The sequence below is a fragment of the Hyla sarda genome, chromosome 6, assembly GCF_029499605.1.
Source record: "Hyla sarda isolate aHylSar1 chromosome 6, aHylSar1.hap1, whole genome shotgun sequence".
Lineage (NCBI taxonomy): Eukaryota > Metazoa > Chordata > Amphibia > Anura > Hylidae > Hyla > Hyla sarda.
The window spans coordinates 62,047,580-62,119,125 of NC_079194.1; the positions used below are offsets into that span (position 1 = coordinate 62,047,580).

The 71,546-nt window shown below is 44.8% G+C and overlaps 3 protein-coding genes across 5 annotated transcripts; 1 reads left to right on the forward strand and 2 right to left on the reverse strand.

Moving 5' to 3' along the window:
- Positions 1-14,855: 14,855 nt before the first annotated feature.
- On the reverse strand, positions 14,856-30,102 carry RPS19BP1 (ribosomal protein S19 binding protein 1). Of its 2 annotated transcripts, XR_008844868.1 has the most exons (5): positions 29,957-30,102; positions 24,209-24,361; positions 17,387-17,484; positions 15,426-15,736; positions 14,856-15,315 (listed from the first exon to the last, which is right to left on the reverse strand). XR_008844868.1 is itself a non-coding variant. In XM_056523911.1 (4 exons), exons 1-4 carry the CDS (start codon positions 30,009-30,011, stop codon positions 15,605-15,607), a joined length of 438 nt encoding a protein of 145 aa, XP_056379886.1. In that variant the 5' UTR covers positions 30,012-30,102; the 3' UTR covers positions 14,856-15,604. The 2 variants fall into 2 exon arrangements, 1 of the variants encoding a protein (XP_056379886.1); XM_056523911.1 differs by having other exon boundaries at positions 14,856-15,736.
- Positions 30,103-30,104: 2 nt separating this feature from the next.
- Positions 30,105-43,842, forward strand: THG1L (tRNA-histidine guanylyltransferase 1 like). 2 transcript variants are annotated; one of them, XM_056523909.1, is made up of 6 exons: positions 30,105-30,333; positions 33,267-33,443; positions 35,299-35,468; positions 37,656-37,744; positions 39,707-39,814; positions 43,553-43,838. In XM_056523909.1, the coding sequence occupies exons 1-6, from the start codon at positions 30,158-30,160 to the stop codon at positions 43,712-43,714; spliced, it is 882 nt and encodes a 293-aa protein (XP_056379884.1). In that variant the 5' UTR covers positions 30,105-30,157; the 3' UTR covers positions 43,715-43,838. The 2 variants fall into 2 exon arrangements, with proteins under 2 accessions (XP_056379884.1, XP_056379885.1); XM_056523910.1 differs by lacking the exon at positions 30,105-30,333 and having other exon boundaries at positions 33,311-33,443; positions 35,303-35,468; positions 43,553-43,842.
- Positions 43,843-45,918: 2,076 nt separating this feature from the next.
- Positions 45,919-53,929, reverse strand: LOC130275683 (transcription factor 7-like 1-A). Its single transcript, XM_056523917.1, has 4 exons — positions 52,655-53,929; positions 49,619-49,858; positions 48,896-49,024; positions 45,919-46,187 (listed from the first exon to the last, which is right to left on the reverse strand). Exons 1-4 carry the CDS (start codon positions 53,694-53,696, stop codon positions 46,039-46,041), a joined length of 1,560 nt encoding a protein of 519 aa, XP_056379892.1. The 5' UTR covers positions 53,697-53,929; the 3' UTR covers positions 45,919-46,038.
- Positions 53,930-71,546: the final 17,617 nt, after the last annotated feature.

Consider the following 71,546-nt stretch of genomic DNA (forward strand, 5'->3'; position numbering starts at 1 on the left):
CGAGAGAAGGGTCAGCTCTCTTATAATAGAGCTAAAGTATCAATATATCCAGACTATGCTAGGGCCACTCAATTAAAAATGGCATAAAGAGACAATTGGTTGCAGCTAAAATACAGTATTCATTAATATTTCCCGCAAAGTTATGTTTGATGTATAATGATAAAACTTATTTTTTCACAGAGGTTGGACCAGGAAGAAATAAAACAAGTAATTATGTAAAATGTAAGCAGGGGGAGGAGGGAAGAGGAGGGGGTAGCGGGCGGGCGGAGGATAGAGACCAGCTAATGTTAGTGGGTCACGAGAGGGAAGGGGGGGGGGGGGGCAAGAAATTGTCAGAAGGGGATTGGGGATGTTTTTTTTTTTGTTTTTAGATGTCTGTTGCAAGGAAGGATAAATTGAGGATATTTTTCTGGAATGTGAGAGGGATGGGGGAGAGACGGAAGAGTGTGGCCATATTTGATTGTGTACAGAATTACTTGTTTGCTTGGTGGAATCTCATGTTACCAAAGAAACGGAAGATAAGATTGCCGGGAGATGGGCTAAAATGGAGTTCCACTCCTCGGCATCTAGTTATTCAGCTAAGGTCTCCGTATACATACATAGATCCATTCCATCTAAAATTATTAGTAAGAAAATTGATGAAAGACGACTATGTCCTTCTGCATGCCAAATCCTATGATTAGGAGGGAGTGGTGGCCTTTATCTACATCCCTCCCCCATTCTCCACTCAGCCTTTATTAGATCTAATTATTTTCTAAAGGGGAAAGAACATCTTACTCTATACTTATTGGGTGATTACAATTGTGTAATGAGCCAGGTTCAGGATAGATCTTCAACTGGGGATGGAAGGGAGACAGAAACCCCCCTTCCTCCTTAAAATATGTGTAGAGATAGGTTGGAGAGACCCTCGGCGTATTATGAATTCTGAAAGGAGGGTGTTTTCTTGTTTCTCGGCCTCTTATAAAGTAGCATCGAGAATTGATTTGGCTCTATTAAGTGATATGGTGCTGCGGTTTATTGATGTAAATAAATATGAAGTGAGGACAATTTCAGATCACTCCCCAGTAGTAATGGAATTGAGAGTCGGGGATCGAGCAAGGGGGAGGGTGTGGGTCTTTAGGCTGAACTCTCATTGGCTTAATTTGATTGGAGGTAAGAAAGAAATTGTAGGGAAATATGGGAATGCTGGGTATTTAATAAGAACTCGGCTCCCTATCCGGTGGTGTGGGATACCATTAAAGCAGTGCTGCGCAGTATTCTGTATAGAGCCATACAAAATAAAAAAAAAGAGGGAACTTAAAAGGGTCGAAGGATCTTAGGGAGAAGGTCAGAGATGCAGAGGAAGGTTAGGAGAGAGTTCAGTCCTTAGAAAGTTTTAGGGAATTAGAGATGGCGCAAGAAAAAATGGGCAACATAAAATTTTTGGCAGGACAGCAAGATTTTGTAGAAGGAGCTCGCCCTGGTAAATTGCTAGCAAGTGTAGCTAGAGCTCAAAGAGAAAGAAGTGATATCTTAACATTACAGGATAGATATGAAGTAATTCAAAAAGAACAGGAGGAGATACAGGAGATAGCTTGCTCGTATTAACAGCTATATAGTACAGAGGAGCTTGCGGGGGATAGCGATATAGAGGAATATTTAATGGAGTTAGAGCTATTGGCTATAAATAGGGACCAACTAGATAGTCTTAATAAGGAGATTATGGTAGAAGAATTAGGAAAAGCTCTGGAGGGGTGTTCTGCTACATCTGCCCAAGGGTTAGATGGCCTCGCTTATTCGATCTATAAAGAATACAAAGAGGTTTTATTACCAATCTTTGTTATGGTTTTGGAGAAGGCCCGGAGGGGAGGTGCACTATCCCCCCTCCATGCTTGAACAAAAATAGTTCTAAATCTAAAAAAAGAGAAGGATAGTACAAAATTGAGTCTTATCGTCCTCTATCGTTGATAAATTCAGACACCAAGTTATTGGCAAAACTTCTGGCCAGAAGATTATCCCCCCTCCTTCCCGATATGGTGGGAATTTGTCCCGGTGGCAATCAATTCATAGTAACTTGGTTCGATCATTAGTCAATATATAGCTGGGCTCTGGCCCATTCCGCTCCACCCTGTCACTTGATGTTATGAAGGCATTTGACAGGGTGGAGTGGAGTTTTCTCTTGGCTGTCCTTAAAAAAATTGGTATGGAAGGTGAGATAGTAGAATGGATTAAATTATTATATAAGACGCCTAGGACAAGGGTAGAAGTAAATGGATCTTTGTCACCACAATTGACCATAGAAAGGGGTAAGAGACAAGGCTGCCCACTTTCTCCTATGCTATTTGTTTTATTTTTGGAGCCACTGGTGGCGAGGTCAAGGAAAGCAGGAAGCATAAGGGGATTTGTGATTAAAGGGGTGGAAGAAAAACTCCTTATGTATGCTGACGATATACTCTTGTTTTTATAAGATGAATATATGGGTCCCAGAAGCAATTAAAGTAGTGGAAGAATGTGGGAATATCTCTGGCCTTAAAATGAACTGAAGTAAATATTCTTTAATGCCACTGGTTTCAGGTAATGTAACAGGGTTAATGGGAGTGAAGGTATAGACAGAAAATGAGAGTCTGGACTATTTAGGTATTAAACTTTCAGCTTCAAAAGAGTCCTTTATCCACCTTAATCTGAAAACGTTGTTGAGTAAGCTTAGAGAAATAGTCGAACCTTGGATAAGACTACCTCTATCGATCGCTGATCGGGCTGGATTGATTAAGATGGTAGTACTCCCACAGGTTTTATACGTTATGGGAGCAGCCCCATGTTGGATCCCTTGGAAGTGGTTCCGGGGTTTAGAAGCCCTGATGGGAAGACTTCTTTGGGGGAAAGGTCAGGTACATCTGAAATACTCAAGGTGGGTACAGTTAGAAGGAGAAAGGGGAGGGGGTTTATCCGAATTTACGTTGTATTTTTTGGCAAAAAACCTTCAGAATATCAGAAAGGGGTGGAATGATGCACTTGGGGGTGAGTTATTTAAAGAATATAAGGGTAAATTTTAGAATTTCATGGAATTTGTGGAAGCGGGTCTCCCGGTGAAGGAGGACCTGGCTCATATTTCACTGATAAGGTTACTTAGGAGAATTTGGCAGGAGGTTAAAAAGAGATGTAATATAGAGGGTAGTAGAAGTGAAAGTAAAAATGGGGAGGTTAAAAAATGTGAAAATTTGCAGAGAGTACGGTTTGAGAAATGAACACAAATTTTGGTATATACAGTTGTGTAAAGTACATAGATGCACCAAAAAGGAGAAATTTAAAATAAATACACAGTGTGATAGAATTTATGAATACGGTGGGAGGTGGTGAGATTAATCAAATATATAAGATACTTCTAAAAACTGTACCTGAGACATTTCAGGAAAAGAAAAAAATGAAGAGGGAAAAAAGTTTTCGCCCAATTTTAATGGAGTCATGGGAACGAATATTAATGAATGGAAGTGTTCGATTAATAAGATATCAAATTATACACTTATGAATAATTTACCATTTATATTACTCACCATTATATTAAAAACAGATAGGACAATCTGCCTCCCTCTGACACCCTAAGTGTGGGTACATAGAAGCTGATTTGGTTAATTTACTATGGGAATGCCCTAGGGCAGTGGTTTTCAACCTTTTTGGCGACTGTACTCCCAAAGGCTGAAAGTATGTCCACGGGTACCCCCTCACGTGGAACTTGCGCGCGAGGGGTACCCGCGGACAAAAGGCGTGTTCTTAACTTTATACTAATGCATCCCCCCTCCATCTTAATCCCCTTGTGTTATTATTCCCCCTCCATCTTAATCCCCTTGTGTTATTATTCCCCCTCCATCTTAATCCCCTTGTGTTATTATTCCTCCTCCATCTTTATCCCCGTGTCATTATTCCTCCTCCATCTTAATCCCCTTGTGCCAATATTCCCCCCTCCATCTTAATCCCATTGTGCCATTATTATCCAATATGGCAAAAGGGGGAAGGGGGGAATAATAGCACAAGGGGATAAATATGGAGGGGAGAATAATAGAAGAAGGGGATTAAGATGGAGGGGGAATATTGGCACAAGGGGATTAAGATGGAGGAGGGAATAATGGGACAAGGGGATAAAGATGGAGGAGGAATAATAACACAAGGGGATAAAGATGGAGGAGGAATAAGGGGGGGGGGATAATCAACCCTCCCCCCCTCCATATTAATCCCCTTGTGCCATTATTCCTCCTCCATCTTTAACCCCTTGCGCCATTATTCCCCCCTCCTCTGATCCCCTTTTGCCATATCGGATAATAATGGCACAGGGGGATTAATATGGAGGGGGGTTGATTATCCCTCCCTCCATCCCATACATCCCCTCTCCGTGCCACACAGTTGTTTTTAACTTTTTGTTTTTATCCTTTACCTGGCGTCCTGGGGTCCCCTGTGGTCTGTCCTTAGATGCAGCTCGCCCCGTTCGGCGGGGCCGCACTGACGTGTGACGTCCTCCTGCGCTGTGCGGCATGCCGCGGCCATTCTCCGCTATGCGCTGTCAAATACTGGCCAATGCATGGCCAGTATTTCACAGCGCTTTCGCGTACCCCCTGGCGTACCCCTAGGGGTACGCGTACCCCAGGTTGAGAACCCAGGCCCTAGGGTGAAAGAATTTTGGTATAAGGTATTTCTTATGATTGAAAATAAATTAAATATTAAGAGAGATTGGTTAGGGACATAGGTAATTTTAGGTGATCTGAATAATATCAGTAAGGGTCAATGATTATTAAATCGTATCTTTATGCTGGCAAAAGTGGTGATTCTGAGAGGACTATTTGGCAAAAGTGGCCCCCCATATAGTTGTATGGGTCAGGCTGGTCCAAAAAATTCGAAAGTATGAGAAGTGGCAAGCCCCAAATACAAAAAAAGGCTTAAAGAAATATGATGCCATTTGGCTGGAGTGGAAAGAGTGACCTCATTGTCCACTGAAATATTATACTTTGACATCTTACCTTTCCCCCCCCCCCCCTTCTGACAGGGGTGGGGGGAGGGGGTTCTAAATAATAAATTGTGTTGTTGAGGTCCGTTTTGTACTTTGTTTTGACGTAAGTTTTAAAATGTTATATATATTCATATTTTGTAAAACATATTGGTGACTAATAAAAAAAATAAAAAGCCCATAGACTTCTATGGGACTCCGCATTCCCAGTCACACTTCTGAAATTCCGGAATTATATTCTTTCTGCGGATACCGGAATCAGGATTTTGGCAGCAGAAACGTGATACGAAAATTCCACTTGTGCACAGTGCAGCAGAATCCCATTTAAATCAATGTCTGTGCGAAATATTGTGGTGGAATTCCGGCATGTGAACATACCCTATAAGGGTCTATTTACATGGCAGAATTTCGGCACCAATTTCGCTTCCGCATTCATTTGGTTTCTGGCTTGTGCAGAATCCGTGGACATTCTGCCGTGTGAATAGACCCTTACACAGCAACTATTGCTTCTTAAATTTGCATGTTTTAATGTAAAAGAACATATGCTTTTTTTGGCAAGATCTTGACACACCAATGGCAACTTAGAAACCCCCATTATTTTATATGTAACATTTCGCTAGTAAGGAGTCCCAAATGTGCTGCTGCCATCTTGTGGCAGAAAACTAGAACTGCACCACAGATCAGACCAAAATGATTAAAGCTTATAGCAGGGTTTAGACTGAGAAATTTCTAAGCTAAATTATGCTCTGAAGTTTCGGGTGCAGCGGATTCCTATTGCTGTCAATGGGATTTTGCTTCACATTGTGCATTTCAGAATTTCACGGTACCTCTTAACTGAACTTCCTCCAGCGAAAGAATGACCCTGCATATTCTTTCTGCAGAATGCGGGTAGACTACACTGCCGTCTATAGGGATGACAAGTTCCATGCAGTCCTAGCACCGGTGGTGCCAGCCACTCTCAGATTCTCTGGCCGCAATGTGAATATAGCCTAAGGCACACGAAGTGGAAATGCTGCGAATTTGGTAAATGAAAGATCCACTTCATATTACAAAAGCAGCAAGGTGAATGAGAAGGTCCCACCAAACAACGTGAAAAAATATGTGCGTGAAAACTAAACACGTGGATTTTAAATCAGCAGAATATAAACTGTCTGTAAAGCGTGCCTGTCAGATCAGACAAAAAAAATAAATAATAATAATAAAAAAAAATATTCAACTGTGACTCACTATCTAATCCGGACCATGTACTGTACATCTCATTTTATGACTAGCACCTATATTTATTATTTAAAAAAATCCCTTTTTTCATTAGCTCACAGTGTTAGAAATCCTCTCAGGGGAAGGGGGTATGGGGACCCCTAGTGGTGGGATTTTTAAAATAGATCAAATGGAATTTTAAATATTAAAAAAAAAAAATGTATACAACCATATTACAAAAAGTAAAAAGAAGGTAAATTGGGGCTCAAGGTCTTGAACAAATGGCCATAGAATATAGTTTGATAAAAAACAGTTTATTATATATGTAAAAGAACTAGTGGAGATAGGTGTACCACAGGGCCCTTGTGATAACCCCACTCCAACAAGTATAACAATAAAATGGTATAGTAAATAAAAATATAAAAATGTGACCACTATAGGAAGGTATATAAATTCCTCTAAATGATGCGCTCGTTTTTTTCAATTGGCGCAATACTATAAAATAGCAACTTAATGGCTGTAACCCGTAGCAACCATATGCGAGACTGTCAGCCGGCAATAGTAATTCTTAATAAGTTCCTTCAGTCCTTAATCAACGATAGATATGAGGAAATGGATATATAAAAAAATGGATATAGAAAATGCTGGCCAGCATAAATATTTCGTTTCAACACGTACTTTAAGTTCAAGTCTCTCGCGCAGTCAATTTGTGACAAGTTGTACAGATTTAACCTGCTGCAGCAAATAAAGTCTATGATGTTTGTCAATTATGCAAGAGATACTGGCAGTTATGACAGGTAATTTTGTATCTCACCACTCCCGGGTATGTTCGGTTGCGATCACCTCTGCGATCCCTTCTAAGATGCAGTCCTCGTAGAAGGGATCGCAGAGGTGATCGCAACCGAACATACCCGGGAGTGGTGAGATACAAAATTACCTGTCATAACTGCCAGTATCTCTTGCATAATTGACAAACATCATAGACTTTATTTGCTGCAGCAGGTTAAATCTGTACAACTTGTCACAAATTGACTGCGCGAGAGACTTGAACTTAAAGTACGTGTTGAAACGAAATATTTATGCTGGCCAGCATTTTCTATATCCATTTTTTTATATATCCATTTCCTCATATCTATCGTTGATTAAGGACTGAAGGAACTTATTAAGAATTACTATTGCCGGCTGACAGTCTCGCATATGGTTGCTACGGGTTACAGCCATTAAGTTGCTATTTTATAGTATTGCGCCAATTGAAAAAAACGAGCGCATCATTTAGAGGAATTTATATACCTTCCTATAGTGGTCACATTTTTATATTTTTATTTACTATACCATTTTATTGTTATACTTGTTGGAGTGGGGTTATCACAAGGGCCCTGTGGTACACCTATCTCCACTAGTTCTTTTACATATATAATAAACTGTTTTTTATCAAACTATATTCTATGGCCATTTGTTCAAGACCTTGAGCCCCAATTTACCTTCTTTTTACATTTAACTAATTCATCACCTTGGGTATAGGTGATACAATTGGGTAGCCCAGGTCGTATGGTTATTTGATTGACAAGAGCCTCTCCAAACCCACATTGTCATATTAAAAAAAGGTCTTAAATTTTCATCAGTAACAACTAGAGATGAGCGAACTTACAGTAAATTCGATTCGTCACGAACTTCTCAGCTCGGCAGTTGATGACTTATCCTGCATAAATTAGTTCAGCTTTCAGGTGCTCCGGTGGGCTGGAAAAGGTGGATACAGTCCTAGGAAAGAGTCTCCTAGGACTGTATCCACCTTTTCCAGCCCACGGGAGCACCTGAAAGCTGAACTAATTTATGCAGGAAAAGTCATCAACTGCCGAGCCGAGAAGTTCGTGACGAATCGAATTTACTGTAAGTTCACTCATCTCTAATTGTAAGCTTTTCAATCCTAACCTCTACCTCATATTACCCTGTATACTGTGTTGGGGCACATGCATTTTATTGCGTATTCATTTGCTCAGTCACGTTTGCCCTTTGTGTTCAAGTATATATTTTTTTTGTACACCTTTTTGTGCCGCAAATTTTTTTTTGTAAGTTTGTATGTTATAGATTAGCCCATTTCAATTACTTTTATAATATACTTCTTAACCCCTTAAGGACTTCGGGTTTTTTCCACTTTTGGTTTTTTCCTCCTCACATTTTAAAAATCATAACACCTTCAGTTTTCCACCTATAGACCCATATAAGGGCTTGTTTAATGCACTACCAATTTTACCTTGTAATGACATCAGTCATTAACCCCACAAAAAATTTTTGTGGGGCAAAATTGAAAAAAAACCCAAACAACTAAAACATTTTGTAACTTTTGTGGGCTTCGATTTCTACGCAGTGCACTTTTCAGTAAAATGACACCTTATATTTATTCTGTAGGTCCATACGATTAAAATGATACCCTACTTATATAGGTTTCATTTTTTTTTTTTTTTTTTTTTTACTACTGTTAAAAAATTTGTACATTTAAAAAATGTCCTCTTCTAACCCCTATAAACTTTTTTATTTTTCTGTATACGGGGCAGTATGAGGCTAATTTTTTGTGCTGTGATCTTATGTTTTTATTGGTACCATTTTTATTTTGATGGGACTTTTTGATCTCTTTTTATAAATTTTTTTAGGGTATACAAAGTGACCAAAAAGAGGCTATTTTGGACTTTGGAATTTTTTTATGTGTACACCATTCACCGTGCAGTTTAATTAACATTACATTTTTATAGTTTGGACATTTACGCATGCGGCGATACCACATATGTTTAGGTTTATTTTTGTTTCAATTTTGCCTGTACATCCCTTAACCCCTTAAGGACCCAGCCATTTTACACCTTAGGACCCGGCCATTTTTTGAACATCTGACCACTGTCACTTTAAACATTAATAACTCTGGAATGCTTTTACTTATCAATCTGATTCCGAGATTGTTTTTTCGTGACATATTCTACTTTAACATAGTGGTAAAATTTTGTGGTAACTTGCATCCTTTCTTGGTGAAAAATCCCAAAATTTGATGAAAAATTTGAAAATTTAGCATTTTTCTAACTTTGAAGCTCTCTGCTTGTAAGGAAAATGGATATTCCAAATATTTATTTTATTTTATTCACAAATACAATATGTCTACTTTATGTTTGCATCATAAAATTGACGTGTTTTTACTTTTGGAAGACACCAGAGGGCTTCAAAGTTCAGCAGCAATTTTCCAATTTTTCACAAAATTTTCAAACTCACTATTTTTCAGGGACCAGTTCAGGTTTGAAGTGGATTTGAAGGGTCTTCATATTAGAAATACCCCACAAATGACCCCATTATAAAAACCGCACCCCCCAAAGTATTCAAAATGACATTCAGTCAGAGTTTTAACCCTTTAGGTGTTTCACAGGAATAGCAGCAAAGTGAAGGAGAAAATTCACAATCTTCATTTTTTACACTTGCATTTTCTTGTAGACCCAATTTTTGAATTTTTACAAGGGGTAAAAGGAGAAAATGTATACTTTTATTTGTAGCCCAATTTCTCTCGAGTAAGCACATACCTCATATGTCTATGTAAATTGTTCGGCGGGCGCAGTAGAGGGCTCAGAAGGGAAGGAGCGACAAGGGGATTTTGGAGAGTACGTTTTTCAGAAATGGTTTTTGGGGGGCATGTTGCATTTAGGAAGCCCCTATGGTGCCAGAACAGCAAAAAAAAACACATGCCATACCATTTTGGAAACTAGACCCCATGAGGAACGTAACAAGGAATTAAGTGAGCCTTAATACCCCACAGGTGTTTCACGACTTTTGCATATGTAAAAAAATAAAAATAAATTTTCACTAAAATGTGTGTTTCCCCCCAAATTTCACATTTTTGCAAGGGTTAATAGCAGAAAATACCCCCCAAAATTTGTAACCCCATCTCTTCTGAGTATGGAGGTACCCCATAAGTTGGCATGAAGTGCATTACGGGCGAACTACAATGCTCAGAAGAGAAGGAGTCATATTTGGCTTTTTGAGAGCAAATTTTGCTCGGGGGCATGTCGCATTTAGGAAGCCCCTATGGTGCCAGGACAGCAAAATAACCCCCACATGGCACACCATTTTGGAAACTAGACCCCTTGAGGAATGTAACAAGGGGTACAGTGAGCATTTACCCCCCACTGGTGTCTGTCAGATCTTTGGAACAGTGGGCTGTACAAAATTTTTTATTTGCACAGCCCATTGTTCCAAAGATCTGTCAGACACCAGTGGGGTGTAAATTCTCACTGCACCCCTCATTACATTCCGTGAGGGGTGTAGTTTCCGAAATGGGGTCACATGTGTTTTTTTTTTTCTTTTTTGCGTTTGTCAAAACCGCTGTAACAATCAGCCACCCCTGTGCAAATCACCTCAAATGTACATGGCGCACTCTCCCTTCTGAGCCTTGTTGTGCGCCCCCAGAGCACTTTGCGCCCACATATGGGGTATCTCCGTACTCGGGAGAAATTGCATTACAAATTTTGGGGGGCTTTTTTCCCCTTTACCTCTTGTCAAAATGAAAAGTATAGGGCAACACCAGCATGTTAGTGTAAAAAATATTTTTTTTTTACACCAACATGCTGGTGTAGACCCCAACTTCCCCTTTTCATAAGGGGTGAAAAGAGAAAAAGCCCCCAAAAATTTGTTAGGCAATTTCTCCCGAGTACGGCGATACCCCATATGTGACCCTAAACTGTTTCCTTGAAATACGACAGGGCTCCGAAGTGAGAGCGCCATGCGCATTTGAGGCCTGAATTAGGGATTTGCATAGGGGTGGACATAGGGGTATTCTACGCCAGTGATTCCCAAACAGGGTGCCTCCAGCTGTTGCAAAACTCCCAGCATGCTTGGACAGTCAACGGCTGTCCGGCAATACTGGGAGTTGTTGTTTTGCAACAGCTGGAGGCTCCATTTTGGAAACAGTGGCGTACCAGACGTTTTTCATTTTTATTGGGGAGGGGAGGGGGGCTGTGTAGGGGTATGTGTATATGTAGTGTTTTTTACTTTTTATTTTATTTTGTGTTAGTGTAGTGTAGTGTTTTTAGGAGACAGTCACGCGGGCGGGGGATTACAGCGAGTTTCCCGCTGCGAGTTTGAGCTGCCGTGCAAAATTTGCTGCATCGCAAACTTGCAGCCTGATACTCACTGTAAGCCCCTGCCCATGTGAATGTACCCTGTACATTCACAAGGGGGGGGACCTCCAGCTGTTGCAAAACTACAACTCCCAGCATGCACAGTCTATCAGTGCATGCTGGCAGTTATATTTTTGCAACAGCTGGAGGCACAAGGGTTGGGAAACACTGAGTTAGGAAACAGACAATGTTTCCCAACCAGTGTGCCTCCAGTTGTTGCAAAACCACAACTCCCAGCATGCCCAGGCAGCCGAAGGGCATATTGGGAGTAGTGGTTACGTAACAGCTGGAGGAGAACAGTTTGGGGACCACTGTGTAGTGGTGTCCAAGCTGCAGCCCTCCAGATGTTGCAAAACTACAACTCCCAGTATGCCAAAACTGTCCAGGCATGCTGGGAGTTGTAGTTCTGCAACATCTGAAGGGCCAGATGTTACAGCACTACAACTCCCAGCATGCCTGGACAGTAAGGGCATGCTGAGGATGTGTAGTTTTGCAACATCTGGAAGGGCACAGTGGTCTCCAAACTGTGGACCTCCAGATGTTGCAAAACTGCAACTCCCAGCATGCCCAGACGCCAAGGGCTGTCTGGGCATGCTGGGAGTTGTAGTTTACAGGGTCCCATTACAGCAATGCACGTCGCTTTACGGCGACGTGCATTGCTGTAAAGGGCCCGACCGCGGCTGAAGATCTACTCACCTGTCGCCGCCGCCGCCGCCTTCTTCCTCGCCGGGATCCGGGTCTTCAGGGACGAGGTAAGTACCGGGGCCGGTCCCCAGCACTCCCCCGTCCCCCGCCGCGTCCTGCGGTCTTCCTCCCGTCCTCTCCGGACTTCAAGGGGCCAGGCAGGGCGGGAGGAAGTAACCGCCCCCCCTCCTGCGATTGGTCGGTTAACTAACCGACAGATCGCAGGGTATAGGAGGAGGTGGCCGGCTTGCCACCTCGCTCCTATACTCCAGCATGGTCCTGGCTGTCTGTGACAGCCGGGATCATGCGAAATTACCGGGCGGTCAGGTCCCAGAGACCCGATCAGCCCGGTATCGCCGCAGATCGCAAGGGCGATTTCCCTTGCGATTTGCGGCGATCGCCGACATGGGGGGCCTACATGGCCCCCCTCGGCGTTTGCCCTGGATGCCTGCTGAAGGATTTCAGCAGGCATCCGCTTCCGATCTCTGCCCGGGGCGCGGCAGAGACCGGAGAAACACCAGGACGTACTAGTACGTCCTGGGTCCTTAAAGCCCAGGGTGCCAGGACGTTCTAGTACGTCCTGGGTCCTTAAGGGGTTAAAGGGGTATTCCAGGAAAATTTTTTTTATATATATATATATATATCAACTGGCTCCAGAAAGCTAAACAGATTTGTAAATTGCTTCTATTAAAAAATCTTAATCCTTTCAGTACTTATGAGCTGATGAAGTTAAGGTTGTTCTTTTCTGTCTAAGTGCTCTCTGATGACACGTGTCTCGGGAACCGCCCAGTTTAGAAGCAAATCCCCATAGCAAACCTCTTCTAAACTGGGCGGTTCCCGAGACACGTGTCATCAGAGAGCACTTAAGAACAACCTTAACTTCAGAAGCTCATAAGTACTGAAAGGATTACGATTTTTTAATAGAAGTAATTTACAAATCTGTTTAACTTTCTGGAGCCAGTTGATATATAAAAAAAAGTTTTTCCCTGGAATACCCCTTTAAAGACCGAGACTGTTTTTTTCAAATCGGGGATGTCTGACTTTATTAGAGAAGAACTCTGGTAACATTTTGCCAATCACGATAATTCTGATATATTTTTTTTTTGTCACAAGTTGTACTTCATGTACATAGTAAAAGTAGGCCGATATCATTTGTAGTTTTTTTTTTTTTACAGTACAAAAAAAATCATGACATTTTAAAGATTTTTTTTTTCTATTTTAACACTAATAGGTTGTATATAATTATACTTAGTGAGCAAAAAGTTTATGAAACTTATTATTTTAGATGTCTACTTTATTTTGAAATCATTTTTTTTTAATTAACACTTTAAATGATTTAGAAGCCTAACAATTTTACTTGAAATTTTGAAAAGCTATTGATAAACCTCCCCCATAGTCTCAATGAAAACTATTTTATTGAATGCATATAGGAATAAAGATGTAAAGAACTATAGATAGAGATACTATAGAATAAAAAAGCAAATACAAATAAGCCTAATACTGGAATATGGAAGTTACATAGTTAGTATGGTTGAAAAAAGACATACGTCCATCAAGTCCAACCAGGGAAGGGAAGGGTGTAAGGGGATAAGGGGAAGGGATGTAGTTTTATAATTCTGCATAAGCATTAATGTTATTTTGTTCCAGGAATGTATCTAACCCTGTTTTAAAGCTGTTTATTTTTCCTGCTGTGACCAGTTCCTGAGGTAGACTGTTCCATAAGTTCACAGTCCTCTCGGTAAAGAAGGCGTGTCGCCCCTTTAGACTAAACCTTTTCTTCTCCAGACGGAGGGAGTGCCCCCTCGTCCGTTGAGGGGGTTTAACCTGGAACAGTTTTTCTCCATATTTTTTGTATGGGCCATTAATATACTTATATACGTTTATCATATCCCCCCCTTAAACGTCTCTTCTCAAGACTAAACAATTGTAACTCCTCTAATCGCTCTTCATAGCTAAGATGTTCCATGCCCCATATTAGTTTAGTCGCGCGTCTCTGCACCCTTTCCAACTCCGCAGTGTCCCTTTTATGGACAGGTGACCAAAACTGAACAGCATATTCCAGGTGAGGCCGTACCAATGCTTTATAGTGGGGGAGTATTATGTCCCTGTCCCTTGAGTCCATGCCTCTTTCTAAAAGTGCAGTTCTGGAGGAAAATACTGTAAAAAGCACAACGCTGTTATAGGGCAGGACACTAAACGAATGTAACTTAACAGGTTTTCTGTGGTTTCCAGAAAGAGATTCGAATTTTGACAAAAACGCTTTCGCTACTTATTGTCACATTTTCCCTAAGATGAGAGATTTCTACAATCAAAACGTAGATTTCCACATGCCGACATTTTCCCTTCCATTGTCAGACACACATAAGACCAGCAGTAGTCCTGGACAATTGTTTTTTTTACTCTATGCATTTTTATTGTAATAAGGTGTGTAGAAATGCTGTAAATGTGAGAATCAGTGACAAAGTAAGTTTTTCTTGTACAGAACTGTTCACAAAGAGTTAAAAGGCTTATTCATGAACAGAAAAACAGAGCTGATTTCTTCCAAAAGCAGTGCCATGCCTGGTCTCAGGTTGTGTGTGGTATTACAACCTGGCTCTATATACTTCAATGAAACTGGGCCACAATACCAGTCACAACCTGAGAACAGGGGTCATGCTATTTTTGGAAGAAAACACTATTTTTTGTAATCCTGCATACCCCTTTATTAAAGGGGTACTCCGGTGGAAAACAATTTTTTTTCAAATCAACTGGTGCCAGAAAGTATTACAGATTTGTAAATTACTTCTATTAAAAAAATCTTAATCTTTCCAGGACTTATCAGCTGCTGTATGCTCCAGAGGAAGTTGTGTAGTTCTTTTCTGTCTGACCACACTGCTCTCTGCTGACACCTCTGTCCATGTCAAGAACTTCCCGAAACAGGAGAAGTTTGCTATAGGGATTTGATTCTGCTCTGGACAGTTCCTGACGTGGACAGAGGTGTCAGCAGAGAGCACTGTGGACAGACAGAAAAAAAACAACTCAACTTCCTCTGTAGTATACAGCACCTGATAAGTACTGGAAGGATTAAGATTTTTAATATAAGTAATTTACAAATCTGTTTAACCTTTTGACACCAGTTCATTCGAAAAAAAAAAAATTCCCACTGTAGTATCCCTTTAATACATGAGCAATCTTTGTCTCAACCATTATTATGCTATCAGGTATCCCTCTTCATCTCTCGTCTTCCACCCTTTGCTCTTTTTAGTGCATTGAGTACATCTCTTTCCATGATTTTCCCAGTTTATACCATAGATCAGTGGGCTTCAACCTGCGGACCTCCAGATGTTGCAAAACTACAACTCCCAGCATGCCCGGACAGCCGTTGGCTGTCCGGGCATGCTGGGAGTTGTAGTTCTGCAACATCTGGAGGTCCGCAGGTTGGAGACCACAGCCATAAATTATATAGTGATGGCAGTTTATAGAGCAATTCAGTCCAATATGTCACCGTAGAGGCTGGCACAGTACGCTCCGCCGCAGTTTTGAGTCCTTTCTGATCCCATTTTACAATACAATAAATCCAAGCAGCAGGTAATAAGCCAATATACCAGTGTCTCCTCCTCTCCTGCTATCTTGTTCCAAAATATTCCTTCTGAAACTTTTGGAAGTCCCGATCTGTAAACACAGACTTCTCTTGCACCACCTTCTGCTTTTCCACGACTTGGTCTTTCGCTTTCCGTCCACAGTGCTGAGTCAGGATCTGTATTATTAATATATACATGAAGAATTCTGAATACCAAAAGATGTCACATGTAGCCTTGGTACTTAGAGGGCATTCACACTACGGCATCTCTGCCAGAGACATTCAGAGCAGAGATTCCATATGTAGCAGACAGCGGCAGAATAAGAATAAGACTGCTCGAAAATGCTTGAAATTCTCCAGAGACTGCAAAAGATTTCCAAGCGCAATTTGCCTAAAGAATAAACATGTTTATTCTTTTAGGGTCTGGCATTTCTGTCGCAGATCAACTGTAGTGTGAATTTTATATTATATCAACTACGTTTTAATTCAGATAAAATATACCGTATTTATCAGCGTATAACATTTTTTAGGCTAAATTTTTTTGCCTAAAGTCTATCTGCGTGTTATACGCCGATAAGCCGCTGCAGTTGAATGATTTAAAGCGGGCACTTTAAATCAATGAACTGCAGCGGCTTTTGCAGGTCCAGAGACCTCCGCCGCCACCCGCTTCTCTGCCCCTGCCTTTCCTGGGGTCCAGAGACTGCCGGCGCCGCTGCCCCATTGCCTCCCCCATCCCCGGTTTTATGATTACCTGTTGCTGGGGTCAGGTCCGCGGTGCTTCTGGCTCCGGTCCGCGGTTCTTCTGGCTCCGGTGTGGCATCTATGCGTTGTTGCTATGCACGGCGCTACGCAATGACGAGTGACGTCGCGTCACTCGTCATTGCGCCTCGCAGCACACAGCAACGAAGCATAGACGCCACATCGGAGCCAGAAGAACCGCGGACCCGACCCCGGCAACAGGTAATCAAAACCGGGGATGGGGGAGGCAATAGGGCAGCGGCACTGATAGCCAGGGGGAAGAGAAGCGGCAGCAGCAGGGCTCTAGACCCCAAGAAAGGCAGGGGGAGAGAAGCCGGCAGCGACGGCCTCTCTCCCCCTGCCTTTCCTGGGGGCTTCTGCGGGGTCAGAAACAGTGTATCAGGGTATACGCATGCACACACACACGCACCCTCATTTTACCAAGGATATCCTTGGTAAAATGAGGGTGCGTGTTATAGGCCGGTGCGTGGTATACCCCGATAAATACGGTATATACACAAGCGCTGGAGGGTGTGGAAATATGTCCACTCTGCTGCTGCACTCTCGTACGTTTTCCCCGTATACAGAAATGGATGAGAGCTTAAAAGTTAAATAAGAGTGCGTGCTGTGTGGGGTAAACTGCAATGGGGTAGACAGGAAAATGGTACCAAATAATGGAAATATACACCTACCTGATAGGTGAGGTGTATATGATGAATGAATGCTTGAGAAGGCTGCTGGTGAAATGAACAGAAACGGAGAAGATGGCCAGAGACCTCCTCAAGCGGCACGGAACGTGCCGCTTGAGGAGGTCTCTGGCCATCTTGTCCATAGTGAGTAGTGAGAGCGGAGAAAGGGAAGGGGTCTGATGATGCCGAAGAAAGAAAGAGGGGAGTGTAGTGTGAATTATGCAGCAGAATCCCACTGAAAACAATGGGAGGCTGCTGCACAGTCTTTACTGAAGTGGAACTAGAAAAATACATAGTGTGAATGGGCCCTTGCAGATAGGAAAGAAGTAATATTACATTTTAACATGGTAAAAGGATTCAATCAACTATAAAAGAGGTTTCTTTCCTACAATCCACTCACCTTGCTGCAAGAGACTTTATTGGTCACAGCTTGTGATGCAAACATGTACTTGAGGTTCTGTGCAAGATGATCCTGTGCGATCTGCTTCTTATACTCCTCTATAAAAAGAAAATACATTATACATCAGAGAAAACGAAAAGCCTTTCAGAAAGGGCAGCTCCAGCTCTTACAGAGAAGAATGCTACAGGAGAGATGTATAAATACCCCAAGGGGGTTCTGAATCCTGACTGTGCCGATCAGCTGATCAATGGACGGAATTCAGAATAAAAAGATGATTGAGGTGAAACAAACCCTTCATGGGCACGGTTTCCTCTTACTTTTTGTAAAAGGGAAGAGGGAAAAGTTTAAATTCATATGCAAAGCGTAATGTCAAAACTAAAACCTGCTTTTAAATGTTTACATATTAAGTTTTATATTACAAGGCAGCTACCTTTTTCCACTGAGGTGTATTATAACCAGATATTTCATTAACAGAACCTTTTTAGTTACTTTACCTGTAAATGTTGCTTTTGGCAAATCACACGTGGATACTTGGCACTGACAGCGAGCAGCACTTTTTATAGGAGTACTGTGGTTCAGTAAAACTTATGCCCTATCCAAAGCGTCAGATTGCAGGGGGTCCGCCCACTCTGCATGGCACCCTGGCGGCACGTCCCCTCCATGTTACTCTAAAGGAGAGCCGGGTATCTCTGGCTTTTCCATGGAGCGTGTCTGCTTCCGCTTTGTGCTGGGGTCCACACGCTACCTTCCTGGGGAGAGCTGGGGTGCCATGCAGGAGATCGCAGGGGGTCCTAGTGGTTGGACCCCCTGTGATCTAACACTTATCCTCTATCCTTTGGATAGGGGATAAGATTTACTGCACCACAGAACTCTTTTAAAGAGTAGAGCTCGCTGTCAGTCTAACAAAGTATCCACGTTATCGTGGGGGAGGGTCGTCTCCTTCGGATAGGGGATACGCTTTACTGCATCACAGAACACCTTTAATAATAAGGTCATAGGATAGAGTTATCTAGGTTGTGTTAAATGTTATTGAGCATGCTGCCCACAACACCAAACGATATATACTAGAATCCTGCAATGCAACTATCCTGCCTAATTAAACTCCTTTAGGCTAGGTTCCCATTGACCTTGTCTTCCGTCTCTCTCAGGGTCCGGTTGGTCCAACGGCAACGTGAATGCGGCCTTACAATGAAACCTCTCCAGAGAATCATCCCCACCAGATTTTCTATGACCAATTTTCAATCCTCCATACATTATGCATAGTAACCACTATATTTAAAAAGACCACCCCCATAAACACTTTTCAATGCAATTTTGCATGGTTTTCTCAAAGAAGTATCACTGTACTGTAATGTTCCCCTTAGAAGGGTTAGGTGTCCTTCCACAAAATTAAAGGAAACATTTCCCAACATGAGCGTATAATATCAAGATCTGCCAATCATTTAGACTCTCACAACTAGGGATGCACCAAAATTTCAGCTGCCGAAGATTATCGGCCAAAAAATGCCCCTTTTGGCTAAGGGAATTTCCTGCAGATAAATTTTGTTGGGAGTGGCCTAAAATAGGGGCATGGCTTTCAACTTATACCCTCCCCGGTGTGAGGTGCAGAACAGCCCCCTGTCTCGTGTGGCGGTGAGGTCAAGGCCCCCCTCTTCCCCAGGTCATGTGCAGCGCGGTCCAGATCCCCCCCCCCCCCCAGGTCTCGTACAGCATGGTCCAGGCCCCACCCCCCGGTCTTGTGCGGCACAGTGCAGTCCAGGCCCTCTGTCATGGCCCCACTGTCACTCTCCCCAGCAGTGTCGAGCGCTGGGAGGAGGTGACTTAACCCTTACACGGCTGACTGCCGTGTGTATATACTGCTGCTGTGCAGTGGGCGTATAAAGCGAGCTCAGGAGCTGAGCTCACTTCATACTGGCTAATGCCGAACATCACTGACCCATGTGATGTCCGGTATCAACCTTTTAAACGCCGCAATCAAAGTTGATTGCGGCATCTAAAATGCCGAAAGCAATCTGAGGTAGCTCAGTGGAGCTGATCAGGACACCCGCGGGGTCCCGATCAGCTGAGAAGATGGGCGGAGGTTCCCTACCTTCGTCCGTCCTGTGTGTTCAGGGCTCCAATAATGCAGGCCTTAGCAGCCTGTGGCAATGGAGTGCCGATAACACTGACCAGTGCTATACTATAGGCTTTTATAGCATAGCATTGATCAGTATCTACAAGTAAAAAATTTGACATCTGTGTGTCTCCAGCTGTTACAAAACTACAACTCCCAGCATGCCCTACAGCCTTGGCTGTCTGGGCATGCTAGGAGTTGTAGTTTTGCAACAACTGGAGGCACCCTTTGGAAAACATGAGCCCATATATGGGAAAAATAATAAAGTTATAGGGGTCAGAAGAGAACATTTTAAGCATACTGATTTTTTTTATTTTTTTTTAAGATATAAGGGGGAGATTTATCGGAATGTGCTGAGGAAAAATGAAGTAGTTGCCCATAGCAACCAGATAGGTGTGTACCCCTATAGTGTGTCCTGGAGTCAATGTAAGTGGCAGTGCTGTGGCTCCAAGCCTGGCCAGTACCATCTATAGCCACCCCGTATGTGTTCCGATGTCACCTAGTATGTGTTCCGAAGTACAGTACATCAGTAACTAAAGAATTATGATAATACAATTTTACAAAAACTAAATGGGGGAAAAAATAAAATAAAAAAAATAAAGAGTGGGCGGGGCAATGTATTTTTAGTTTCATTGTTTGGCCAAGCACAGCCAAAATTTTCAGTTCCGGTCCAAAATTTCCCTTTCGGTGCATCACTACACACAACCAATGCCTGGAATGCCTTCTTAGCTTAGGCCACTGTTTCCCAACCAGGGTGCCTCCAGCTGTTGCAAAACTACAACTCCCAGCATGAAAAGCTGTCTGGGCATGTTGTGAGTTGTAGTTTTGCAACAGCTGGAGGCAGCCTGGTTGGGAAACTGTGGCTCAGGTGAAGGGGTTGCCTGGTAAACACTATTCATAAATGTATCCAGGCCGTCTGCTAAAAGTTAAAAAAATCCTACACTTACCTCCCGTGCTGCATGATATTGTGGTCTCTGCTTCGCAGCACTTCCTGGTGCTGTGGTCAATACATCACATTGCTGCTAAGCCAATCACTGGCTGAGGCAGAACACTGGTGCGGGCAGTAACAATGTGTCATGCCAACACCAACACCCAGTCCCCTCTACACTTCACTTTCTGGTGCGGAGGTTGGTATGAAACATTGAGGCTCAGCCAATTACTGGCCGCTGCAGGGGAAATAAGTATAGCTTATAAGTATGCTTTAAATGTGCAGTCAGGGCACATTTAAAGGGGTACTCCCGTGTAAATTATTATTATTATTATTTTTTATTTTTTTTTAAATCAACAGGTGCTCATTTTTTGCGCCATGATCTGTACTTTTTTTTGATACCACATTTGCATATAAAAAACTTTTAATATATTTTTTTTTTAATAAAATGTATTAAAAAAGTAGGAATTTTGGACTTTTTTTTAATTTTTTTTCGTTCACGCCGTTCACCGTACGGGATCATTAACATTTTATTTTAATAGTTCGGACATTTACGCACGCGGCGATACCAAATATGTCTATAAAAAATGTTTTTTACGCTTTTTGGGGGTAAAATAGGAAAAAACGGACGTTTTACTTTTTTATTGGGGAGGGGATTTTTCACTTTTTTTTTACTTTTACATTTTTTTTTACACTTGAATAGTCCCCATAGGGGACTATTCATAGCAATACCATGATTGCTAATACTGATCTGTTCTATGTATAGGACATAGAACAGATCAGTATTATCGGTCATCTCCTGCTCTGGTCTGCTCGATCACAGACCAGAGCAGGAGACGCCGGGAGCCGCACGGAGGAAGGAGAGGGGACCTCCGTGCGGCGTTATGAATGATCGGATCCCCGCAGCAGAGCTGCGGGCGATCCGATCGTTCATTTAAATCGCGAACTGCCGCAGATGCCGGGATCTGTATTGATCCCGGCACCTGAGGGGTTAATGGCGGACGCCCGCGAGATCGCGGGCGTCGGCCATTGCCGGCGGGTCCCTGGCTGCGATCAGCAGCCGGGATCAGCCGCGCATGACACGGGCATCGCTCCGATGCCCGCGGTTATGCTTAGGATGTAAATGTACGTCCTGGTGCGTTAAGTACCACCTCACCAGGACGTACATTTACGTCAAGCGTCCTTAAGGGGTTAAATAGGAAAAATACTAAAACACCTGGGCAGGGCCCTTGCCCAGGTATTAAATGCTTATGCTTTATAAAAAAAATAAGTAAAAATAATTGCCAACCTATGTAAAAAAATTGTTCATAAAAAATAGTACATGAATAGTTTCAATGTCAGCCAATATCCAATAGCAGTATGGTGATTGCAATCTGATTTAATAGCCACAAGGATTAGAATTGTTCATCACATACAGCTAGTGAGCTGTAATAGCAGCAAAGTGAAAGTAAAATGTCTATTAGATGTAGCAGATGAGCGATACAGTCGTGACAGTTGTAGCAATCATTTGAATTGTAACATTCACTTAGATAGAAGAGAGACGGTTACTATGAATGTAGATGGTAACAATATTCAGAGCGGTACCTTATTAGAAGTCTTCGCCGTGTTTCTTGGCAGCTGACTGGCTCCGGAGCGGCAAACTCCAGTGACTGTGATAGATCAGCGCCTGCACGGACTCAGGCAAGGGCAACCATCATCTCTGTATCATAGAGAGCCGGCATCTGATATCAGAGGGTAAGTTAATGTTCTTGCGCTTGGCACTGTTCGCCCGTCGGTCTCAAAAACAGCGAGCAGCTGGAGGCCGGCGTCCTCATGGTGTGAATAGCGCGCTATTCACTGGTGGGCCGCAGATTTGGGTACTGCAGCGCTTACAAGGCGGTATCGGCTGATTAGGTGGCTGATATTAGCAATATATGGTTATGGCAAATAGTAGTAAATCGAGGCTAAACGCGTTTCACCACTATTGTGGTATTCCTCAGTAGTCTTAATATATTAAAAGTGCCTATTTTAATATATAAAGGCTACTGAGGAATACCACAATAGTGGTGAAACGCGTTTAGCCTCGATTTACTACTATTTGCCATAACCATATATTGCTAATCTCAGCCACCTAATCAGCCGATACCGCCTCGTAAGCGCTGCAGTACCCAAATTTGCGGCCCACCAGTGAATAGCGCGCTATTCACACCACGAGGACGCCGGCCTCCAGCTGCTCGCTGTTTTTGAGACCGACGGGCGAACAGTGCCAAGCGCAAGAACATTCACTTTACCCTCTGATATCGGATGCCGGCTCTCTATGTTACAGAGATGAACACCGCATGATCTTGAGCCAGTGTACCAACTTCAGCATTTCTCTGGAGGAACCCTTATAACCATACAAGGTTGGTGGTTGCCCTTGCCTGAGTCCGTGCAGGCGCTGATCTATCACAGTCACCGGAGTTTGCCGCTCCGGAGCCAGTCAGCTGCCAAGAAACACGGCGAAGACTTCTAATAAGGTACCGCTCTGAATATTGTTACCATCTACATTCATAGTAACCGTCTCTCTTCTATCTAAGTGAATGTTACAATTCAAATGATTGCTACAACTGTCACGACTGTATCGCTCATCTGCTACATCTAATAGACATTTTACTTTCACTTTGCTGCTATTACAGCTCACTAGCTGTATGTGATGAACAATTCTAATCCTTGTGGCTATTAAATCAGATTGCAATCACCATACTGATTCTGGATATTGGCTGACATTGAAACTATTCATGTACTATTTTTTATGAACAATTTTTTTACATAGGTTGGCAATTATTTTTACTTATTTTTTTATAAAGCATAAGAATTTAATACCTGGGCAAGGGCCCTGCCCAGGTGTTTTAGTATTTTTCCTATTTAATTAATGTTTATCATTGTTTAAGCTATTTATTTTGCAGGTATTCTTTATCTATATTTTAATTATTTTAATTATTTTAGTAACTATTTTAGACATTATATCTGGTGTATTATTATTTTTTATCTGTCAATTACTATTCTTTATTCTTTTTTCTTTTCCCCCTTGCTATTTCTCCCTTTTTTTCTTTTCACTATCCTTGAGGACTGGTTATATAATTCCTTTATTATATAATTTTCTATAGATTTCGTGGTCTTGGGGTAATTAGACCATACCAGTTAACCTCAGGCTAGTTATTGATTGAGCTGCACTGCCCTTTATTCAATTTTTTAGATTTGTAAATTACTTCTATTAAAAAATCTTAATCATTCCAATACATTTTATGGGCTGTATACTACAGAGGAAATACAGAGGAAATTCTTTTCTTTTTGGATTTCTCTGATGTCATGACCACAGTGCTCTCTGCTGACCTCTGCTGTCCATTTTAGGAACTGTCCAGAGCAGTATATGTTTGCTATGGGGATTTTCTCCTGCTCTGGACAGTTCCAAAAATGGACAGCAGAGGTCAGCAGAGAGCACTGTGGTCATGACATCAGAGAAATCCAAAAAGAAAAGCATTTCTTCTGTAGTATATAGCCCCTAAAAAGTACTGGAAGGATTAAGATTTTTTAATAGAAGTAATTTACAAATCTGTTTAACTTTCTGGCACCAGTTGATTTAAAAAAAATGTTTTCCACGGGAATACCCCATTAAGAAGAAGAAAAAAAAGTTTTTGCTGGCAACCCCTTTAAATGCATAGATTATTTACATATGATTTGGGTTCACAATAGCCTTTACTATAGGAAGTGACAACCAGCAGACACTGCACATTACAAGTGGCTTGTCTTGCAGGATCCTCACCCACTGCTGATCGGATCACTCGGTCTTTGGCTGATGCTCTCTGGTTTTGGGGTGTTCCTTGCCGCTTCAGTTTCCGCCGCTGTTTCTTCATTCCTGTCTTGTGACTACTTAAGGAAGCCTGGGGATTGTTGCGTTTGGGTCTTTTCTTTACACCTGATAAAGGAAAAGTAGAGAATAATGTAAGAGGGAGAAAAAATAAATAAAAATAAAACACTATCTGCAAGTTAGGACCAAAGTGATGGCACTAATCTTCCTGCCCTGCCCCACAACCAGAAGGGAGCGTATGCTATTATGTCTAATCAGTCAAATACAGGTACATACTAACACAAATCTAATAAGAGGAAACAGCAGGCATAACAGGTGACTTCACCCACCAGGGTCAATACTAAAAACACGTGAACATATTGCTGAAGAAAATAGCAAAATAGCAAAGATATACCAAACTGAATTTTACCAATTTGCCTTTGACTTGCCCGTAAGAACCAATTACAGCTCAGCGTTTATTTTACTGGAGCAACTTGAGAAATGAAACTTGAGCTGCGATTGGTCAAATCAAACAGGATTGACATATCAGGGCCATTATGTTTTTAGAAATCAACACAAATTAGCAAACACAGGGGCAGAAATATCAAAGGTGGAAACAGTGCAGTAAGTATGGGGCCCAAGCTACCCTACAAGCATCCTCCCCACTGTCTACTAGATTGCATGTAAAGGACTGAGCTAATAAAAGTCATGGATTACACTTAAGGCTGTGTTCACACAATGGAATTTCCGTGCAGAATTCTGCAGAAGAATTCCACTGTAACAGAATCCCATTGATTTCAATGAGATTCTGCTGCTCTGTGCACAAGGCAGAAATCCCGATTCTGGATTCCGCAGAAAGAATAGACCAGGGATGTGAAATTTGTATCAACTGACGCCCGGGACATGCAGTTCTGGGCACCGGGCAGGTGAATTTTTCATGTCCATAGCCCTGCTTCGGGCAAGCAAGCTGGACCTGAAAGCCCCTGACAAGCAAGGCGGCGCTCACGGGGGAGTATGGAGCGGGTTCCCAACTCCAGCCCGCTCCTTACTATGCAGCTCCCAGCTGATTTCAGTAGCCGGGGGCCGCCGCTAATAGCCAGCATGTGGCGATCTCGATCGTTGCGGCTGGCTATTAACCCTTTAGATAGCCGCTGTCAAAGCTGACAGTGTCGTCTAAAAGGGACATGTGAATGCTCCCTGGTGGGTAGTGGAGTGGATTCCCCCCCCCCCCCCCCCCGAAGCACAACCCCAGGGGAGCGATCCAGTAAAGAGGTAGCCGGAGGGCTTACCTCAGCTTCCCTGGTGTCCGTGGCTCTGTCATTGATAGAACCTGGCTGGACTAGGCTCTATCAATGGAGCGCAGAGCACACAGATCAAAGGAGTTCAATAGAACTCTATTGATCTGTATGAGGAATCTAATGATTCCTCATAAAAGTCAACTAAGGGACTAATAAAGTGTGAAATAAATGTTTAATAAAAGTTTAAAAGATACACATTAACCCCTTCCATATTAAAAGTTCAAATCAAGCACTTTTCCTATATAAAAACATGTAAACATAATAAAAATAAACATTAGGTATCGCTGCATGCGTAATTGTACGAACTATTAAAATATAACATTATGTATCCCGTACAGTAAATTACGTTAATGTATAAAAAAAATATATATATCAAAACCACAGAATTGCAATTTTTATAATATCCCCCAAAAAAGTTAAAAGCTATTAAAAAGTCAGATCAATACCAAAATGATACAGATACAAAAAACTGTTTATGGCACAAAAAATGAGCCCTCATACAGCCTGGTATGCGTATTTTTTTTTATTTTTATTTTTTTTAAAGCTACAGGGGTCAGAAAATTGCAATAAAAAAAAAAAGTACAGAAGTTTTTTTTTTTTTTTTTGTAAAACATGACGGAAACTATACAAATCTGGTATCACTGTAATCAGGCCGTTCTAAACTATCAATATAACAGGTTAGTTCAACCACAAGGTAAATGGCGTAGAAAAGAAAACCACCAAATCTGCAAAATTATATTTTACTATTTCAATTTCACTTCACCAATATTTTTGATTTTGGTTCGGAGAATATGTTATGGAAAAATTAAAAGGTATCATTATAGTAATTAGTTATGGCTATTATAGGGCGAGGAGGAAAAAACGAGAGTGTAAAAGAAAAAATTGGCCCGGAGAAGCGGATCGTCATGAGTGACAAGTAGATTTTGCTCTGTTTCACTCCCGTGGACAAGTAGTTTTTTAATTAAATTTCCACACCCCTGATAGACATAGCCTTTCTGTGGAGTACACACAAAAATGCATTTTCATCTAGGAGACAACTCATTTCCAAGCGGTCATAGCAGCTGCATGTTCTGCACAGAACTGTTCAGTGCAGACATTCCACCATGTAAACATAGCCTTACTGGTGGATTGTGCATTGGTTAAAGATACTTAACCCCTTAAGTACCGTTTTTTTTTCCGTTTTTGCATTTTCATTTTTTGCTCCTTGCCTTTAAAAAATCATAACTCTCAATTTTGCACCTAAAAATCCATATGATGGCTTATTTTTTGCGCCACCAATTCTACTTTGTAATGACGTCAGTCATTTTGCCCAAAAATCTACGGTGAAACGGAAAAAAAAAATCATTGTGCGACAAAATTGAAAAAAAAACAAAACGCCGTTTTGTAACTTTTTGGGGCTTCCGTTTCTACGTAGTAAATTTTTCGGTAAAAATAACACCTTATCTTTATTCTGTAGGTCCATACGATTAAAATGATACCCTACTTATATAGGTTTGATTTTGTGGGACTTCTGGAAAAAATGCAGGAAAATTAATACGTTTAAAATTGTCATCTTCTGACCCCTATAACTTTTTTATTTTTCCGTGTATGGGGCGGTATGAAGGCTCATTTCTTTGCGCCGTGATCTGAAGTTTTTAACGGTACCATTTTTGCATTGATAGGACTTATTTATCGCTTTTTATTAATTTTTAAATGATATAAAAAGTGACCAAAAATGCGCTATTTCGGACTTTGGAATTTTTTTGCGCGCACGCCATTGACCGAGCGGTTTAATTAATGATATATTTTTATAATTCGGACATTTCCGCACGCGGTGATACCATATATGTTTATTTTTATTTACACTGTGTTTTTTTTTTTCATGGGAAAAGGGGGGTAATTAAAACTTTTAATAGGGGAGGGGTTAAATGATATTCATTCACTTTTTTTTTTCATTTTTTTTTTGCAGTGTTATAGGTCCCATAGGGACCTATAACACTGCACACACTGATCATCATTGATCACTGGTTTCTCATAAGAAACCAGTGATCAACGATTCTGCCGCATGACTGCTCGTGCCTGGATCTCAGGCACTGATCAGTCATTCGGCGATCGGACAGCGAGGAGGCAGGAAGGGGCCCTCCCGCTGTCCTGTCAGCTGTTCGGGATGCCGCGATTAGCCGCGGCTATCCCGAACAGCCCGACTGAGCTAGCCGGTCACTTTCGGTTTCGCTTTTAGCCGCACGGCTCAGCTCTGAGCGCGCGGCTAAAGGGTTAATAGCGCGCGGCGCTGCGCGCTATTAGAGGCGGGTCCCGGCTTCACTATGACGCCGGGCCTGCCGTGATATGACGCGGGGTTACTGTGTAACCCCGTGTTATATCAGGAGAGCAGGACCAAGGACGTACCGGTACGTCCTTGGTCCTTAAGGGGTTAAAGGCTATTGACATTTGTGCTAATATTTTTACTGTTCATTTGAGTCTTCATCAGAAATTACTACTATTTGGTTGCCACTCTGAGAAAGACCGGATAAATCCAATCCGATCAACAATTTTTGACAGGCCTGGTAGTTTTTAGTGACAGCAAAGCTTTGGGAGTCCTTTCCTTGAGATCTTGGTCGGTCCCAGCAGACCCCTATGATCATATAGTCATCCCCTATCCTGTAGATCAGTGATCCCCAAACTGTGGCCCTCCAGATGTTGCAAAACTACAATTCCCAGCATGCCTGGACAGCCAACGGCTGTCCAGGCATGCTGGGAGTTGTAGTTTTCCATCATCTGGAGGGCCACAGTTTGAGGACCACTGCTGTAGATAGTGTTTAAGTGTTCATGATGGGACAACCTCCCTAAATAATAGTGGATAATAATGTATATTATTAATATTATAATTAGTACTATTTTTATTGTCTTTTTGCAAAGTGTCAATGTCAACCATATAACTTTTGACATATTGCCCAAACAAGTAAAAAGTTTGGATCGCAGTGATTGCAAGTTACAACCCAGTGAAGAGCGCGGCAGCGTGAACTTCACTCCCGGGCTATCACTCAAACCTGACTTGCTCACTGCATTTGCCTATGGGGTGAATGAGACTGAGGTGACAGGCACTTTACTGCCACTCATTTTACCTGGGTATAACTCATGATCGCAGCGGGCATTAGAACTTGGACGACAGGTCAAAAGTTTATACTGATAACACTAATTCTTTTACAGTAGAAATCCAGAATAGATAAATTGTCCTCCATTCTGCCGGCAGTAAAAAAATAGATACATACCTTCCTTCACTCCCCTGATGCCTCCGGAAACCCACTCCGGTCTCCGCCGCAATCCTCTTCCTGATTGCCGGTGGTCGGCGAGTCATACTGCACTCAGCCAATCACCGGCCGCAGCGAAGTCCTGACTCGGCCGGCAATAGGCTGAGCGGCAGGGTGATGTTTTCGGCCCCAACATCAGGTTCCGGGGCCAAAAACATCACCTTGCTGCTCAGCCTATCGCCGGCCGAGTCGGGACTTCGCTGCACCTGGTAATTAGAGTGCGGTATGACTTGCCAACCACCGGCAACCAGGAAGAGGATCGTGGCAGAGACCCGAGTGGGTTTCCGGAGGCATCAGGGGAGCGAAGGAAGGTATGTTTTTTTTGTTTTTTACTGCCGGCAGTATGGTGGACAATTTTTCTGTTCTGGAGTTCTCCTTTAAGCAGTGTTTCCCAACCTGGGTGCCTCCAGCTCTAGCAAATTTAGAACCCCCAGCATGCCTTCAGTTGTCCAGACATGCTGGGAGATGTAGCTTTGCAACAGCTGGAGACACACTGGTTGTGAAACACTGCTTTTAAAGGGTTATTCAAATAATAATTTATTGCCTATTAATTGGATAGGTGATACTTAGTATATCAATGGGGGATCTGACTAATTGCTAATTCAGGGGAAGTCCTGTGTCCCCTGTTTGAATAGGGAAACGGTCAGACAAATGGGGTGTCGCTCCATTCATACTGTATGGGACTATAAAGGAGATAGAATAGCGCCATCCCTGAAGATTACATAGACCAGTGTTTCCCAACCTGGGTCACCTCATAGGCTATAAGGACATGATGATAGTTGTAGTTGTGCAACATCCAGAGGGCAATCCAAAACTTGTGTGCTTATATATTATACCAGTATTTGCCAACCAGGGTGCCTCCAGCTGTTGCAAAACCACAATTCCAAGCATGCCCGGATTTGTAGTTTTGCAATCCCCAGCATACTCTGGCATCCTGCAAGTAACAATGCATGCTGGGAGAAGTGACACTACATGATGCACAGATGCAGGTACCTCTCCAAGTGTGTGTGTGTGTGTGTGTGTGTGTGTGTTATATATATATATTTATATATTATACCAATGTTTCTGGGAATTGTAGTTTTGCAACAGCTGGAGCCTCCCTGGTTGGGAGACCCTGTATTATATTATAGGCCTCTTACCGCCAGTATCAGAGCCCAGCAGCTCCAGCCCCTTCCTCAGCAGCGCAGCAGACATGTCTTCTCCTGTGCAGCACCGCAGACTACACGAGGGATACCCCAGTTCCGGTCTATTCGTCACTTCCGGACAGCTGACAAAACGAGGAAGACTACAGAACGCCAGCCGTTACCATAGAGACGCCACTACTACTTCCGTTTCCGGTAATGCTGAAGCGTGGTTTGGGTGTCCTCACTGTTCCGCTGTTGTTCCCGGCTCGTTTCCAGCACTGCAGGCAGATGGCGAAGAGCAAGTTCGAGTACGTGAGAGACTTCGAGGCTCCGGACACGTGTCTGCAGAACTGCTGGGTGGTGGTGAGGCTGGACGGCAGGAACTTCCACAGGTGAGGAGGTCATGTGACCTGCTGTCATTCACCCCTTCACGCCCGCAACCCCCCCCTCCCCCCTGGAAAAAATAATACAGGACAAGTAGTGCTTGTATTATGAAGACTGAAAAAAATAGTTTGTAGGGTAAAAATTTAAGAAGAAAATGGAATTGTGTAATTTTGTGTGGTTCGTGGTTTAGTATCACACAATGTGGGTGTAGTCTCTGGACATAATGCCTATGGCTGGACCTCACAGGCTTCTGTACTGGGCAAACAGGAGGCCATGAAAACCATCGGGCCCCTGTACGGTGAGCCCCTTCCCCTGTCAATCCTATAGGTGCTGTGGTCACTACTGACCACGGCATCTATGAGGTTAAAGGGGTACTCCAGCATAGGGGATACGATGTCTGATCATGGGGGGTCCCTCTGCTGGTGACCCCACAATCTGTTATTCAGCACCCACCTTTGCGAGCTCTCCTCAGCTCTGAGGGTGCAGCGTGACGACCACTGGGTCGGAGTTTCATGATGTCATGCCCCGCCCCTGTGTGACATCACACCCCACCCCCACAATGCAAGTCTATGGGAGGGGGCTTGACCCCATAGACTTGCTTTGAGGGGGCTGGGCATGACGTCATGATACTCCGGCCCGTGGTCCTCATGCTGCACACTCGGGGCAGCGGAGAGCTCGCAAAGGTGGGTGCTGAATGACAGAGTGCAGGGGACCCCAGCAGCGGGACCCCCCACGATCAGACATCTTATCCCCTATCCTTTAGATAGGGGATAAGATGTATTAGGGCTGGGGGATGTATTAGTACCCCTTTATTACTGCTGAGACAGGCGTGATATCAGCTGTGATTGACAGCCGGGCCCCACTGCTGATCTGCCACGCTTCTCACAGAGCAGGAGATTAGCAGGACGTATGCATACATCCTGGGGAAGGGAGGGGTTAATCTTGTTCATGCTTGTACATTTCTTGTGGATCCCTACATGGATAGAACGCTTAACTAGTGTAAATTGTGTAAACGTTACGTTCTTGGTTGCTTCATGAGTCCAGTGTGAGGTGCAGAACTGCATTCTATGCAATTCTGCATTCACTCCTCCCCTAAACTGTGACATGAGCGGGGATGTGCACATTTACGTCCCCTATGACATGAGCGGGGCTGTGCACATTTACGTCCCCTATGACATGAGCGGGGCTGTGCACATTTACGTCCCCTATGACATGAGCGGGGCTGTGCACATTTACGTCCCCTATGACATGAGCGGGGCTGTGCAGATCTATGTTCCTCCTGTCATGACATGAGCGGGGCTGTGCAGATCTACATTCCTCCTGTCATGACATTAGCGGGGCTGTGCAGGTCTACATTCCTCCTGTCATGGCATGAGCGGGGCTGTGCAGGTCTACATTCCTCCTGTCATGGCATGAGCGGGGCTGTGCAGGTCTACATTCCTCCTGTCATGGCATGAGCGGGGCTGTGCAGATCTACATTCCTCCTGTCATGACATGAGCGGGGCTGTGCAGATCTACATTCCTCCTGTCATGACATGAGCGGGGCTGTGCAGATCTACATTCCTCCTGTCATGACATGAGCGGGGCTGTGCAGATCTACATTCCTCCTGTCATGACATGAGCGGGGCTGTGCAGGTCTACATTCCTCCTGTCATGGCATGAGCGGGGCTGTGCAGGTCTACATTCCTCCTGTCATGGCATGAGCGGGGCTGTGCAGATCTACATTCCTCCTGTCATGACATGAGTGGGGCTGTGCGAAAGAGCGGGGCTGTGCAGATCTACATTCCTGCTGTCATGACATGAGTGGGGCTGTGCGAAAGAGCGGGGCTGTGCAGATCTACATTCCTGCTGTCATGGCATGAGCGGGGCTGTGCAGATCTACATTCCTCCTGTCATGGCATGAGCGGGGCTGTGCAGATCTACATTCCTCCTGTCATGACATGAGCGGGGCTGTGCAGACCTACATTCCTCCTGTCATGACATGAGCGGGGCTGTGCAGATCTACATTCCTCCTGTCATGACATGAGCGGGGCTGTGCAGATCTACGTTCCTCCTGTCATGACATGAGCGGGGCTGTGTAGATCTACGTTCTTCCTGTCATGACATGAGAGGGGCTGTGCAGATCTACGTTCTTCCTGTCATGACAGAAGCGTGGCTGTGCAGATCTACATTCCTCCTGTCATGATATGAGCGGGGGCTGTGCACGTCTACGTCCCCATGACAGGAGCGGGGCTGTGTAAAGATCTATATCCCTCCTGCTGATGGAGGTGAGAGGAGGGAGGTGCAGAGAGGTGTCCTGCCCGGCTCTGCCTTCCCCTCCCCTCACTGTATCTTCGGCAATCTCTGGACAGCTGAGGGGAGGAGCGAACGCAGAACTACATAGGACGCCGGTCTGCACCTCACACTTGCACAGCCATTCAGAGGCGGAGCCTCCTTACTCATGTGCTAGCTTACCATATTGTATAGTGTGGGTCTGGCTCCCCCCTTCACCCGCCTCATTATGTGAATGTACTTGGTTCGGGAAGTGGGGGTATACACATGGGTGACTGTTGTCAGCAGTGCAGGCATCCTGTGTAATGATGACAATATTTAACAGAGAAGCTCAACCTGTGGCTCTTCAGCTGGTGCAAATCTATAACTTTCATCATGATGGGAATTGTAGTTTTCACCAGCTGGAGGGCCACACATTGGAGTACACTGGCAATCACTAGCAATCTTCACACTTTGCTGAGCTGATGGGAGTTGTAGTTTTGCACCAGCTGAAGCGATGCAGGTTGAGCATCAAAGGATGACAGATCTCCAGCTCCAGCATTATCCCTCTCGTTGTATAGAACCCCAGCATAATTTTTTTCCTCCCAACTGGATTTAGCTTCTTCCCATTCTTTGCATAAGTTTCCATTCTTCAGTTTCTCATCTTTGTTGCATTTTTGTTTTTAAACAGATTCTCAGAACAGCACAATTTCACCAAACCCAATGACCCCCGGGCTCTCCGGCTCATGAACCACTGCGCCAAGAGCGTGATGGAGGAGATTAAAGACATCTGTCTGTCATACGGGCAAAGCGATGAATATAGCTTTATCTTCCACAAGAAATCAAACTGGTACAAGAGGCGGGCAAGGTCAGTGAACTCCTTATTTATTTGACATTTTATCATACAGTGACCCACATTTACTAAAAGTGTCATACACCTTCAGTAGCTGTCAGACAAAAGTATTTACAGCTTTCCTGACTGACCAATGGTATTCTATGCATTGCTCAGTTACATGTCGGTCTGAGGCCGACTCCATGAGCAGATCGCCAACTGGCCAGCACGGAGACCTTCAGAAGATCTCCAGCTGCCTTGGAAGACTATGCTGGTCATGTGGACCAGAACGTTTGACATTATTGGTGGTGCCAATTGTTCATAACTGTCTTATCATAGTGCAGCATGAGAGGAAGCTTATGGACAAAGCATCTGAACGCTGTGCCCTACATCTACAGGCTACTGGGGATAATTTATAGGCTTAGGGGACCTGTTTCTGTTAAGTAGGATATACAGTATCTCACATAAGTGTACACATCTCACATTTTGGTAAATATTTTTATATCTTTTTGTGTGACAAGACTGACGAAATGACCCTCTGCTACAATGTAAAGTAGTGAGTGCAAGGCCTGTATAACAGTAGTTAATGTTCTGTCCTCTCAAAATAACTCAACACACAGTCATTAATGTCTAAACCTTGGCAACAAAAGTGAGTAAACCCCTAAGTGGTAATGTCCAAATTGGTCTTAAAGTTTCAATATTGTGTGTGGTCTTTTGGGCATAGAGGTCACAAGAACTTCACAGGTTTGAGGGTGCCCCCCAGGTGCGCAATAGGGTTTAGGTCTGGAGACATGCTTGGCCAGTCCATCACCATTTTATAGCTTCTTTAGCAATCAATGGTGGTCTTGGAGGTGTTTGGGGTGGTTATCATGTTGGAATACTGCCCTGTGGCCCAGTCTCCGGAGGGAGGGGATCATGCTTTGCTTCAGTATGTCACAGTACATGTTGGCATTCATGGGTCCCTCAATGAATTGTAGATTCACAGTGCCAGCAGCAATCATGCAAATTCACACCATGATACTCCCACCACAATACTTGACTCTAGGCCAACTCAGTGGACCACAGGACATGGTTCCAGTAATCCATGTCCTTAGACTGCTTGTCTTCAGCAAAACTGTTTCTGGGCTTTCTTGTGCATCATCTTTAGGAGAGACTTCCTTCTGGGACGACAGCCATGCAGACCAATTTGATGCAGTGTGCGGCATATGGTCTGAGCACTGACTGGCTGACCCCCCCCCACCCCTTCAGCCTAGAGAGAGTCTCTAGATATGAAGCTGGGCACATGCACTCTACTCCTTTGGTCCACCATGGAAAGGCCTGTGTCCTGGGAAACCACTGTATTGTCTTGCCCACTCTGCTGCAGCTCGGTTTCAGGCTCTTTGAAATCTTCTTATAGCCTAGGCAATCTTTGTTGAGCAATAATAATTATTATTTTTTTCCAGATGCTTAGAGAGTTCTTTGCCATGAGGTTCCATGTTGAACTTCCAGTGACCAGTATTAGAGAGTGTGAGAGCGATAACGCCAAATTTTAAGACACCTGCTAGCCATTCACACCTGAGACCTTGTAACACCAACAAGTTATATTGGCATTTAAGGGTTTACTCACATTTGTTGCCAAGGTTGAGACATAACTGGTTGTGTGTTAGGTTATTTTGAGGGGACACAACATTACACACTTACAGGCTGTGCACTCATTACTTTACATTGTAGCAGAAGATCATTTTTTCAGTGTTGTCACATGAAAAGATTTATTAAAATATTTAAAAAAATGTGAGATGTGGACTCACTTATGGGAGATCCTGTATATGGGTTGCTCTAAGCAAATACCATCTAGTTCGGATTTGTTACAACTATAATTTATTACTTTTTTTTTCTCCTTTCCATTTGTAAGCAAGTTTATGACGCACGTGGTTTCACAGTTTGCCTCCAGTTACGTCTTCTATTGGAAAGAATTCTTTCCGGAACAGCCGATCCTATATCCTCCAGGATTCGATGGAAGAGTTGTGCTGTATCCCAGTGTGCAAAACCTGAAGGATTACCTGAGCTGGAGACAAGCCGACTGTAAGGGTCTACTAAAGTGCGTTACTGCCTCTGTTTAGTAAAATGTTACCTAAGGAATGCTGGGACAGGCAGGATAACATGTCACAAGATTATATTGGGAGGGGTTGTAGATGTGGAGACCCCCAACCTCCTTCAACCATGACCATTACTCCTTATAAATCCTCCTAGCCCTTAAAGGGAATCTGACAGCAGGGTCACCGGAGCGTGCAGGAGAAACCATTGCACGTACAGCAGCAGCCATCTACATTACACATAGGAAGAAATTACCATCTTAGCAACAAGATAAATATCTCCTGAACGGCTGCACAGATTGTCACCCGGTAAAAAGCGTTAGAAACAGGGTCACCCGCACTATATACCTGTTTAATCAGGATAGTGCAGGTGACCCTGCTGTCAGTTTCCCTTTAAGTTAGTTAAAGTCATTAACCCAAACTTGCTGATTTACGTGGGTGATTTTTAATGCATGAAGTACAACTGTTAAGTAACTTTTGTGACTGAAAGTCAAGCAGTTCATGTCATCAGACCCACGGCTAGGACTTGAGCCTGTAATATGGATGACAATATATACTTGGGTTAAACTGCCCTAAGTATGAGATCTGCCATGAATCCAGCCACAAATCTTTTATAGCTATAGAGCAACATTCACATTGTAGATGTAAAACAAAAATAGAGAAACACCGCCGCACATCCGCCATTTGTATTTTGATCTATTTGCTTCTCAGCATAATTTCAAAAACTAACAGGTTGTTACTATACATTTTGATCAAAAACTACAAGGCCACCTAGTCAGAGTGGGTCCCTAACCTAACACTGGCGTAGCGCCGGGCGGCGACCACTGCCCCTGCGACACCAAGTCCCACTGCTGCCCAACCAAGCCTCCGTCTCCGGGCCACACCACTCCACAGACAAAGCATGACAGCAACAATGGCCGTCACACCAGTGTGAACACCTACCATGTGCTTCCTGTCAGAGGGCTGGGAGAATGCTAGGAGACTGCATATGGGTTTTCTCATAGCATTCTCCCGGCTATGTTTCTGTTTCTCTATTTTTGTTTTACATTGTATATGATTTTGCTGCAGGTATCTCCCTGTATATTGAATGGGTCAAATCCATGCAGAGTTTTACCTCATCTATATGTAGTGTGCCTCAATTGCTTTGGATTTGCAGTGTGCAGATCTGCAGCGAGTGAATTTACCCTAATGCTGAATGTAGTACAGTGACCCCCCCGACCTACGATGGCCCCGACATACGATCATTTCAACATACGATGGCCTCTCAGAGGCCATCGCATGTTGAAGGCAGCATCAACATATGATGCTTTTGTATGTCAGGGCCATCGCATAAACGGCTATCCGGCAGTGCAGACTGCTTCAGCTGCCACCGGATAGCCGTTTACAGTGCCCTGCGTGGCCCACTGACGATCACTTACCTGTCCTCGGGGCTCCGGAGCGTCCTCTTCGGGATCCCTGCATCGTCGGCGCTCTCCATCGATGTCATCACATTTCGGGGGAGCCACCCCCTTCTTCAGATCAATATCAACCTCAGGCCTAGCAGTGGTTCCAGCTGATTTTAACCCTGCAAGCTGAGCAGCCACTACCTAGGGGTTCCACATGTCCCACATCCTCTCTTTCTAAATTACCCATATGGTATCACATGAGGCGCCCCCTCCGGTCTCTTGTTTTTCCTTCCTTTACAGATAACTTAATTTATCGGCATTTTAGCAGTAAAAGACCAACTCTTCCACTCCTTGTGTAAATTCCAAGTTGCACCACGCACTCATTGATTGTAATGGGCATTGTGGTGCTCCGTTCACATGTTGGAAGTTTCACAGCTGATCCTTTGACAAGGATTTGCATTCTGGTGGAAGATTGAACATGTTTAATCTCCCGCCAGAATGTGAGGAAAGTCCCATCCGTCAATGGGACTGCACTTTTGTGTGCAGCATATTGCCCCGGACATGAGCACAGATTCCTGATTATTTCTGCTTCATGTAGAAGATCGCGGATCCGCACAGGTATTCAGCAAAGACGTTTTTGTCGCTGGATTTAATCAGTGTGAACAGACCCTATAGGATCTGCTACAATGCGTGAGTTCAGAAGTGCAAACTTTTTTTTTCCCCCTAGTTGTGGCCAATAAATTCCATACGTAACCCTTAGCTCAGTTGATTCCATTCTTTTTTTTCTGCAGGTCACATCAATAACTTGTACAACACAGTGTTCTGGTCTCTGGTGCAGACAGGAGGGCTGACGCCAGCACAGGCTCAGGACCGGCTAAAGGTAAGAGACCAAACTCCTTCATAATTACATAGAGGTTATTATCTATTTCATTGTTGCTTTCTATAGATGTATGTAAGGAATGTAAACATTTAACCCTTAGAAGACATCCAACGTACAAGTTCCAGGGCACAGCAACGTACATGTACGTTGATGGGTTCTGCAATCACTGTGTCTCCCGAACCACTGAAACCAGCCAGATGCTGTTATCAGTAGCCAGGACCTCATGGATAATGCTGAACATCAGCGATCCCACTAATGTCTGCCATTAACTCTTTAGAAGCTGTGATTAATACTAATCACAGCCTCTAAAGTATCTGTGGAACTTGGGGGGGGGAATCATCGAACCACCCGCAGCGCAATTGTGGGGGATCAGATCAGTAAAAAAAAAAAAAAATGGTGGCCAGAGCTCATCTTACCTGCTCATGAAAAGTATTGGCAATCAAAAGATTGCTATTAAAGGAGAACTCAAGTTTAAAAAAAAAATTACCGTATTTCAGATGGGGGGGGGGTCCGGCCACCGGGACCCTTCTTGAATGGGATGTGTCGACCAGTGCACGAAGCTGTGGCCAACACGGAAGAGCCAGAGCACTGCGCTTGGAGGGGGCGCGTCAGCCGCAGGTTCGTGCAGTGGTCGACACTGCTCTTTTTATGCATAGACTGGGGGGGGGGGGGGTCAGGGGGAGGTCAAGGTGAGTCCCAGCAGTCGGACCGACCCCCCCCCCCCCCCCCCCCTGCAATTTAACACTTATTCCCTATCTTTTTTTAATTTTTTTTTTAATTTTTTTTTTTTTTTTAAATCAAGACTTCTTGTTTAAGTTCCTATGGGAACTAACTTACATTTTTTTTTTTTTATGTGAATAAGTCCCTCCCCTAATAAAAATGTATAAGGCCCTCTTTTCCCATTTTACAAATAAAATGTAAAGCAAAAAAATTAATTTGGTATCGCCAAGTGCAGAAATATCTGAATTATTAACATATTATCCTAATGTTCCCATACGAAAAATTGTGCAAATGCAAAAAATAATTACAAAATTGCTGATTTTTGCCCACATCCTAGGAAAAACGCAAAAGTGACCAAAAAGTCAGACGTACGCAAAAGTGGTACCGATAAAAACTACAGATCATTTTCATCTGTCACCCACACTATAAGTTTGTACGGTAGGTTAGAGTGGGTGATACTGATGATAGATTCTGTTTAAAACCTCCTAAAATGGCTGAGTATGTAACCTTGGTCTTGCAGTAGATCAGTGTTTCCCAACCAGTGTGCCTCCAGCTGTTGCAAAACTACAACTCCCAGCATGCCCGGACAGCCTTTGGCTGTCCGGGCATGCTGGGAGTTGTAGTTTTGCAACAGCTGGAGGCACACTGGTTGGGAACACTGCAGTAGATCTATAGCAGGGGTCTCAAACTGGTGGCCCTCTGGAATTTGCAAAATGTCAACTCCCAGGATGCCCGACAGCCGTTAGCTGCAGCCAATGTCTGGGCATGTCAAGGCATGCTGGGAGTTGACGTTTTGCAACATCTGGAGGGCCATCAGTTTGAGACCCCTGATCTATAGGAATGAAATGCAATATCCCTTACATGCAGGGCACAGGAAAGCAATAGGCTTTCCTGCCCATAACAGTCAGTCCCTCTCCAAGTTTCATATTTCCATTATAGTATAAAGAATAGAACTTAAGAGCTGACTGGTTTCTATGAGGTTTCCCTAGAAGTCCTTTTTTGGCCATAGACTGCAGAAGAAGATTGTCAGGCTAAGGCTCTGTTCACATCTGCATTGTGACCTCTCATTATAGTGGCAACAGTGTCCAAGCAGGGCTGTCGTGTATTGCCAGCTTTCCTATTGATGAAAGCTATGTCTAGATTAAAGATCCCTCTCTTTTCCATGTCCATAAAGATTGTATTTGTCATGTGCCGTATGCAGCCTAGCTTAGTTATGTTCCTGACTTTTTGTATTACCCTTAGGGCACACTTGCTGGAGAGAAGAATGAAATCTTGTTTTCAGAGTTCAACATAAACTACAACAATGAGCCTGAAATGTACAGAAAAGGTTCCATCATAATATGGAAAAAGGTAAGATTGTAATCTGGGGAAAGGTGCTGCAGCCAGATGTTGCACTATAGTGAGATATAAAACTCAATACAGTACATACACAACTTTTTGGTTTGTGGTGGTTTAGTTATTATATTTTTTACTGTTTTTCGTTTTAAAATGAAACATGTTCTTATAGCTTTCTCTATAGGATTGAAAAAAAACTGTACAAAATGATACAAAATGAAAAAAACATCACGACAAAATGTTTCTAAAAAATGCTTAAAAAAAACCTCAACGTTCTTGAAATTTTTACAAGCATTTAAAGGGAAAGTGTTAGCTCTATATGATGGTCAGAGCTGCAGACAGATATAAAATCTTGTTTTCCTTCCAAGCTGCACCATGTACACCTCTTCCCTTGCCCCTCATTGCTTGGCTTTTAGAACTAAGCCTGGTACATTAATTTTGCAGGACATGAACGGGTGGGGAGGGAGGAGGTGTGCATGCTGTAGCAGAGCCTGATCTCTGACACTTGAGCATGGAAGAAAGACATGATTTTAAAACTTTGCTGATAGTTGAAATCTATAAAAATTCTGTAGCAAATACACCACATGTGGCCCTACACTTTTAAAGGATTTTGTCGATTTTATTACACAAGCCTCTTTACTCTTTTCAAGATCTCTGCTTCTTGTCAGGAGCATTTACTGTTTAGACCAGTGTATCTCCAGCAGTCACAAAACTATCCCTCCCAGCATGCCCGGACAGCTAAACCCCCCAGGTATATAGATAGTCCTGTCTATTTCCATGTTAGTAATCTACTTAAAGTAGGCATTTGATATGGTGCCACATAAAAGCTTGGTACGTAAAATGAGAAGGATTAAGCTGGGGGAGAATGTGTGCAAGTGGGTAAGTAACTGGCTCAGTGATAGGAAACAGAGGGTGGTTATTAATGGTACTTATTCTGATTGGGTGACTGTTACTAGTGGGGTACCACAGGGGTCTGTCTTGGGTCCTATTCTGTTTAATATATTCATTAATGACCTTGTAGAGGGGTTGCACAGTAAAGTAGCAATCTTTGCAGATGATACTAAACTCTGTAAAGTGGTCAACACAATAGAGGACAGTGCACTGTTACAAATGGATCTGGATAGGTTGGAGGTTTGGGCTGGGAAGTGGCAGATGACACTGATAAATGTAAGGTAATGCACATGGGTAGGAAAAATCAGGGCTGGGATTATGTATTAAATGGGAGAACACTTGGGACGACTGATGTGGAAAAGGACTTAGGAGTCTTGGTTAACAGTAAATTTAGCTGTAGTGACCAGTGTCGGGCAGCTGCTGCCAAGGCAAATAAAATCATGGGGTGCATCAATAGGGGCATAGATGCCCACGACAAGGAAATAATTCTACCGCTGTACAAATCACTAGTCAGACCACACATAGAATACTGTGTACAGTACTGGGCACCAGTGTACAGGAAAGATATAGTGGAGCTGGAGAGGGTTCAAAGACGGGCAACCAGGGTAATACAGAGAATGGGAGGACTACAGTACCCAGAAAGATTATCAGAATTAGGGTTATTTAGTTTAGGGGAGACCTAATAACTATGTATAAATATATCAGGGGACAGTACAGAGATCTCTCCCATGATCTATTTATACCCAGGACTGTATCTATAACAAGGGGGCATCCTCTACGTCTAGAGGAAAGAAGGTTCCTACACCAGCACAGACGGAGGTTCTTTACTGTAAGAGCAGTGAGACAGACTGTAGGACGCTCTCCAGGAGGAGGTGGTCATGAGAAACTCTGTAAGAGAGTTCAAAAGGAGCTTGATGCATTTTTGGAGAATAACAACATCACTGGTTATGTATACTAGATTTATAGGGACAGAACGTTGATCCAGAGATTTATTCTGATGCCATATTTGGAGTCTGGAAGGAATTTTTACCTCTAGTATGAGGGTTTTTTGCCTTCTTCTGGATCAACTTGGCAGGAACTCAATGGGGATTTGGGTTGGACTTGATGGACTGTCGTGTTTTTTTTCAACCTTTAAAGAGTACCTCTTATGATCTTGTTAAATTTTATAATCCTCCCAGTTCACTGCCCCCATCATGATAAACCACCCCCTGCCTTTATTTTTATTATTTTTTAGTTTTCTACCTTGATATTGCTCTGTATTTTATGCTCCGTCTCAGTCAAGTTCACAGACTGGGAAGGGGCGTTCCCCAGCAGGCGTGACATAATCTAAAGCCATACAGGGGAGAACTTCCTCCCTCACTCTGCTACCAACTGCCAGTGTGCAGTTTAGTGTGAGATGAGCTATGATTGGATAAAGCTGGACACACACCCCTCAGCATTCTAGGTTGCATTTCCTGTGTTTGGACTTCTGCCAGGCCAGCAGGAGTCCAAAGTCTGTTGAAAAGATGAGGGAAAATGTGCTCTGGACAAGTAGGGAGACACCTAGTGGTAGCTTTTTTTGAACACAAATAATACATTGAAAGCTTCATTTTTTTAAAGCAAAGTACATTAGAAATATTTTTTTATTTACCATAAGGAGTGCAATAGCAAAAATAAATTTTAATGAGAGTGCCCATTTAAACTATTTTACTATCTTAGGCTACTTACATAAATAACACAATTTTCAATAGTGGCAGGGCAGCAGATGGGCCCTTTCTGCGGCTGGGCTCTCGGACTGGGTCCAAAGTGAGCTACCGGTTAGTTCCAGGGACACAATATGTCCGGGACACTGTCTTCAATCTGGGGAAGTCTGGTCTCTCTATTTTAGAGCCATCATCTGTATGAGGGACACATTTTCATACCCCCTGATACCCCAGTTCCCATTCTTAATGTATAGTGACAGATCTCATTGCAGAGTCTATAGCTGTCCACAGACATGAAATAGATATCACTCCATAGATCTGCCTAGTTATGATCCAGGGGCTGTATTGTTGTATAACAAAACGGTTTGCTGAGGAAGCCTTGTGACAGCCCTCTGGAGCTGTATTGGTTGTTGCCAACAAACCGATAGTAACTGAATACATTTAAAGGAAATCTGTCATCAGAATCACCCGCACTAAACCTGTTACACAGGCTTGTAGTGCGGGTGATCCTGATTAAAACGCTTCTTACCTCATTAAAAACTGTGCAGCGGTTCGCCAGATATCTTCATTTTTAGTTATATGGTATTCCCAGGCTTGGGACTCAGTGGGAGGTCCGCAGCATCAGCACGAACTCGCTTACGTCATTTTCGCCAGACGGAGCGGCTGCCCGGCTCATGAATATTCATGGCTGCCTCATCGCAGTCTTCCTCCTGGTGTAGGTCACGTGGGTAGCGCCACGCATGCGCCATGCGCCCGGAAGCGGCATTCTCCTTCATATCTATCTATGCAGGAGAACGCCGCTTCCGGGTGTATGGCGCATGCGCGCCGCTACCCACGTGACCTACACCAGGAGGAAGACTGCGATGAGGCAGCCATGAATATTCATGAGCCGGGCAGCCGCTCCGCCCGGCGTAAATGACGTAAGCGAGTTCGTGCTGATGCTGTGGACCTCCCACTGAGTCCCAAGCCTGGGAATACCATATAACTAAAAATGAAGATATCTGGCGAACCGCTGCACAGTTTTTAATGAGGTAAGAAGCGTTTTAATCAGGATCACCCGCACTACAAGCCTGTGTAAAAGGTTTAGTGCGGGTGATTCTGATGACAGATTTCCTTTAATTATTTATTTTTACTAAATGCTCTTTTGAATTTGTCCTTTCATAAACTTCTCAATTTTTAGGTCAATGAAATCAGCAAGAAGGTTATAAGGTTACCACATGAGTTGGAGGAGAAAGAAGTGGAGGTGTGTCGGGTGCGCAACCAGCCTGTTATCCTGCACTGTGATGTCATCAGTGACGCATTTTGGGAGGATCATCCGGATATTCTTTCTAGTGAAAGTTGATGCTCTTATTCTGTCTGATCCTGAAACTCTGTTCTATGCAAGGAGCATGGACCAATGATCTGCTTTTAGATGACATTTTAATTCTATAAACTATTTAATAAAAAAGATTTTTATACCTAAATCGTATTCCTTTAGTCTAACCTCACACCGCAGAGGTTTTAAAGACTGCCCCATTAAAGAGTCCTCGATACCAGACTCATCTGGTGGGCTAAAATTTTTTTACCAAAGAACAAAAGCATCAGACGGGTGAAATTCAACATTCTGGTTATTCCCTCCTCCAACATCCTTCAGGAAAGAGACCGCCATCCGCCCTTGACTGGTGGCCAATCCCACTGAAATCGGTGGGTCGGCCACATTTATCAGATGAGTATGGCCAAGCTAAAAAGGGTACTCCAGTGGAAAACTTATTTTATTTTTTAATCAACTGGTGCCAGAAAGTTAAACAGATTTGTTAATGTAGAAAAATTGAGGTATGTGCAGCTCACAAAAATAAATTAGTCGAGGCTATATGGAATGTACTTACACCAAAAAAGTACAAATATAAAATAATTTGTAGAAAGAAAAAGGTACCAAAAAGCCTCTAGACTAATACCATAAATGGTACATGATGGTTAAATTACAGAAAAATAAAATCGGACTGTGCTTCACTTTAAATGATGAAAAATAATTTATTATAAAATAATTATATAAATAAGACATTAATATAAATCATAAATCCAAAGCATAAATTAATACCTCCTTACACAGGGCCCTTGTGGGGAGGTAATATGAAATAATATACAACAGTAAAATTAATAAAATCTGCTTATATAGTGAAATCTTCCGCTAATCCAGCATTGTATAAACCGGCATAGTTCACTTTTTATAAAGTGCACTCCGTAATCATATATGTTGTAGAATTTCAAGATTTTTAGAGATAGCTCATGTAGTTGTATAGTTACCAACTCCCATAGATGGAAGGAAGTTCTTGGTGTAATAGTATGGCTGGATGTCCGAGAGGCAGATGGCAAATGCTGTGGAGGCTGTGTCTAGCGCTTGCGGCGACGGGCCCGGTTGCCACAGGCCTAGGAGAAGTCGCCGGTCACTGAGGTGGATGGATTACTCCGGAGATGGAAACAAGCTCGGTGACAGAAGGATCTGCTCCGGGGACAAAGTAGAGCCTCGTGGAGGGCCTCTCGGCATCTGATGATAGCAGAACAGGTAAATGCAGCGGGTGTAGATGCAGAATATGGCAGAGCTTTACAGGAGTGGTATCAGAGATGAAAAGATGCGGTTGATGGATTGCGGTAGTCGTGCGGCAATAGTCTATTTCTCTAGACGCGTTTCAGGGTACTTTATAAACAAGCCTTTCCTCAGTAGAGATCTCTACTGAGGAAAGGGTTGTTTATAAAGTACCCTGCCGTATGCGCTCCCGTATGGGAGAAAACGTAGTGTGAACCCAGCCTAAGGCTGCCATCACACAGGTATAGAGAAGTAGAAGTCCTTCCTTTATATTTATTTTAATATCGATTTCTTCCTTATATATTCCTTTCTTTTTTAACATTTTGTTTACAAACTGTCACAGCCAAACCTCTCGTCATGTCACGCCATGCCCCCTCAACACAAGTCTTTGGGAAGGGGCGTGGTGGAGGCCCTGCCCTCTCCCATAGACTTGCATTGAGGGGGCGTAGCGTGAAATAGGGATGTGAGTAAAAGTATTTGAGCCTCCATCGTCTTCCGTGCTAGACACAACCATTGTGATGTAGAATATTGTGTGTGTGACGTTTACCTCAGACCCAGGCATAAAACCAGGGATGCATCAATACGTGGCATCACACGTGCTAAAACCACTCTGAAAACAGCACCACAAAAGTGGGATGAATTTAGTGTGCAGTTTCTGGTGTTTGGGGTTTTTTAATATCGCTTTTCAGGCAATTTATTTTAGCCTCCATTGATTTAAGAGGTTTTTTTTTTCTACATTTTATTTTTTTTATTTCACATTTCCCATTGATGTTTTAGGTTCAGTGTTTGCCTGTGTAAACAGCCTATTGCATTAAAGAAGGAAAGGTCAGGTGCGGTGCATTCCATTTCAGTCCCCCCCCCCCCCTTTTTTTCCCTTTTTCACGCTGCTTTTCTAATTTTCACCTTTCTACTCCTTTTCGTTCTTTCTTTTTGCAAACACATAAGTTACGTTGCATGAAAACGACACAATTTGGTTGGAAAGCTTTTTATTTTATTTTTATTTTTTGGTATGTTCAGCATCTAGATGACGTGATCTCTACAGTACAGTCCTGCTTACCTAGGTGGGAGGAAAAAAATGTGGTCTAGGCCAGAACAAAGGTTCCTTAAAACCAAACTGCAGGAAATCCTAAGTAATTTGTGTACACAGGAGGGCTTGGAGGTGGCGGTGTTATCGAGGCAGCCACAGTGCGGGGGTTCATTAGTGGAGTGGACACGCTGTGGACGGCATTAGTTGGCAATGTTATAGCTTCACCTTCAAAGATAAAAAAAATAAATAAAATCACAATAACACAAGTAATGTACTAAAAAGAGCAATGATCCTTTAGGGGAATAAAGGATCCCAGTAGCCCAGTGGTTTGGAAAATGCTAAAGAAACTTGTTATCAAAACTAGAGATGAGCGAACTTACAGTAAATTCGATTCGTCACAAACTTCTCGGCTTGGCAGTTGATGACTTTTCCTGCATAAATTAGTTCAGCTTTCAGGTGCTCCGGTGGGCTGAAAAAGGTGGATACATTCCTAGGAAAGAGTCTCCAGCCACCAAAACACCAGAAAGCTGAACTAATTTATGCAGGAAAAGTCAGCAACCGCCGAGCTGAGAAGTTCGTGACGAATCAAATTTACTGTAAGTTCGCTCATCTCTAATCAAAACCTGTGTAGCAGAAGAGTGGTGCAGTTGCCCATAGCAACCAATTAAACTGCTTCTTTCATTTTTAAAAAGGCCAATTAAAAATCAAAAAAGGAATCTGGTTGCTATGGACAACTGCACCACTCTTCCGCTACACAGGTTTTGATAAATCCCCCCCCTATAAATCTATACAGCAAACAGTAAAGATATGGTTATCCACACCTAATAAATAAATAAATACAGTGGTCCCTCAAGTTACAATTAGAGATGAGCGAACTTACAGTAAATTCGATTCGTCACAAACTTCTCGGCTCGGCAGTTGATGACTTTTCCTGCATAAATTAGTTCAGCTTTCAGGTGCTCCGGTGGGCTGGAAAAGGTGGATACAGTCCTAGGAGACTCTTTCCTAGGACTGTATCCACCTTTTCCAGCCCACCGGAGCACCTGAAGGCTGAACTAATTTACGCAGGATAAGTCATCAACTGCCGAGCCGAGAAGTTCGTGACAAATCGAATTTACTGTAAGTTCGCTCATCTCTAGTTACAATATTAATAGGTTCCAGCACGACCATTGTATGTTGAGACCATAACTCTATGGAAACCTGGTAATTGGTTCTGAAGCCTCAAAATGTCATCCAAAAATAGGAAAAAGTGAGGATTAAAGAAAAATAAGTAGATAACTAATATAGATAAAGCAAATCCTTACATATAAAAGTAAGAAAGATCTGCTGGGAGCTGTAAATCACTGTTTTTTCAGTGTTTCCCAACTAGGGGGCCTCCAGATGTTGCAAAACTACAACTCCCAGCATGCCCGGACAGCCTTCGGCTGTCCGGGCATGCTGGGAGTTGTAGTTTTGCAACAGCTGGAGGCACCCTCTTTGGGAAACACTGGTCTATGTAGAGGACAGGAGCTTCTTCAGGGTCCTGTACAGTACATACAGTGTTCCAAAAAAAAAAAAGTAACATGTAGCCGCCCTCACCTGTTGTCCAAAGGAGCAGGTGACCCTGGTACAGGTAAAGAGTACAGAACATGTAATACCTCCCTGTACTGTAGGGGGCGCTACCAGACATCAGTCAGTGCATACACTTCAGTAATACAGGGGTTTTACCAGTGAAATATCCATTCTGATTGGTCGGTTCTTCCAGCCATTGACACGTTTCACAGATTCCATAGCATTGTATGTTGAGTCTGGTTTCAAGTTACAAAGGTCCAGAAAAGACCCTTGTATGTTGAGTCCATTGTAAGTTGAGGGAACACTGTATAGCTCTTGGTATTGACAATTTAAGAAAATATAGGAGAGAACCAATGAGGCAAAGATATGTTCAAATCCTTTTACTGTAGGTGCTAAATCCTTTTTTACTATAAGAGCTTCCTTCAGCAGTACATATACTAAAATTGAAACGGGGCAGCGGAGAACCCCTTTTAAGAAGATGCGGGAACCTTGGAGATCATACTGCTCCTCGATTGATAACTCTACCTTAGATCCCAAAGTTAATTAAAATACCCTGTTTCTTATATCTTACACATGATGATTATGGTGTGCTTGTAAACTTTTTCGGTTCCCCCTGACCTATTTGTTTAAATATTGAATCGCTGGTAATGTTGGCTTCACCTTACATGCTGCATTACATAGCCTTTCAATACAATTCACTCTACCTGCACCAAACTAACATATTGGTACTGTCTGCTAAACTGCCTGGTCGGTACATACACTGCTCAAATAAATAAAGGGAACACTTAAACAACACAATGTAACCCCAAGTCAATGACACTTCTGTGAAATCCCACTGTCCACTCAGGAAGCAACACTGATTGACAATCAATTTCACATGCTGTTGTGCAAATGGAACAGACAACAGGTGGAAATGATAGGCAATTAGCAAGACACACCCAATAAAGGAGTGGTTCTGCAGGTGTTAACCAGAAACCACTTCTCAGTTCCTATTCTTCCTGGCTGATGTTTTGGTCACTTTTGAATGCTGGCGGTGCTTTCACTCTAGTGGTAGAATGAGACGGAGTCTACAACCCACACAAGTGGCTCAGGTAGTGCAGCTCATCCAGGATGGCACAAACTGTTCCGAACGCTGGAGACGGGAGCTCATGATGTCATAGCCCCGCCCCTCATGATGTCACGTCATGAGGGGGCGGGACTATGACATCACGAGCTCCCGACTCCAGTGTTCGGAACAGTTTGTTTCAAATGCTGAGCAGCGGAGTACCCCTTAGCAACATATGGAAAAGCTTCCTTTTAAATGATAGTACCACTTTAATTATCAGATATTTCCAGATCTAAACTGAAGAGAAGAACCTCTCATAACAGTGCATTTCAGTTACCTGTAGTCTGAGTGCATGGAGGCATCATGAAGGTGGAAGTTGGTGGTCTTAAAAGGACCGCAGAAGATTTATTATTGACATTAGGTGGAGGTTTCTTATCTTTTCCTAGCCTTGGCATGTATGTCCAATCTAAAAGATAAGATAAAATAAAAAGCTATGTGCGTAACCCAGAATATAACCTCTGATTATTATAACATCTAACGTACAAGAATGGTTAAATATATGCATCTGAATTCTTTTGTGGTATTACGGTGCCAGGCCCCATTAACATTGCATTTTGAGGCTCTGACAACAGTAGGAGGCCGTATAAAAGGTTCTTCGATATATACTACAGCTCAGTCATAGATTTTCATAGACCAAATGTTGTTTACTTGTGCCTAAATTTTTCTGCAAAGATTTCGAACATTCTGTTTTCATTTTGTCATTAGAGGGTATTAGGTGCAGAATGATGGGGAAATCTGATTTTATATCATTTTAGCACAAGACCACACTATATATATTATATATATATATATATATATATATATATATATATATATATATATATATAGTTACGTAGTGGTCTTGTGCTAAAATGATATAAAATCAGAAGGATGGTGTGTATGGCCACATTTGTTTCTGCCATGTAGACACTATTTATGTAGGCAATGGCAAAGCATTTCATCACAGCATCCCCCTGCTCCTTATGGTACACACTTTGGGGCAATACCATTAGGAAGGTACCTGGGAACATCTGACTGTGTTTCACTTTCAGTTTCCAGGCTTCAAGGTAATATGGATTCTTCTGTTTTTCAGTTAATTTGCTCCATTCCCAACCTAAGTGGATACTGATGCTGGCATTACTGGCGGTAGGGTTGGCTCTGGCCAGTGCTGGACGGTGAATTCTTGCCCATATCATGAAAGCGTTCATTGGACGTTTTACGTGGCCACTTCTGTTAACATCAAATTGTTGGTAGGGTCTTCCTGCAAGGAAATGGAATATGTCTAGCTTATAAACTTTTAACAAAGAGAAAGGTGTATAGCCAGCTCACCGTTTGTAATGATTTGATCCTGACACTCGTAGGAATTGGTTCGGAAGCCCGGAGTAGAAGCCAAGCCGTTGTCCTGGTATAGATAGACCATAGAAGAAAGGGTTCCAGCTCCCGAAAAATTATAAGTTCTAAGAATCCAAAAATTTATTCAGTCCATATTAAAATCAAAAAGGAAAAACACCCTGTGTGGTTAAAAACCCCCACGCCGACGCATTTCGGACTGTCTAGCCCTTAGTCATGACTAAGGACTAGACAGTCCGAAACGCGTCGGCGTGGTTTTTTTTTTAACCACACAGGGTGTTTTTCCTTTTTGATTTTAATATGGACTGAATAAATTTTTGGACTTTTAGAACTTATTTTTTCGGGAGCTGGAACCCTTTCTTCTATGGTCTAGCTTAAAAACGCATGACCACAACACTAAAAATGGAGGTGATTCTACACTTGGTCTGGGTCGCCAGACATGCAATAAGTGTGGAAGCCCTTTAGGCCCACCTAAATCGGTTGATAGGGGATACGTTTTATTTCTGTGGAGTACAATTTTAAATAAAGTTCCCAAATATGTCATCATGTGAACTGCCTACAAGAACAATTTTTTTTACGCTTACTGAAAATGTAATTTTACCCTCCATCATACCAGAGTGTTCCCTGACTAAATTCCAAAAAAGATAAGTACACCTGCCCACGCCATAAGTAAAACTGCATGCGCAAAAGGTAGTGTTATTTGTGCCAAAAAACTGCCTTACATGAATTTCACCTCATTTTTTATGTGTTTTAAACACATTTGCACATAACTTCAAGGGAACCAGTATACTAAGTGGTGATAGATTATTTCAGTGCCAACAATGGGCAGTTCCTGGGCTCTCAGTCACATCTGGATAGGCTTAACTAGAGCCTGGGGTGCCCCGACTAGTTAAAGGGGTATTCCGGCCATAGACATCTTATCCCCTATCCAAAGCATATGGGATAAGATGTCTGATCACGGGGTGCCTGCCGCGGGTACCCCACCCAGATCTCCCAGCAGCAGCACCCCGTTCTATGCCGAGTTGCTGCTCCAGTCTCGGAAACCTCTTTGTTTGCGGGACTGAAGATGTGACATCACGCCACACCCCTGGACTGGAGCAGCAGCCCGGCATAGAATGGGGGTGCTGCATGGAGATCACAAGGGGTTCCCATCGGCAGGCCCCCCCACAATCAGACATCTTATCCCCTAGATATCTATAGCCGGAATACCCCTTTAAGCAAGCTGCACACCAACTGACTACTTAAGCCTCATTTACATACTGCGTGTGACATTTATAAAAGTTGTTTTCTCCACATTTTGATGGCCAGCAGACATCCCGGCATAGAAGGACATGGTGTTACCATCTAATACATGTTGCCACTCAATATATAGGGTAAAACTTAGTGATAGGTGACTTTTTAAGGGGACATGGCTTACCAGAAATTGGACATGGCCACATTGACATTTTGGTGCACATTTTTGGCATAAAATTAAGTTTAATAGATGGTGCAGACATAGACTGGACAGTCAAAAAAAAGCATCAGATTTTCGAAAACACTGTGATAAATCTGGCACATTCTTAGACTGTCTAGTCTAGCATAGTGCTACAGAGACCTTGTCTGGATTTGGGTACGGTCAAATCCAAGGTCCTTGTTCACATCATGTTAATGCATCCTGTTAAAAGGTCCTGTTTTTTGTTTTTTCTCTCAATGATAGACAAAAAGGTACGTTCAAAAATTGGCTGTGAACAGGCTCTATTTCTGCACTTCATTTGTTGTATACACCTTGACAAACTAGTAGAAAACTATGCTCACGTATATCACAGGGTACATATGCCCTATTCATTTGTTTCAATTGACCAAATTTAGTCTAACGGTCACTACATCTGCTCCACTTCTAAGTGATAGGGCTCTTCTCAGCCTTAATCAACAGATCAAGGTAACAAGTTCCTGTCAGGGTTTGTTCACACGCTGAAAATGTGCGGTGGAGTTTCCAAATTAACTTCATTAGGGCAGTCAAAAGCTGCAGCATATCCATCACATGTGAACATACCCTAATGTTATAATATAAATTGTGAGATTAAGGCTTCTTTCACACTATAAAATTCATCTGTTTTAAAGATCCGTTTGATGTTCCGTTATGAAAACCCTGAAAATCGGCCATTAAACGTCCTTTAGAAAATCCCATTATAGTCTATGGGATTTTTACATTATCCGTTTTAATCCGTTATAGTCCGTTATTAATAACGGACGCTATTTTGTGACAGGAGAATGAACAGAAGAAATATTGCATGCACTATTTCTCCCGTTACTATCTTCCGTCACAAAATAACGTCCGTTATTAATAAATAATGGGATTTTCTAACAGATGTTTAATGGCCGACTTTCAGGGTTTTCATAACGGAACATCAAACGGATCTTTAAAACAGATGAATTTTATAGTGTGAAAGCAGCCTAACACTTGCTGTTTTCTGCAACTGCCAACAGTTAGGAGTCACATGTCGTGAGCTCAAGGGCCACATGTGGCTCCCTGACCACTGCAGATACAGAGGATGAAAAGATGGGGGTGCTTCTTGGAGTGATCTAACCATACAGACTGTTAACACTTATTATCTTCAAAATTCCCAAAACTTGGAAGATCATCTCCTCAGGTACTCCCTTCTCAAGAACCTTCCCCAAGATGGATCCATGTATGTCAACTGTCCAGGTCTTGAGAGGGTGTCTTTACCTGAAGGAGGTAGTGTGAAGGGTACATTTTCTGTATTGAGCTTCACCAATGGTTCCTGCTTTATTGGATCTGGTGTCCTCTCGGAAGATGGAAAGTACTGAAGGGAAGTTGGTTCCTTGTGTATCTGAGCCGATGTCCCCACAGAAGATGGAAAATACTGAAGGTGAGTTAGTTCCTGCTGTATCTGAGCCGGTGTCCCTCCAGAAGATGGAAAATACTGAAGGTGAGTTAGTTCCTGCTGTATCTGAGCCGGTGTCCCTCCAGAAGATGGAAAATACTGAAGGTGAGTTAGTTCTTGCTGTATATGAGCCGGTGTCCCTCCAGAAGATGGAAAATACTGAAGGTGAGTTAGTTCCTGCTGTATCGGAGCCGGTGTCCCTCCAGAAGATGGAAAATACTGAAGGTGAGTTAGTTCCTGCTGTATCTGAGCTGTTGTCCCTCCAAAAGATGGAAAATACTGAAGGTGAGTTAGTTCCTTCTCTATCTGAGCCGGTGTCCCTCCAGAAGTTGTAAAGTGCTGAAGAGCAATAGGTGTCTCTGTGGAAGAAGCACTGAACATCTCAGGAAGCTTCAAGTCTTCTGGAGGGGGAATGGTAAGATCGGGGTCTTGAGAGATCTCCCCCTTATTTTGTAGGTCATTAGACTCCTCCGCCTGTACGCCTTCAGTACAGTTCGGTTCCTTGTCTTCTGTCTTTATAGTAGGAAAGAAAACGTTTTTGCTTTGGGTTTGCTTATCCTCTTTTGCTTTCAGGTCTTTATTGCCTTTTTCTCTATTTTTGTGAACATGTTGTGCAGACCTCTTGCCTGATCCTCTGTATGTGTTAGTAAAAACTCCTGTCTGTCTTTGGGCTCCTGGGACCCTCTTTACAGCACAGATCTTCTTTGTGTGGCTCCCCCCACCAGGACTGGGTAGTTGGTCATTGGTTTCCCCTGAAGCTTCACTGGTTCTGGGCTTCTCCTCAGAGGATTCCTGGCTCCGTAAATCATAAAACTCCCTTTTAATCCCATCCCCAGAACTGTCCTTACGGCGCCCCCGCCCCATCTCCGTTATAAGCTCCTCCCTAATAACGTACTTTTCAGTATCTGGTCAAACAGGCGGGATCAACCCGCCCCCTCGCAACCCTCGCATTGCTATTGGCTCTTGAAGAAGTCCATCATCACGGCCATCCAATGGTTTGAGGGACCGGTGAAGTGCACGAGCTGGCCACGTCCCCAATACTGCTGCACGCGACAGCTGCAGTGCCGCCGGTAAACGATCGAGCTTGATTGGCTCTTGCGCGTGTAATAGGCGGAGCTAAGGCGCTCCGCGATCTGTCTACATTACCTTGTTGACCCGTGTAGGCGTTCAGTGTGGTCCTCTCACTACACTATTACCTATAGTCATTGGAGCTGTTGGAGCTCCTGCTCCAGGCCCCGCACGCCCTGTCAAACTAGGCTCTTCCGACACTGCTTAATACGTTTGCGGCTTTGGCCGTCACCTTCAGGAGGCATACTCGCGCTGGAGTGCCTGGAGCCTCGCTCTGGCCCCATGTTCATTTACAGCCAGGGCATTGCCACTTTAAGAGTAGCAGAGGCTGCTGAGAGGAGACATGGGTGTACAGCCACGCTTGTCTGCTCTATGGTCCTTGCCCTGGCTGCTCCGTGCAGGAGGTGATCCTCCTCGGTTTGCGCTGCGTGAGTCGCCCACAGTGCAGCACCAGTCCTTACCCTGGCTCCTGCCAGGGGAGACAGTATGGGGAACAGAGGAGTTTTGAAAAAGAAGGTTACAAAGTACACAAAGAACAGTAGGGTGAGGACCCAGGGTCTGGGGGGTGACTGAGGGATCTGGGGGTGACTGAGGGGTCTGGAGGTGGACTGAGAGCTCTGGAGGTGGACTGAAGGCTCTGGAGGTGGACTGAGGGCTCTGGAGGAGGACTGTGGGCTCCTCAAGACCCCTCAGTTTTCCTTCAGACCACTTAGTCCTCCTCCAGACCCTTCAGTCCTAACCTTCAGTCCTCACCTCCAGAGCCTTCAGTCCACCTCCAGAGCTCTCAGTCCTCCTCCAGACCCCTCAGTCCTCCAGACCCCTCAGTCCTCCTCCAGACCCCTCAGTTTCCCTCCAAACCCCTGTTACCTCAGTCCTCCTTAAGACCCCTCAGTCCACCTCCTGACCCCTCAGTCCACCTCCTGATCCCTCATTGCTCCTCCAGACCCATCAATCCTCCAGATACCTCAGTAACCTCAGTCCTCCTCCAGACCCCCCAGTCCTCCTCCAGACCCTTCAGTTCTTCTCCAGACCCTCAGTCCTCCAGATCCCTCAGTAACCTAAGTCCTCCTTCAGACTCCTCAGTTCTCCTCCAGACCTCTCAGTCCCCCTATAGACTCCTCAGTCCTCCTCCAGGCCCCTCAGTTTTCCTCCAGTCCCCTCAGTTACTTCAGTCCTCCTCCAGACTTCTCAGTCCTCCTTCAGACCCCTCAGTCCACCTCCAGACCCCTCAGTCCACCTCTAGACCCCTCAGTGCTCCTCCTGACCCCTCAGTTTTCATCCAGACCCCTCAGTAACCTCAGTCCTCATCCAGACCCCTCAGTTCTTCTCCAGACCCTCAGTCCTCCAGATCCCTCAGTAACCTCAGTTCTCCTTCAGACTTCTCAGTCCAGTCACCTCAGTCCTTCTCCAGACCCCTCAGTTCTTCTCCAGACCCTCAGTCCTCCAGATACCTCAGTAACCTAAGTCCTCCTTCAGACTTCTCAGTCACCTCAGTCCTCCTCCAGGCCCCTCAGTCCTCCCCCGGAGCCCTCAGTCCACCTCCAGACCCCTCAGTCCTCCTCCAGACCCCCCAGGCACCTCAGTTCTCATCCAGACTCCTCAGTTCTCCTCCAGACCCCTCAGTCCCCCTATAGACTCCTCAGTCCTCCTCCAGGCCCCTCAGTTTTCCTCCAGACCCCTCAGTCCACCTCCTGACCCCTCAGTGCTCCTCCTGACCCCTCAGTGCTCCTCCTGACCCCTCAGTTTTCATCCAGATCAATCAATAACCTCAGTCCTCCTCCAGATCCCTCAGGAACCTCAGTCCTCCTCCAGATCCCTCAGTCCTCATCCAGACCCCTCAGTTCTTCTCCAGACCCTCAGTCCTCCAGATCCCTCAGTGACCTCAGTCCTCCTCCAGATCCCCCAGTCCTCATCTAGACCCCTCAGTTCTTCTCCAGACCCTCAGTTCTCCAGATCCCTCAGTAACCTCAGTCCTCCTTCAGACTTCTCAGTCACCTCAGTCCTCCTCCAGACCCCTCAGTAATCTCAGTTCTCCTTCAGACTTCTCAGCCACCTCAGTCCTCCTCCAGACCCCTCAGTCCTCCTCCAGACCCCTCAGTCCACCTCCAGACCCCTCAGTCACCTCAGTTCCCCTCCAGACCCCTCAGTCTTCCTCCAGACCCCTCAGTCCACCTACAGACCCCTCAGTTCTCCTTCTTGTGTGGGGAAATTAAAAAGAAAATCACAATTTTGGAGGGTTTCCTTTTCAAGCAGTACACTTTATGGTAACTTGGGTTAATACGATTAAAATGATACCCATAATTGCATAGCTATATATAAAAAAAAACACCTCAATAAGTATTCTTAAAATTGAGGGCTCATTTTTTGTGCAGTGATCTGTAGTTTTTCTTGGCACCATGTTGGCATATATGTGATATTTGTGATATGAAAAAAAAGCAAAAAGGTTATTAATGTTATATTTTGATAGCTCATACATTTATGCACGTGCCCATACTGAATATGTTTATTAATTTTCTTGGTAAAATGGAAAATATTTGCAATTTAAATATTTATTGGGCGATGGGCTTATTCACTTTTTTTTAGTATCTATTTTACATTTTTATATTTCCATAGAGGAATAGAGAGCAGTTCTTAGATTGCTAATACAGTTCAGTGCTATGAATAGGCATAGCACTGATCAGTATTATCGGCGATCTACTTCTCTGGTCTGCTAGAAGGGTTGAATTCAGGGTTAATTGCAAAGATCCGTCCGGATTTAGGGGATAGATAAGGTCTGGTGATCTTGCAGAGTGTTTAGGGATTGATACACTCACAGTTTAGAAGAGATCAGCCGTCGCTGCAAGTCTCGGGCCTAAACTCACTGATGACAGCAGCGCAGATCCTTCCCTGTCAACAGCCCAGGAACAAGAGAGCGATTAATGGCCGCTGCGCCCTTATATCGGCAGGGGCGGGGCCGTTTTGATTGGTCCCAATATCTGTCACTCACCGTTACAAGGAATGATGGGTGCAATATGTCATAGGGACCTCCAAAGGTCCTTAAGCAAAAACCATAGAGTTTACCTAATCACGTGACCCGCAGGTCCTGTTACGCTCCGTACAGGTAATTAACCAATTAAGTACATTTGTACAATTACACTTATATAAATCCTGAATAAACTCTTAGACTAATGAATACCTAGATGAGAGGTGACAAGGGGTGGACTAGATAAGAAGGACCCCGACGTCCTAGGGACTCTGGCTATGGGGACTTATATACAGGTACCGTATAGGATGCGGTACCGGGATACCACAAACCCCCTTACTTAAGATAAGTCGACCTTGACGCCTGTCCCCTAAGGCAGAGGGACTAGGACTAGACCAGGATGATACTTATAAATTTGCTATACATCCTAAGTAAACATTGAACACATTTACATCCTCTGATACTCTTACTAGTATCTGGACTAGACAATAGAAATCTTTCTAGACATTGGTACTATCTAGACATTAATGCTATCTAGACATAAATGAAGCTATCTAACCTTTAGTCTCTAGCTTCTGAAACATTTTTACCAAGCTTACTATACATTTTAAAGCTTACTAGACAATTAGGCAGCTATCTAACATGTAGTTGCTAGCTCCTAAGACATTTTATTAGCTCTCTACACATCTTTATGAGGATAACTAGACATTAGTACAGCTCTATATACCTTTAGTGTCAAGCTGACTAGACATTTGTATTATCTCACACATTTTATTCGCCAACAATAAGTTACCTGTTAGTACACATAAGGTATACTGGCTAGCCGGAAGCTAGGTCACAGTAAGATTGGCTGCAAGGGTCTATCGGCTACACGCTACTTACCCCTAGAGCACTTCACATAACCTACCTAGGTTACTTTAAGCATTACGTGTTTCATTTGTTAGCTCGCAAGAGCACCTACTGGCCAGGTAGAGCATCTCACACACGCAAAGAAGGAGAAGGAGAAGTGTACCTAACAGTGGCAGGAATTGAATTTCAATAGGCTACAATCCCTAAAGTGTTTTCTTAAGTGAGACATTTATTTTGGTGTATGTACTAGAGAAACTTGAGGTAGTACATTTAAGTCAGTAATCTAGAGTACTGAAAAGTTATAGGCAGAGCATTGAAGTGAGTTATCAAAGGTACTATGTGTGCAGGCACTAAATGTGAGTCCTGGTACCTTATGGGTAGTTTGCCCTGTGTAGTCCTTTGAGACCGCCGCAACACCACCTCCGAGTCGTCAGGAGTTCCTTCACTTGGGGATTCTTTAAGAACTTCAGTCCCCGAGGGACCAGCTGGAGGGCTGGAAACAGAAGCAATTTCTTCGGTTGGACTGGGGGGGTTCTCTGAAGACAGGTGGAGAAGGGGCATCAAGACCTGGAGTAGTCACAGGAGCAGGACTGTTGTTTGGTGTAGCAACCAATGGTGGTTGACAGGGAGCAACAACTATTGGCAACTGGCTAGGTGGAACGGCTACTGGCAACTGTCTGGGGGGAGCAACCAGTGGCAGCTGGCTGGATGGAGCTGGAAACAGTATACCCCAATACATGGTAGGCTGCTGAGATGGGAACAAGGGAAGGTCCATAGTGGGATGGATCCCTTCTCCCGGCACGTATTCTCTCACTGGCATTGTTGGAGGCGGGGTAGAAGTAGCAGGAGGAGTAGAAGGAGATGGGCCAAGCATATCTTCTTTCAGGCACACATTTATCCTATTTCTGTGGACCACCTGTGGCACAGACCCGTCTTTCTGTATCTCGTACACGTACGTTTCGGGATAAGGGACTGCAGTAATGGTGTACGGTTCCGTTTCCCACAATATGTCCAATTTATGGGTTCTAGGGAATTTTCGGAGCCACACTTTATCTCCAAGCTGTAAGGGCTGAGCCGAAGCATGTCGATTATAATCTTTCTGCTGGCGCTCATGAACTTCACCCTTTTTCTTCTCAACAATGTCTTTGGCTTCCTCAATTCTTCGTTGATGCTCTGACACCCAACCTTGGGAAACCTGAGGGGAATTGTTGAAAGGTGCCTGCAGCCCGAAGGTCCGATCTTTTGGCAATTGGCCGTGTCGGCCCATCGTCAGGAAAAAAGGCGTATACCCCGTAGAGCAGTGGACAGTGTTGATGTAAATCTCTAGGAGTTCAGGCAACAGCTGGGTCCACTCTTCGTGCTTTGAGACAGAGGCAGCTCTGAGCATTTGGATGAACACTTGATTTATCCTCTCGCAGAGCCCATTCCCTTGGGGATGATAGGCCGTCGTCCGGAGCTTTTTGCAGTCATGCAACCGGCAAAGTTCTTGTAACAACTGGGCTTCAAAGGCGGTTCCCCGATCTGTGAGGACCGATTCGGGACAACCCAGAGGTTGGATCCAATGACGATAGAAGAGCTGAGCAGCAGTCTTGGCGGTAAGATCCTTGGCAGGGACCACGACCACCCACTTGGAATAATGATCCACCATAGTTAGAGCATGACAGTAGCCAGATCGAGTGGGGGCCAGCTTCACATGATCCAAGGCAACAATCTACAGATAGGATGTAAAGGGGCTCTTGCGTCCCTCCAGGGATTCTTGATCACATTGCACACGGAGCATTCAGCACACCATTTCTCGATGTCTCCCCGCATCCCAATCCAGTAAAAACTCCGTCTGACGGTGGCCTCTGTCTTATGGACCCCGAAGTGTCCGGATTGATCATGATAGGCATTTAGGACCATGGCTGCATCTCTTCTGGGAACCACAATCTGATGTATGCGGTCTCCGGAGACTGGGTTCAAGGAATTTTGGTAGACCAACCCTTTGTGCAGGAACAGGCGATTCCTCTGCCGCCACAGCCGCTTCAATTCAAAGTCCCCCTGTGTCTTGTGTACCCGAGTGGGCACTTTCTTGTGGAGGCAATAGTCTAAGAGGTCCCCGATGCCCGGCTTTCATCCTGAAGCGTCTTCCATGTAGACAAATCTTCAGGGACTTCGGGAGATTCAGTTCTGTAACCCGCCTGGGCTGTTAGAGCACTCTGGCTCACGAACCTTCGATAGAAGGGAGGCATTTCCACATCTTCCCACACATCTTCAGCAGGAGGTGCTTCTCCCGGGGCCATGCGAGAAAGTACATCCGCATTAACATTGTTTTTTCCACTGCGGTACTTAATGTTGAAATCATAGTTGGTCAACCGAGAGGCCCAGCGCTGTTCGAGAGCTCCCAACTTAGCAGTGTTCATATGGGCCAAGGGGTTGTTATCAGTGTAGACCGTGAAGGGAGTAGCAACCAAATAGTCCTTAAACTTCTCAGTAATGGCCCAGACCAGGGCCAGGAGCTCCAGTTTGAAGGAGCTATAGTTGGTGTCATTCTTCTCGGCACCTTGGAGATGTCGGCTGGCATAGGCAATCACCCTCTCTTTGCCATCTTGCACCTGAGATAAGACTGCCCCCAGACCTTCGAAGCTAGCGTCTGTATACAAACGGAACGGCAGGCTGTAGTCAGGATACGCCAAAATGGGGGGTTCCGTGAGGAGGTACTTCAGGGCTCGAAAGGCATCTTCTTGTTCTTCAGCCCACTGTATGGGTAGCCTTCCATTATAATTCTCCCGGGGAGTCCCTCTCAGTAACTCGGTTAAGGGCCCAGCAATTTGAATAAAATGGGGGATGAAGGCGTCGGTAATAGCCAGCAAATCATTGCATTGCACAGTCCAAAGGGCATACTTTTGAACTCGAAGAGTCCTATAGGGGTCACAAATGCAGTCTTCTCTCTATCCTCTTCCGCCATTGGCACCTGCCAGTAACCACTCATCAAATCCAGTGTAGAAAAGTAAGCGGCAGACCCCAATGCAGTCAATGATTCCTCGATACGAGGAAGAGGATAGGCATCCTTATGAGTTATGCCATTCAACTTCTGGTAATCCACACAAAAACGGATAGTCACATCTTTTTTCCTCACCAGGACCAAAGGTGCAGCCCAAGGACTCTGGCTTTCCTGGATGACATCAGCCTCTTTCATCTCCATGAACATCTTCTTTAAGGTCTGATACATCCCAGGAGCCACAGGGCGATGCCTCTCCTTAATGGGTGGACTGTCCCCGGTGAGAATCCTATGTTTGATCATGGTGGTCCTGCCAAAGTCTGTGGGGAACTTGCTGAAAGCTTCCTGATATTTCTTAGCTACCTGGATGACTCCTTCCACCTGTTCCTTGGGAGTATCTTCATCTCCGATTTGTAGCTGGTTCCACCAAGGTTCCGCAGGATTCTGGTCAGGTCCTCGTTGAGCCATTTGTGACTTCGAGACCACATCTCTGATGTCTAAATGGTGCAGGGTAGCCACCGGGGTATACTTGGGTAGTCGGACGGCAACTTGAGAGAGATTAATAAGTCTCACCAGAACTTTCCCATCACGTACTGTTACCAGGCTTCTAGCAGCTCACATCAAGGGGCAATCTTCCAGTAGGATGGGCTCCAAGAGCGCCTGATAATCTTGATTCTTCACTCCGGGTCAGGCACGACACCAAATAATTGTCTCCGTCTGTGGCTGTAGACTAACGGCTCGTATATCTTGAATCACTTACTTGACAGATTTCTCCTTGATGATTCACGAACTTCTGTTCTGCTTGGAGGATTTTGAGGTGGTTTTGGGCAGCTTTCCGGCCTGGGGGTGACAAGTGAGGGAGAGATGCATGCAGTGCACAGACAATATCATCAAAACAGTGCCTCATAATATTCATGCCTAAGATGAAATCAGTTGCTCCTTCATCCCTAACATTGGTGACAATCACACCCTGCCTTTCTAGGACATGCTTTCCCACCTGCACCCTGGGCTCCCAGTAGCCATGCCTGGGCACTGGTTTCCCATTCCCTGCAATTACTCTAAACTCTGCTTCCTGAGGTTCACACAACCTTTCTGGGCCCCAATACTTATAGAAAACCCCCTGCGGAATAGTGGACACCTGAGACCCCGTATCTATCAGAGCTTGTAACCGGATACCTTCAACTATCACCTGTACATAAGGACAAGAAGCTACATACATAGACAGTCCCTTCTTGTCGCTGGTTGATTCTGGACCTTCAGCCGCTACTCCTGGGGTGCGGTCCTCGATCCCAGGGGACGCCCGTTTAAAGCCCAACATTGCCTGTTCCAGTGTCCGTTCTTGTTACAATAACTACAGACAGGTCTCTGACTCCCAGGTGGTCTCACAGGAGGGGTATTAGGTGGATCAGCAGGGTGGGGGTCAGCTTTCTTAGGTGGTGGTGGTGCAGATCTGGAAGGATTTGGCCGTACAGCCATTTCTTTAAAGGCCTTGGTTAACTGCTCAATGTCCTGTTTGATGTCTTGTAGGTCAGCTGTCCAAGGGCTAGAAGAAGTTGTTGGCAGGGCAGGCTGAGAAGGGACAGGTGGCTGGGGCGAGGGCCCCGGAGATTCTGTAACGGGAACACTAGCCTCCTCTGTCTGAGGTCCTTACTCTATCACTTTAACCGCTAGTCTCTTAAAAGCTGGGAAAGCCATGTCGGGATTTTGCACAGCCAGCATCCTTAGTTGGGCCTTGTCCCATATGTTCAGTGCCCCTTTTATAAAACGGTCCATCAGTACTCGGTTGCCCTGATCGGGCGTGATACTGTCCAACTTCTGTACCGCCTCCAATGCGCTCTGTAAAGCTAATGCATATGCTCTGAGAGTCTCACTCGGCTTCTGACGTCGTTCATAAAGTCTGAGGCGCACCTCCGAGGGAGAATGAGATTCAAACACTTGAGAAAGTCCTTCAAAAATCTGCCCCACTGTGGCTTTATCAGCCGCCGGCCAGGTGCGAAGTTCCTCCAAGGCGGGTCCCTGGAGCTGTCCCAGAAGCAGCTGTATCTGTTGGTGAGGAGTAGGGTTGAGCGGCATAGGCCATATTAGAATTTGCGATATTTCGCGAATATATGGACGAATATTCATCATATATTAGCTAAATTCGCATATTCGTAATATTCACGATTTATTAAAACATTTGCATATGCGAAAATTAGCATATGTACAAATTAGCATATAACAAAATTAGCATATGCAAAATTCGCATATGTGAATATTCGCATATGCATATTTTCGCATATACGAAAATTCGCACGCCAGTCTCACACAGTAGTATTAGAGCCTTCTTTACACCACACAAGCTTGAAGCAGAGAGGGATGATCACTGTGATGTGTACTGTAAAAAAAAAAAAGAAAACGAATATTCGTAATTGCGAATATATAGTGCTATATTCGCGAATTCGCGAATGTGCGATATTCGCAAATAAAATTCGCATTGCGAATATTTGCGAGCAACACTAGTGAGGAGGCAATGCATAAAATCCGAAGAGGCTGTAAAACTTTTCTTTAAAGTCTCTCAGTGTAAAAGGGTCACCATTGTAGGTGGGAAGCACAGGATTCCCCAAGAAGACAGGTGCAGCAACAGGGGCTCCCAACACATAGGGAGAGACTGGAGATGGGCTTGCTGGGTCCTGCTCCGCCTGTGATGGAGGTCTTGTTGGAATCACAGGTAGAGCACGTCTTTGTGAGGTAGAAGGTGTTGGTGAAGGCGGCAACACCCTTCTGACTTGGGGTGGAGACCCCATTGATGGGTTTACTGAAGCATCGCCCCCTTGCTGTTCAGATGGGGACTGTGGCGCTGCAGGTTCTGACATCTTTGTGTTTGGTATGCTGGCGCTTTAAATAGATTTTGAATTCCCAGGTCCCGAGGAGATACGCAGTTGTTCTCTAATCTGGAACTTGAAAGCGTACATTTCAAATTTGAGAGCGGTGACTTGAAACTCAATAGCTTTTAATTGAAATTTGAGTGTGTTTATCGGCAGCTGGAGTGACTCTATATAGGATTTCAATTCGACAATCTGGTGTCTCAGAGTCCTGTACTGTTCCGGCTCCGTACAGCTTCCAACCCGCTGTCGCACTCTGCACCTTTTCCCACACTGAACTATCTCTCTTTGTTGGTTTTCGGCACTAGACTCCAACAAAATGGCCGCCGCGGCACCGAGGGCTTCAGTGGGCGGGGTCTCTGGATCACGTGCGCAGGAAGGCCCCGTGCAACTTCAGTTCTTCCTTTCACAGCTTGTAACTCCGCTGTGCTGTTCGCCTCCCCCTTACTTTACATGCGCACTTCCTCCACACAGCACCGTGCGCGCAACCCCTTACTCCGGAGTATAAGTCACAGTACATGAATAAAGTTCGTTTTCTGGGGGGGAATACACTTTCACTAGTGGCGACTGTAGAAGGCACACACCCGAATCCTGTTCGTGCGACGCCAAAAAGGCTATGTGGTAGGCCTCTGGAGTAGAGGTAATGTAGTCAGGGTATTGCTTCAGTATATCAGGAGCAGGGGATGGACACAGACAGCAGAGGGCCCCTGTGCAAGGAATGTGCCTGCCCCCCCCCCCCTAGCACTGTGCCCCCTCATGTACCTAGACCAAAAATAGGCCCAGGCATTTTAAAATAAACAGCCCATTTTTATGGTGGGGGTCTGACTCATGGGACCCCCACCAATCATCTTGGTTCAAGTGGCTCCCCAGATGTTGGAAAGCTGCAACTCCCATCATGTCTGAAGTGACTACAGCTGATGGGACAGTCAGGAGACTACACAATGATATCAGTGACTACAGCTCTGATGGGACAGTTAGGAAAATACACAATGATATCACTGACCTGAGTGACGTCTTCTCTGTTGTCTTTACTTTTCTTCTTCATCTGGTCCAGACACCAGGACTTCTTCCATCTTCTCTGCAGAGTCTGACACCTGGACATTGGTTCCTTAATTTGTCAGTAGATCCTCATCCTCTGTATGATGACAATAATCATTATAACCTTGCCAAATACTGTACCCTGAATATAATACTGCCAACCACTGTACCCCCTGAATATAATACTGCCAACCACTGTACCCCCTGAATACTGCCAACCACTGTACCCCTGAATATAATACTGCCAAATACTGTACCCCTGAATATAATACTGCCAACCACTGTACTCCATGAATATAATACTGCCAACCACTGTACCCTGAATATAATACTGCCAACCACTGTACCCTGAATATAATACTGCCAACCACTGTACTCCATGAATATAATACTGCCAACCACTGTACTCTATTAATATAATACTGCCAACCACTATACACCACTGAATCACCCCATGCACTCCATCCTCAGTCTCCTCATCACCCCATACACCCCACGCAACCCATCCTCAGTCTCCTTATCTCCCCCATACACCCCACGCACCCCATCCTCAGTCTCATCCCCCCATACACCCCACACAACCCATCCTCAGTCTAATCATCACCCCCCATACACCCCACGCACCCCATCCTCAGTCTCATCACCCCATACACCCCACACAACCCATCCTCGGTCTTCTCATCACCCCATACACCCCACACACTCCATCCTCGGTCTCCTCATCACCCCCATATACCCCATCCTCAGTCTCCTCATCACCCCATACACCCCACGCACCCCATCCTCAGTCTCATCACCCCCATACACCCCACGCACCCCATCTTCAGTCTCATCACCCCATACACCCCGCACAACCCATCCTCGGTCTCCTCATCACCCCACACACCCCATCCTCAGTCTCCTCATCACCCCACGCACCCCATCCTCAGTCTCCTCATCACCCCATGCACCCCATCCTCAGTCTTCTCATCACCCCATGCACCCCATGCACTCCATCCTCAGTCTCCTCATAACCCCATGCACTCCATCCTCAGTCTCCTCATCACCCCATGCACTCCATCCTTAGTCTCCTCATCACCCCATGCACTCCATCCTCAGTCTCCTCATCACCCCATGCACTCCATCCTCAGTCTCCTCATCACCCCATGCACTCCATCCTCAGTCTCCTCCTCACCCCATGCACTCCATCCTCAGTCTCCTCCTCACCCCATGCACTCCATCCTCAGTCTCCTCCTCACCCCATGCACTCCATCCTCAGTCTCCTCCTCACCCCATGCACTCCATCCTCAGTCTCCTCATCACCCCATGCACTCCATCCTCAGTCTCCTCATCACCCCATACACCCCACGCACCCCATCCTCAGTCTCCTCATCACCCCATACACCCCACGCACTCCATCCTCAGTCTCCTCATCACCCCATGCACTTCATCCTCAGTCTCCTCATCACCCCCATACACCCCATGCACTCCATCCTCAGTCTCCTCATCAACCCATACACCCCACGCACACCATCCTCAGTCTCTTCATCACCCCATACACCCCATGCACTCCATCCTCAGTCTCCTCATCACCCCCATACACCCCATGCACTCCATCCTCAGTCTCCTCATCACCCCATACACCCCATGCACTCCATCCTCAGTCTCCTCATCACCCCATACACCCCATGCACTCCATCCTCAGTCTCCTCATCACCCCCATACACCCCATGCACTCCATCCTCAGTCTCCTCATCACCGCATACACCCCATGCACTCCATCCTCAATCTCCTCATCACCCCATGCACTCCATCTTCAGTCTCCTCATCACCCTATGCACTCCATCCTCAGTCTCATCACCCTACGCACTCCATTCTCAGTCTCATCACCCTATGCACTCCATCCTCAGTCTCATCACCCTATGCACTCCATCCTCAGTCTCCTCATCACCCCATGCACTACATCCTCAGTCTCCTCATCACCCCATACACCCCATGCACTCCATCCTCATCACCCCATACAACCCATGCACTCCATCCTCAGTCTCCTCATCACCTCATATACCCCATGCACTCCATCCTCATCGCCCCATACAACCCATGCACTGCATCCTCAGTCTCCTCATCAACTCATATACCTTAAGCACCCTCATCAGTATTACACAGCTGACACCCCCCCCAGTCCTTCTCATCAACATTAAACCCCCTAATCACTACACTTCTTACCCCCCTTTTGGTCCTCCTTATCAACACTACGCTCTCCCAGACCCCCAATCCTCCTTATCATTACACCACCAACCTCTTCAACACCCCTCCTGTCCTCTTCATCATCATTACAATCCCCTCCCCCCCCCACCGCCCTGCACCCGACCGTCGCTCTCCTCACCTTATCTGCTCAGCGATGCGGCCGTGTGAGGCGGGAGGGTTTGCTGCTCCTGTCGCTTCTGCCGGGGTCAGAGGCCATGACACGTGACGTCAGGGGCTTGGAACAGACGTGCGTGCCTGCGCGGGGCACGTCTGTTCCCATCAGCCCCTGGCCTGTCTGTCTCGCCCGGCCGGTTTAAAGGCAAATTACTGCTGTCAGCGGCAGGTCCGGGACCTGTTGCTGCAGCATTTAGTATGAAGTACTGGAAGGGGGCCCTACAGGGGCCCAGACTGTGAGGCCCAGGCTGTGACCTGGGCTACTAGGTGGGCCCCCTAACACGCTGGGCCCCTGTGCAGCCGAACCGGCTGAACAAGTGATATGTCCGCCCCTGATCAGGAGTTAAGGTTAACCCTATAGTTCGTGACGCCAGGCTGAGGGCTAGTATACTGAAGTAATTCTCCGGCCTATCACCGCCCTTCCCAGTAACGATAGGTGCAAGCAAATAATGACTGAAGGTCCACAAGGTAGCTGAACTTGAACTTCAACTAAACTTTACTCAAAGACTTGCGATACATCCAATGAACAGTAATAGTCTCATTCAAACAGTCTCTATACACTTCAGTCACTGACAGTTGTTGCGGACCTTGACTTGTGTTATAAGTCTCTGAATTAAGGGTTAATTGCGAAGATCCGTCCGGATTTAGGGGATAGATAAGGTCCGGTGATCTTGCAGAGTGTTTAGGGATTGATACACTCACGGTTTAGAAGAGATCAGCCGTCGCCGCAAGGCTCGGGCCTAAACTCACTGATGACAGCAGCGCTGATCCTTCCCTGTCAACAGCCCAGGAACAAGAGAGCGATTAATGGCCGCCGCGCCCTTATATGGGCAGGGGCGGGGCCGTTTTGATTGGTCCGAATATCTGTCACTCACCGTTACAAGGAATGATGGGTGTAATATGTCATAGGGACCTCCAAAGGTCCTTAAGCAAAAACCATAGAGTTTACCTGATCATGTGACCCGCAGGTCCTGCTACGCTCCGTACAGGTAATTAACCAATTAAGTACATTTGTACAATAACACTTATATAAATCCTGAATAAACTGTTAAGACTAATGAATACCTAGATGAGAGGTGACAAGGGGTGGACTAGATAAGAAGGACCCCGACATCCTAGGGACTCTGGCTATGCGGACCTATATACACGTACCGTATAGGATGCGGTACCAGGACACCACAATGCCGTTTGTGCTGTTAACCGTGTGGAACCCTAAACTATGGAGGGAAATTATCATAACTGTCTGTGATGGACATTTTTTACAGTCAATAATTTTCAGCTGTGACAATGCTGATTTGTGTCAAACTTATGATGAATTTGTCTGAGCGATAAACAGCTAGGAAAAATTACCCCAGCACAGTCAATTTCAAACTGAAAGGAAAAGTTGCTGTATTGCATTGCTGACCCTCTGCTGACCCCCTAACTTTCTAATTTTTCCATGTACAGGACTGTATTTTTTCATCTGTAGTTTTTAACTGTACCACTTTTGCTTATATGTGATGTTTTGTTCATTTTTTTGGCATTTCCTTGGGATATGATGTGACCAAAAATCTGGAATTCTGGAATTTGGTATTTTTTTTACATTTACGATGTTCACAGCACAGGACCATTGACATTTTATGTTGCTCAGGCATTTACGTATGCGACAATACCAAATATGTTTATTTATTTAATTGTTTAACTTTTTTTTTATCTGTATAATCGGAACAGAGGGTAACCTTTTTTTTTGGGGGGGGGGAGGGGCTTATTCATATTTATTAAAATTCAGGGTGTGCTGGGAGTTGTAGTTGTGTACCATATGGAGAGAGGTGTTAGGGCAGCAATCTCCAACCTTTGACTCTCTAACTGTTGCAAAAGTACAACTCCAAGCATGTCCTCACTGTTAGGGCATGCTGTGAGTTTTAGTTTTGTACCATATAGAGAGACATGTTAGGGGTGTGTCCTCTAGGAGTTAAAGGGGTACTACCTTGCTGACAACTCATCCCCTATCTAAAGGATAGGGGATAAGTTGCTTGATCGCGTGGGGTCCCGCCGCTGGGGACCCCCACGATCTCGCACGCAGCACCCCGCTCTCATGAGGCCCCGGAGCGAACATCTGCTCCAGGTCTGATGACGGGGCCGGTGATCGTGACGTCACAGCTCCAACCCCGTGTGACGTCACGCTCCGCCACTCAATGCAAGTCTATGGCAGGGGGCGAGACAGCTGTCATAGACTTACATTGAGGGGGCGGAGCTGACGTCACATGGGGCGGATACTCCAGCCCCGTGATCGGCAGTCATCAGATCCGCAGTGATGTTCGTTCCGGGGCCTGATGAGAGCAGGGTGCTGCGTGCCTGATCGCGAGGGGTCCCCAGCGGCGGGACCCCGCGCGATCAGGCAACTTATCCCCTATCCTTTAGATAGGGGATGAGTTGTCAGCACGGTAATCTCCTTTAAACCATTTGCCTGTGCCTAGTCATTTTTCTAAGTATGGTCCCTGCCTGGCAGTGACTTGTGTTAAAACAGGGGGTGTTTGCCTTTTTTGCAACAAAAAGCAACAAAAACTTGCAATGATAAATTCCTGACCATTGCATCCCCTAACTGTGATTTCTATCATATATGCTGTGTGGAAAAAAGGTGCAAAAAAGTTGCATGCAACATTTTTTGTCTCAAACCACCGTGAAGAACCTGTCAAATTCCCTTGATCAATTCCCCCCCCCCCCCAATTATATGTTAATAGTTTAGACAATTCTGCACATGGCAATATCAAATATGTTCATTTTTGTAGAAAAAAATTTATTTGGAGGTACAGCTATTCTAACATATTTACCCTTTCTTGCAGATTTCAAGGACCAGACAAACCTACTTGGTTCAACTTACTGACTGCAATTTTGCCCTACTTATAGGATAGGACTGTATTCCCCCATGATGTAGTTGACAACTGGTGAGTAGTTTCTAAATTCCATTGTTTGTGATTGCTGGCGGGGAATGCAGCAAGATGCGTTCCCCTGTCTGCGCTGGTCCTGTAAGTCCAATCATTCGGCATCTAAACTGAGACGCTGGATGATTGTGAACTGCCCCATTCAAATAAATGGGATCAGTTCTGGCTACATTTACCCTCCATCACACTTTTTGCAGAGCCGGAGGGAAAAAAAACTGAAGAAGCACATATGTTAAGATGGCCTTAAAAGCTCCTTGCCATAGGGCTCTAGTGCACACTGTAGGCGGGAAGCCAGCCGGCCTCATCAATATTCTGCTCTGGCCCGCCGTTTTCCATGACGTCAGAGTCGGGTGTTGCGAGGTGCCTCCTTATTGTAATAGTGCCCTGCTGTGCCTCTTTATTATAATAGTGCCTCTCCCAACCTGTTCCTTTTAATAATATAACTGCCCCCTGTGCCCAAACTTGTCCTCAGTGTACAAAGCCCTGCTTGTCCTCAGTGCACAAAGCCCTGCTTGTCCTCAGTGTACAGAGCCCTGCTTGTCCTCAGTGTACAGAGCCCTGCTTGTCCTCAGTGTACAGAGCTCTGTTTATCCTCAGTGTACAGAGCCCTGCTTGTCCTCAGTGCAAAGAGCCCTGCTTGACCCCAGTGTACAGAGCCCTGTTTGTCCTCAGGGTACAGAACCCTGCTTGTCCTCAGTGCACAGAGCCCTGCATGTCCTCACTGCACAGAGCCCTGCTTGTCCTCAGTGTACAGAGCCCTGCTTGTCCTCAGTGAACACAGTCCTGTCTGTCCTCACTGCACAGAGCCCAGCTTGTCCTCAGTGCACAGAGCCCTGCATGTCCTCACTGCACAGAGCCCTGCTTGTCCCCAGTGTACAGAGCCCTGCTTGTCCTCAGTGTACAGAGCCCTGCTTGTCCTCAGTGTACAGAGCCCTGCTTGTCCTCAGTGTCCAGAGCCCTACTTGTCCTCAGTGTACAGAGCCCTGCTTGTCCTCAGTGTACAGAGCCCTGCTTGTCCCCTTAAGGACAATGAACGTACTCCTACGCCCCCGTTTCCGAGTCCTTAAGGGCCGAGGACGTATGAGTACGTCCTGTCCATTCCCGACCCCCCGCCGCTAGCCGGAGGTGAGCCGGTGCCCGATACCTGCTTATATCGATCAGCAGGCATCGCGGCATATCGCCCAGGGGGGTCATGATTACCCCCCATGTCGGCGATGGCCGCAGATCGCTGAACAATTCAGCCCAGCGATCTACGGCGGATTCCGGGTCAATCGGGTCTCCAGCGACCCGGTGACCCAGAATGACTGGCTGATCAGGGCCGTCTCTGAAGGCCCCGAACAGCCATAGCCAGCAGGGGTGAGGTGGCACTGGTGCCACCTCACGATCGCCCTGATTCATCGGCCGGTTTACCGGTCGACCAATCAGGGCACCTGCTGCGGGTGTCACTCCCGCAACCCGTTCCGCCCCTCTTCCGGAGGACGTGATCGGGTGCGGGAAGAGGACCCCGGCAGCTGGGGACCCCGATCCCCGTCATCCCTGTTGGGATCGGGGCCCCAGGTGCGGCGGCGGCGAGGGCGTGGATCAACAGTTGGACGTGAGTGACAGCCTCCTGCTGTTACTTAGCAACAGATCCCA

Coding starts and splice junctions, on each gene's coding strand:
- THG1L (XM_056523909.1), top strand. CDS start 30,158: ATGCTGAAGCGTGGTTTGGGTGTCCTCACTGTTCCGCTGTTGTTCCCG. Junction 30,334..33,266: donor GACGGCAGGAACTTCCACAG/GTGAGGAGGTCA, acceptor GTTTTTAAACAG/ATTCTCAGAACAGCACAATT. Junction 37,745..39,706: donor AGGCTCAGGACCGGCTAAAG/GTAAGAGACCAA, acceptor TATTACCCTTAG/GGCACACTTGCTGGAGAGAA.
- RPS19BP1 (XM_056523911.1), bottom strand. CDS start 30,011: ATGTCTGCTGCGCTGCTGAGGAAGGGGCTGGAGCTGCTGGGCTCTGAT. Junction 24,362..29,956: donor GCTGGGCTCTGATACTGGCG/GTAAGAGGCCTA, acceptor TTCCTTTATCAG/GTGTAAAGAAAAGACCCAAA. Junction 17,485..24,208: donor AGTGATCCGATCAGCAGTGG/GTGAGGATCCTG, acceptor TTCTTTTTATAG/AGGAGTATAAGAAGCAGATC.
- LOC130275683 (XM_056523917.1), bottom strand. CDS start 53,696: ATGGGGCGGGGGCGCCGTAAGGACAGTTCTGGGGATGGGATTAAAAGG. Junction 49,859..52,654: donor CTTCACACTACCTCCTTCAG/GTAAAGACACCC, acceptor ATTTCCTTGCAG/GAAGACCCTACCAACAATTT. Junction 46,188..48,895: donor TCCATGCACTCAGACTACAG/GTAACTGAAATG, acceptor TTATCTTTGAAG/GTGAAGCTATAACATTGCCA.